General features: G+C 38.2%; 2 protein-coding genes across 2 annotated transcripts in view; one reads left to right on the top strand and one right to left on the bottom strand.

Moving 5' to 3' along the window:
* Window positions 1-3,285, top strand: part of LOC140238313 (macrophage mannose receptor 1-like) — a 57,572-nt gene extending 54,287 nt beyond the window's left edge. Inside the window, exon 42 of the mRNA XM_072318247.1 lies at window positions 152-3,285. Within this exon, the coding sequence (XP_072174348.1) occupies window positions 152-399 (248 nt within the window). The 3' untranslated portion in view covers window positions 400-3,285. The remainder of the gene's footprint in view (window positions 1-151) is intronic.
* A 12,832-nt stretch (window positions 3,286-16,117) lies between these two features.
* LOC140238314 (uncharacterized) lies at window positions 16,118-45,026 on the bottom strand. The gene is made up of 21 exons (XM_072318248.1): window positions 44,934-45,026; window positions 41,918-42,601; window positions 41,278-41,473; window positions 40,673-40,739; window positions 40,232-40,426; window positions 39,109-39,294; window positions 37,055-38,346; window positions 35,984-36,115; window positions 33,164-33,303; window positions 31,580-31,760; window positions 30,238-30,338; window positions 29,517-29,694; window positions 28,827-28,987; window positions 27,438-27,567; window positions 26,685-26,982; window positions 25,468-25,659; window positions 24,300-24,967; window positions 23,621-23,808; window positions 23,028-23,154; window positions 22,347-22,445; window positions 16,118-17,526 (listed from the first exon to the last, which is right to left on the bottom strand). The coding sequence occupies exons 1-21, from the start codon at window positions 44,954-44,956 to the stop codon at window positions 17,437-17,439; spliced, it is 5,328 nt and encodes a 1,775-aa protein (XP_072174349.1). The 5' UTR covers window positions 44,957-45,026; the 3' UTR covers window positions 16,118-17,436.
* Between the last annotated feature and the right edge of the window lie 15,922 nt (window positions 45,027-60,948).

Consider the following 60,948-nt stretch of genomic DNA (forward strand, 5'->3'; position numbering starts at 1 on the left):
GGACAAACAAACCAACAAACCAACGCTGATGAAAACATAACCTCCTCCCTTGGTGGAGGTAATAAACCAGGGAGCTGTTAGATTGAGCGAGGACTGTTTCACTATGTGAGGCCCATTGTCAGCGGTGATTCTATCAATTTTTCCTCTGCAGCACCCAAGGTCGGTCTGTCTGGTGGAGAAATCACAGGGGTTGTTTTAGGATGCGTCCTGGTCATTTGTTTGGTCGCCCTCATCGCTTTCTTCCTTGTCTCCTACCGGTCATCGGCCTCCTTCAGCTTCAAGAAAAACACCAAGGAGCCGGAGATTCCCAACAGTGTCGGCTTTGATAATGCCCTGTACAAGGAGGAAGGCAACGGCTCGGTACAGGTCAACGCTTATGACATCGACTCTAAGGCATAGGTAGGTGTGACGGTTAACTGCACACCCAGTTAACTGCACACCACAGCAATATTTAGACCCTTATTACACAATAGGTGGCACCACAACCATGGTCAACTTGGCTACTACTTAATGACCTTATTACAAAAAAACAACAAACCTTTCCACGCTACCTCCCGTGGTAGACAGACAGAGAGACAGCTAGCTACCAGCCTTTATGTCTTTAAACCTGTCTAGAACACAAATTGATGATACAGTGCACTCCAGTTAAAACAAAATTCTTGTTACAATGAAGTAAAAATTCAGGTCCCCAATTTCTCATTTGTATATTTTTATGTACTTTATTGTTCGGCTATAACAGAGTTTCGATTTAACAGACAGAAACCACTGGTTCCGTTACAAAATGGGAGTGCACTGTACAATATGTATTTACAATGTGCATGTGGGTTTATGGTCGGCAGACAAATTAAAAAAAGTAAAGTCATCAGTAAAGAGAGAAGGAAGCCCAAAGATGTATAAAGATTGAGGGAATGTAGCGATGTTAGTAGAAAACAAAATAGCAAAGTTTGAGGAAAATCTGACAATCTGTTCAAAAGTTCTGAACTTTTAAACGTTTGGTGCTGCACCACTGGATGAGGAGGCTCCAAGTTTTTGTAACTTCACGTATGGACAATATGTAGAAAATGTTGAGAATTATGTCAGAAACAAGTCGAGGGAATGTGTACTTTTCATAAAGAATGAAATTTTGTGAAATTCTCTTTATTTTCTTTTGTATTGTTTTCCATACATGATATTATGAACTGCGGTAGCCTTCAGGTGTGAGTTTCTTCATTTTGTCTCCCTCTACAAATGAAATTTGTTAAGATCGCAACTGCTGATCTACAAATTAACAAACATGTTTGAAAAAAAAAAAAGAATCAGTGAGACTCGAACTCATCATCTACTGCTCTCACACCTGCTCAAACATGAACCTTCATCCCTCTGAATAGTATCTTGTTTTCATGCAGTAGCCGCCTCGTCCAACGATGGCTGCACCAAAACTGAATAAATTCATAACTTTTGAATCGATTGCCAGACTTTCCTCAAACTTTGCCGATATGTTCTACTCATATCACTGCATTCTCTCAATGGCCTGCATATAGGTTTTCTTTCCTTGTAAACTCATTGCCAGCTGAAACCTGTTGGTTCCTACACAAAGTCTCTGGAGATTTTAGAGTCTGGCTTGGAATGGGTTGATGACCTGTGTGAAGGTGCTGAAGACCTGTATATTAAAAAGGGTTGCTTTCCTTTTGAGGTGAAGGTCAGTTTTGAAGAGATGGCTCAGAGTTATAACCATTGTGTGCCATTAACATAAATAGGCCCTATTCTGTTAGTGTTATGTAAACAAACATTATTTGTATCTTATCAGTTTGTCACAAACAGTTAATTGAAACGTAATGGAAAGCAGATTACCCCCCTAAAAAGACAACCAACAAAGAACAAGTTTTTACCAGTGATCGATACTTTTCAACTCATGACTGAATGAGTACGGTTTTCATGATATTCTTGGTTCATTTTGTATATTATCATGACACTGTAGCATTGAAATTTATGTGTAATGAGAAAAATGTACTGCCAGTTGATTACATATTCTTCTGTTCAGTATTTTTCAAGCAGCTGTATTCTGGATCTTTCTATTCATTTTTTCATTGTATTTTGTTCAATGCATTTTTTATTGTAATTGTCTGTGTAACAATTTTTGATGAATGTTATATATGTATATGCCAAGTTGATTTGCTTGTTTAGTCATGCATATGTATTTGTATATCTTTGCAGAACTCACACTCTATTACAGAAGTGCAGTGATCAGAATTTCAAAGTTGATGACTAAATGGCTGTATTTTCTTATCTCTGAGCTTACTGTCCAATGTATGCAATGTTTTTACTCTGCAAGTATATTCAGAAATTCAAAGTTGATTAGTAAAAGGGTATCTTCACAGGTTTCTGTTGTTCCTGATCAAAGCCTTCCATGTTTTCATTGCATAAGTGTATTGATACACTTTACAAACTTGCCCTATCACCACTCCACCTTACTACTGGTTCCAAACCTAAACTATAAGTAAAATGCTATAAATAAAATGATCTTGGTAGGGGGAAAAAATTGCTAAATAAGATCTGTACAGGATTGAAAGTTTCGGATCTTGTATACCTCCTGTCAGTATTTCCAAGTCTGAGAATGGTTCAAATATTATTGCTCAGTATTTTACCAATAGATCGCCACTCTGTCTTCTAACTGCCTGGAATACATGTATTTCTTGCATGATTGACTACATCTGGGCCCCGTTTCATAAAAAGTTGATATGATAACAACTCTTGCTGGAATGTCAATTGTCATGGTAACGACAAGAATGCAGCTTCCTGATTGGCTGTTGCTATGGGAAGTTGTCATTCCTGCAAGAGTTGACATCCTAACATCTTTTATGAAACGGGGCCCTGAACTTAAGGCCTATTTTCTCAAAACTATCTTTATCTGGTGGCCTAGTTTCATAGTGTCAGTAATAGTGGGTTTTTTTTATCATGTTTTTCTCATGAAGTGGGACAACTGTATATCAGTTACAAATCTTGGGAATTAGAAAATACTAAAACCAGGAAATCAGTGTTTGTTTACTCTGATAGGCATTTGTGCTGATAGGTCGCAAATGACAGAGTAAGTTTGTGTAATGATGCAAAAGTGCAACAAGGAAGTGGGTGCTATTATCTTGTTCAGTTACTTTTCTGTTTTGAATGCAATTGGCTCTCAACGCACCAACATTTTACAATATATACTTCATGTGATACCATACCTTCCTAGGAGAATTATGAGTGAATGGGGCTAGTGAATGTTGTTTCGTACAAGCCCCATAACTGATCCTCTCGTCTTCGCTTTATAGTCTGGTAGGAATGGGGGGTCCCCATGCACCCCCCGAACACATTTTTTTAACTTACTTTTTTGTAACCCTTAGGGTGTCTAGTTAATGATTTTTTTTGTTCCCAAGAAAAAATCGTGTCCCATGGGGGTCATTGGCGGCCATCTTGGCAGCCATCTTGGATTTTCAGGGAAAATCATTATTTTCCATAACTTTTGAACTACACAGCATAAAACAATAAATAAAGCATTTCTTCAGGGTAAACGTGACACGAGGAATCGATTGCAATGGGTATTTACATGATTAAAGCAAGTTTGAAACAAGAAAAGCCTAAAAAAATGCAAATTTCGGTGTCAATTTCACTGAAAAATACCCAAATAGTTTAACTTTTAAATTACACAGCATACAGGGACAAATAAAACAGTACTTCAGAATTAATACGGCATGAGGAATCGTTTGAGATAGTTACTTACATGATTAAAGCAAGTTTCATACAAGAAAAGTCCAAAAATGCGAGGAAAACCAGTGTTGATTACTTTAGAAATATTCCCCAGTAGTCAATATACATTTGTATACATGAAAATCTCATACCTCCTAAGAGTGAACTCACCACTTTTTCTTAACAGTCTGGTAGGAATGGGGGGGGGGGGGGGGGGGAGGTCACATGCACCCTCCTTTTTGCATCCCTTAGGGTGTCTATTTGATTTTTTTTTTTGTTTCCAAGTAAAAATCGTGTCACATGGGGGTCATTGGCGGCCATCTTGGATTTGCAAGGGAAATCATTAATTTCTATAACTTTTGAACTTTCCAACATACAAGGACAAATAAATAATTTCTCCAAGGTAAATGTGCCATGAGGAATCGATTTAGCTGGTTATTTACATGATTAAAACAAGTATGATACATGAAAAATCCAAACATGCGAAAAAAAGTGTCGTTTACTCTGGAAATTGCCCAAATAGTCCATATACATACATGACAATTATATACCTCATATGATTGACTAACCACTTAAGTCTTAATAGTCTTGTAGGAATGGGGGATCCTCATGCACCCTCATTTTTTGTATCCCTTAAGGTGTCTATGTGATGATTTTCTTTTTTGTTTCCAAGTGAAAATCGTGTGGGAGGGGGGGGGAGACATTGGCGGCCATTTTTGATTTGAGAGAAAAATCAGTAAATTCTGTAACTTTTGAACTTCACAACATACAGGGATATATATAAAATTTCTTCAGGGTAACTGTGTCATGAAAAATCGGTTGAGATGGTTAAAATACAAAAATTAAGTGTCATTTACACTGTAGAGTACCCAAAATCCGTATACATACATGACAAACTACTTCACAAAAGTGACTTAGCACTTTGTCTTTAGACCATAGCTCAACTATGGTGTTTTGTATAAAAAAAAAGCATGCATCATGCAACTCCAAGCATTTTGACGCCTCACTTGTTGAAATCAAATGAAAAATGTAAGCAAGATGGCAATTCATATGCAGATTCAATTCAATTCAATTCAAACTTTATTTCATTTTTTCGAAAAGAAGAACATAAACATTTCACTTTCTTTGGTAACAGAGAATAAGGTTACATATAATCAAAACAAAGGAAAATTGAGAAAACATAATTGTCAAACCGTGAGATAACAAATATGTTGCAATGAAAATTGACTGAAGTGATATAGACGATATAACATTACACAAAATATCGAAAACTGAGGGACCCACTAAAAAGGCAATGCTTGTAGAATGTGGGCCCCTCAGGTACAGAATGTCAATAGAAATGAACTGATGCAAAGAGGGGAAAATTTTGAGAATAAAGTCAGATAAAAAAAGTCTCGAAGAACAATAAACAGACAGAGTAACAGACACACACACATACACAGGCGAATGAACATTAAACGAGACTGGGACGACAACACTTATAAAGGAGGACTAAAATACAAGACAAAACGAGACAAGGCTGACATGATAGAAAGACAATACAACGGACAGAAAGGCAAAACAAATCCAGCGATCCTCGACAGAACTATATCGAAAAAATAATGAGATGCGTGGAAAGGATACGGAAATATGGGAAAATAGAAAGATAAGATGCGGAAGTAATACAAATAGAATGGAATTTACTCTGTACGTGTCACGGGACAACAAGGACGAGAAAAATGCTTGAAGTGTATTATTGGGAATCGGAATTCTTCGGAAAGAAATTAAAAGATACCCCTAAAAAAGCAGATCAAAAGAGGTGAACAAACAAATTTTGATCACAACATGTGAAAGTGACTAATCGACAAAATTCATACCTAAAATGTAATTGAACACTTTTTGTGCCATGCATCAACATATGAATTTCACTTGACAGCCAGAAATCCACTCCCTCTCTCTCTCTCTCTCTCTCTCTCTCTCTCTCTATATATATATATATATATATATGTATTTATATATAAAGTATGGAATTAACGTATATCGAAAAAAGTAACACAATATGACTTTGCTTTGTCTAAAGTATTCTGAATTCTCATCCTGTGCAATCATACAAACCACAGATGTGGTAAGTGATATATTAGCTTTTGGTTTTACACTTCTGTAATTTCCAGTCATCATCTAAACGATCATTGTAATCAATGTCTGGCTCCTCCTCTTCATCCTCCTCCATCTACGCAGTAACTTTGTGAAGCAAGTCAATGAGGGAAGTGGGAAGGATAGGGCGGCTTGATCACATCGGATCCATGATACCGAAGGCTGTCTTCCTGCCACCTTTGTCCAGGATCAAAGCGGTAGCGCACCAGAAGATTGGCTAGTCAGATCGCTTGAAGATGGCAAGGTGGTACACGTGGTTCAGACATTGAAAGTGTGAAATAAGGTTGCCTCTGCCAGGTGGGAGCAAGGAGAAATCCACCTTGGTTTGGTCATCTGTTTCAACATGATGCTGCGAACGCCATTATAATAGACTTCTCCCTGGCCTTGCTGTACATTTTGGGCATGTGAATGCTTCAATGTCATCTGCCACCTCTGGCTGCACAGACCACCCACCACCAAGATTTATGAGGAAAAACACTCAACTTGGCATACTGTAAAGTCATATTCTAAGATTTCAGTAGTGTTTATTATAATATAATACTGAGCAACTTATCAGATTTCAGTATACTTCTGAAATCATGATATCAAACAACTCTCACCTGAATGCTTTGTGGCATGTGGGGTGGCTTTGTAGATTCTTTAGGGGTCCAACTTTTCCCAACCTAAATTCTATGTGGCATGTGGGGTGGCTTTGTAGATTCTTTAGGGGTCCAACTTTTCCCAACCTAAATGCTATGTGGCATGTGGGGTGGCTTTGTAGATTCTTTAGGGGTCCAACTTTTCCCAACCTATGAAGGCACTTTAATTGTTACATCTTCCCCGGTAAACACATACAGTCCAAGTATTTTGGTACAGTAATGAGCTCCCGTTAACTCTATATGCAAGTTAATTGACATTCACAACCTGGCAATACGCGACAGTCCATTTATTAAGTAAGATACTACATTGTAGAATGGATTAAGCATAGACCAAGGGGATCAAGAAAATGTGTGTCTGGATTCCTCACCAAAGCTACCTTGTTTATACCCAAGCTTAGCAGCGCACTTGAGGTAGAGCACGACCGTCACGGTGGTGTCCGTCTCCTTATACTGGTTTCACAGTCACTCATGGATATCGCACCATTGTCTCCTGGAACACATCATTGTGTAAAGAAAAGGAATGTAACAGAAATCACATTCTCTGAAGCTTAAGTGATTCCTATTACATTCTTTTTGTTCACTCAATTATTCATCCCACGAGACAATAAGCTCTATCCATGAGCTGCTGTAACCAGGAGAAGGACACCAGGGTAGCGCTCTGCCTCGAGTATTCCACTATTAAGGTTGGGTACAAAGCAGCTGTGGTAAGGACACCAGACACAGACATTTTCTTGATCTTCTTGCACCATGCTTACTCCGTCACCCTCACTATCTTCCTTGATAAATGGACTGTCGAGCATTGCCAGATTGTGGTAAGTGTGAATGTTGGTGAACTGGCATACAGAATCAAAGAGAGCTGGCTACTGTACCACAATACTTGGACTACATGTGTTTACAGGGGAAGATGTAACAAGTGCCTCCAAGAGTAGGGGCAAAGTCGGACCCCTAAAGAATCTTCAAAGCCACCCCATGTATCAAACAGCATTCAAGTGAGAGTATTCTGATATTATAATTTCAGCAATATTTTACTGAAATGTGGTAAATTGTTCAATATTACATACTAATGAACACTGCTGAAATCTTAGAACATGACTTTAAAATGTGCCACTGTTTTATGTCCCCCACATAAATCTTGGTGATGGATGGTCTGTAGAGCCAGTAAGAGGTGACAGAAGACATTGGAGCATTCACATGCCTAATGTATGACCATAAGAGGTGGAGAAGTTTATTTACAGCAGCATCATCCAAAGCAGATGATGGGAGAGGGCGAACAAATGACGACAAACTCCAATGTGGATTTCTTCATGCTCATATACACCTTGCAGAGACAACCTTATCCCACACATTAAATGTGTGACCCATCGCCTTGCCATCTTAAAGAGAGCTGACCAACCAATCTTCTGATGCTCTGTATAATAATGACCCATTTGATCCTGGACAAAGGTGGCAGGAAGACAGCCTTCGGTATCATGGATCCAGTGTGGTCAAGTGGCCCTATCTTTCCGACTTCCCTCATTGACTTGCTTCACAAAGTTACTGCGTAGATGGAGGAGGATGAAGAAGAGGAGCCAGACATTGATTACAATGATCGTTTTGATGATGACTAGACATTAAAGAAGTGTGAAATGGAAAGCTGATATATCGCATAGCCGCTTCTGTGTTTGTACAGTTACACAGAATGACAATTCAGAATACTTTTAGAAAAGTGAAGTCATATTGTGTTACTTTATTTTTATGCCTCCGCCACGAAGTGGTGCCAGAGGCATTATTTCAATATACGTTAATTCCGCATACTTCATGAAAAGCATATACACACGTCAGAGATGTTAAAATATAATAGATGATGACTGGCGGCGGAGGGAACATACTTGAAATGCTATTAAGGGAGGTTATAATTGCGGTGCGGTCCTAGGCCTTAATTCTGTCATTTGTTACGTGAACATGTTTTCCCATGGGAGAACATTACAAGAATGTTCGCCCATGGGCAAACATAACGAATGTACCTCCATCACGTGACTGTGTTCAGGAAAACACTAATCGGTGGAAACATTTTGGCATCTAAATTTTTCAAATCTGCTCAACATTTTGGCACAGTGATTGTTTCCTTGAAAATATCCCAACTCAAACTCTTTTTAAATACAAAATGAAACGAAATTGAATGCGCAAAGAGTGTTACATTTCAGTTCAAGTTTTATCTTTGTCCATTAGTCACTTTCACATGCTGTGATCAACATTATTATCATGTGTCACCTCCTTTGACCACTTATTTCAAGGGTATTTGCATATGAATTACCATAGTGCTTACATTCTTATTCGATTTCACCAAGTGAAGGGTGACAATGCTTGAAATTAATTTTCTCTTCAGATTCTATTTTTGATACCAAACAAAAAAGGCCTATTTGGGCAATGATCTAAAGACAAAGTTGTTAGTCACTTTTGTGAGGTATGCAATTTGCCATGTATGTAGCATGAAATATTTGGGCCATTTCCAGAGTAACAGCGCTTAATTTTTCATTTTTTGACATTTCTTGTATTAAACTTGCTTTCATCATGTAAATGACAATCTCAATTGATTCCTCATGCTGTGTTTCGTCTGAAGAAATGTTTTATTTGTCCCGGTATGTTGTGTATAGTTCAAAAGTTGAACTATTTGGGTACTTTTCGGTGTAACCGATACAGAATTTTTCATATTTTGGACTTTCCTTGTATCAGACGTTTTTTAATGGTGTAAATAACCATCTCAATCGATTCCTCATGTCACATTTACCCTGAAGAAATGTTTTATTTTTCCTTGTATGTTTGAAAGTTCAAAAGTTATAGAAATTAATGATTTTCCTTGCAAATCAAAGATGGCCGCCAATGACTCCCATGTGACACGATTTTACTTGGAAACAAATAAAAAATCATGAAATAGACACCCTAAGGGATAGAAAAAGAAGGGTGCATGGGACCCCCCTCCCCCTATTTCTACCAGACTGTTAAGAAAAAGTGGTTAGTTACTCTTAGAAGGTATGAGATTGTCATTTACATGTATATGGACAACTTTGGAATATTTCTAGAGTAAACGGCACTGGTTTTCCTCGCATTTTTGGACTTGTCTTGTATGAAACTTGCTTTAATCATGTAAGTAACTATCTCAAACGATTCCTCATGCCGTATTAATTCTGAAGTACTGTTTTATTTGTCCCTGTATGCTGTGTAATTTAAGAGTAAACTATTTGGGTATTTTTAGGTGAAAATGACACCAAAATTTGCATATTTTTAGGCTTTTCTTGTTTCAAACTTGCTTTTATCATGTGAATAACCATTGCAATCGATTCCTCGTGTCACGTTTACCCTGAAGAAATGCTTTATTTATAATTTTATGCTGTGTAGTTCAAAAGTTATGGAAAATAATGATTTTCCCTGAAAATCCAAGATGGCTGCCAAGATGGCCGCCAATGACCCCCATGGGACACGATTTTTTCTTGGGAACAAAAAAATTCACTAACTAGACACCCTAAGGGTTACAAAAAAGTAAGTTAAAAAAATGTGTTCGGGGGGTGCATGGGGACCCCCCATTCCTACCAGACTATTACTCTCTCTCTTCCAAACCATCACTCAAATGTAGAATGTCTTTGATCAGTACTTCTGAACATTTTGGGATTGGTGATAGTGTCATCAGCTATCTTGTCTTCAACTTATCTTCTTTTATGCAGACTTCTAGCAAAAGTGTTGGTTATAGGCTAGTGTAAGGAAGCTTTTTATATCAATGGGTTATAAGACCATTTTTTCATGTGGTCTGGCATGTGGCAAGCATTTGCTGAGCAGTGAAATGATCATTTCTGCATACCGGTACTACAGTTCCTGTGAACGAGTAGGAATTTCGAAAAGTGCAACTATGTACATGTACCAGGTTCTATCACACTTGTTAACTTAATTTCACACTTCTGCCGAGCCTGAAATATTAAAATCGTTTAATTTCATGCGGAAAGTATTATTAATGAAATTCATTGTAATTTATTTCAAATTATGTGTAAATTTGTCTTCTGTGCCTGGACCAAAGAGTCTCTGCAGTTAGTGATTGGCAAAGTATTATGCTGCATTATTCAAATAATGTAATGTGGAACTCGGGTTATGAGTACACATGCTGATCAAATAAAAGGCAATCAGCTACAATGTCAGTCAAATTGAAATGTTCTGTTATCTTCTGTAACTCATTGTACATTATGCATTGAAATATCCGTAAGTCTGATCTTTGTCAAATGAATTTTGTTACATGTATAAAGAAATAATTCAAATAACAACTATCATGTGCAATTGACTGAATGCATTTCTAGAGAATGTCTGATGTATGATTTGGAAATGTACACTGTAGCACTGCCATCAACTGCAGCATACAGTGAAGTGTGAATGCAGCATGTCATTAAGTATTTTCTCTTCAGACTAGAGCATGATGCTATTTTATATTGGTGACCTGACGTCAAGGTTCTCTAGAGGTGGTTTGTGTGTGTGTGTGTGTTTTGTTTTTGTTTTTTGTTTTTTCGTTTGTTTGTTTTTTACAATCAGCAGTGTGGCATTTTCATCCTTTATGACAAGTATTAATTCATGTTCAAGTTGACAAACAGCATGAAAACACACAATATAGGATCCAACATATCCTACAATCCCACAAATCATACAAAAAATAACTTCAGGTACACAGTGTACTCTTCACAGAACTGCAATATCCATCACTGCAACATGTGCAAATTAGTTTAGGCAATAATAGCCATACATTTCTCCTAATCTAACTTTTCCACTCATTTGATTGTTTGACTACTATTCTTTCTACTCTGAAAGTCATTATTGATAAGTTATGACAACTCTACACAAAATTCATGCCAAAGATACAATTCTTATTTATGAATTCATTTTAATAGTGTTTAGTTTGAATCATTTGTTGGTCTCATAATCTATAAATTAGAACTCCTTCTCAAACCTACCAATTACCAAATGACACGAGTGCTGTATGGCAAGCATCAGCAAATTTATAGGAATGTCTGATGTTTCTTGTAAACTCGACACTTAAAAGAAGATAGCTCCTCTCATACTGAAGTGCATATTGACACACACAACATCACATCACATCTTATCTCAGTGCATTGTATTCAGAGTTGTAAGGTCAGGTCATGTGAGGCACAAATAGTGTATACTGTGTTGGCATATTGTCGGGTATTTAACTCGCAAACCAAGGAAAGGTGTTCTTCATAATTATAGATCTATGCAGATTACTCGACACTTTGACACACAAGTCTGATAATGCAAAAAGTTTATTCTTTACATGGGCTTACAACAAAATAAAAAAATGTAGGCGACACTGGCAGTGGAATTCAAATGCACTTACAATAATGAGTGAATGAAACAATGATTGTACACAGTAGAAAAATAAAGACAAACAAAAAAATATAGAAACTTCTTTGAGATGACAATAACACAGACAAAAAACTTAAGTACTCCCCTGACAAATAATATTTGAAGTACTGATACCATTTCACAAACACAGCTAAGTCTGAATAACAAGAACAGTGATCCTCACTATTTATAGTAATACAGCCATAATTTTGAACACACACACACACACACACACACACACACACACACACAAACCTACAGCAAATAAACTGTGATACCTCGGACAATTTTTACCGAAGTACAGTGACCTTTTACTGCTACCATATTTTGACATTCCTAGATGAAGGTAAAACTGGAAAAAAAAAAACGGCACCTAAGTTCAGTGACCCTTGATCCTGAAAGATTTGCCCAAGATCTACTAGTATCAAGACATCTACAGCTTGTGTAGCATATCAAAACCAGGTACACATCCCAAGAAACTCCATGGAACAATTTTTCTTTAATTGTGATAACAAGATCTTGGATGGACAGACCAACAGATAGACTGGACAGATGAGAAACATGTTTTACTGGGAAAATTCTCTCATGCTAGGAAATCTTGTGTGATTCTCAAATATGCTTGCTACATTAAAAGTGAGTTGTGCCTTAGACATGTGTCTTCCACGATCTGCACTGGGACAATTATGTAATAATGAAATCTCTTTGTGTCCATGCTCGGTTTTAATTGGGTTGGCCCTTACAAAGTGATGCATCCTTCAACTTGCATTTATGAACAACTGCTTTCGTACGAAAGGCTAACTTTGCCTGTGGCATGACATGAAATACCATATTGACAAACACGGAGAGTTATATCAGATATTTCTAGTACATTGTGGAGAGATGTAAACTTTTTCTTTGTAATAGAAAAAAAAAATGATTTTTTTTTTTTTTTTTTAGGAATACAAGAAAATATTCATGAATATTTGACCAGAAAGAGGAGAGAATATTATCGATATGACAACATGTCATACAATGCAAAAGTCTCATTTGACAAAGCATGGTTGTGAGCATAATACTCACAATGCATACATTACAAAAACACTTCACATATAATGTACTGTTTACGTAATTAATTACTATTAGTACATGCACATGCAACCTGCATTTAGGAATACTGGACCTTTTTCTCCTTCCAAGACACACAATCAGGTAAAGAAATGAAAGCAATTAAAGAACATAACCAGGAGACCAACATAGCACATATTCAGTGTACACTTTTTCAAGTTTTTTTATAAAGATTTGAGTCATCCATAAAAATGACAATTATTGCAAAATGGTGGACCTCGTGTACTGATAAATTTCTCTTTTCTTTACTAATTAGCACATTGACAAAAGTAGATTAATCTTGGACATGTAATTTCTGTGTGAATATATTCTCGTTTGGGTCTTGGGATGTGTGCTCTGAATGAGAGAAAAAAAAATATCTATTTTGATGCTTTGTTTTTCCATCCATACTTGGAAGGAAGTGGACCAGGAAGGGTTCCCTGTCAACCATTTTACGAACTTACCATTTTACTCACTTACAGACAAGAAAAAAAAACGAACAACTTTTACAAACAGTATACTGCAAAACCAGAAACATTTGCAGCATGAAACTTTAACAAATTGGGGCCGACGGCCATTTTTGCAGCATTAAACTTTTGCAAATTGTCACTGGCATCCAATGCATTGTGTACACAAATCCTTTCCTGTACAATCTAATTTCGCGAATCTTGGCTCCTTGCAAAATTTGTGAAAGTTTCATGCATATGAAAATATTTGGCTTTATAGTACATGCTTAGAATTGTTTCCATCCACTGTGTTTACACCATGCTCCCGGCAATCACAGCAGCCCCGTTTCAGGCCACTGTGGAAAAAACAGGATGGATGTGAAATAGCGGGGTGAGACTGGATAGTCAAATGTGGCAGGCCTTGATTGCCGTGTGAGATTTTTAAACTGTCAAACAATTTGCTACGGCGGTCCTGTTGTTAATGAGGAATTTAAATTTTGTATGCCATGATAAAACGGGGTGAACGTAAACGAAACACGATGGAAAATAATAGACGATAACAAAACTTGGAGGCGGTCCACAGTGGGACAAGATGGAAAATATTGATAGTCTAGGTTTATCAGATGCCGTGAGAACAGCGTCTAATAGCTATATGTTCACCGGGGCGAGGACTGGAACAAACAAGACTAGAATGCGAAGAGGGAAAAGACGAGAATGTCTCATGTACCCACGCCCTACTGCATTTTGGGCAAATGGGGCTGTCGTGGCCGCCTGGAACATGGTGTAAATGCAGCTTTAATAAAAATTAGAGGCAAACAGTATTTCTGGCATGTTCAGTAGTAATGAACTTTAGATGCATAATACCATATCTCTCCTGTGACAAGCAAAATGCATCACTTCATTAAGGCTAACCTGGGCTTTTAATATCTGGTCTGAAAATACACTTTTCTAGAATTATTGCATTTCAATATGGAAATAAAACATTGCATGTGGAAGTATCACTGTGACTGTCGGGCAAAATAACAATGCATTGTTTTTCTATGAACACTAAACATGAATACTCTACGTCATCAACAAACACAAAAAAATATATATATACATTCATGAGCTCAACAACAAACTAAAGAGGCAAGAAAGACAATGTCCAATCACACTTTTACTTTGGCAAATAAAAAAATCAAACTTTTTGAAAGGCAACAACACAATACAAAATCACTTGAGACAAACTTACTCTATAAAATGCACATCTACTTTTTAACTTCTTTTTTTTTTCTACATCCTCCTACACTGTTCAATATATCTTATTCATATTTACAAACATTCCAGTTAGCAAAGATGACATACATGTAAGTGAAGTTGGAGTTGACAACTATTTTTTTTTTTTATGTACCACAAGCAGGGCTGCCAAAATTTCCTCATCAAAATTCAAGCAGATTCCACAGAAAGTCTCTACTCTGCACTAGCAGCAAGGCAGGTGACATATCCTTGTCTACAACCCTTTCTGCATGACGGCAGAAATGACATAATGACATACTGAGGGACTGGTGAGGGACGGAAGTTCCGAACATACAGAATGAACCATTTGAAGGGATCAAAATTCCAGTGAGCGAGGTTAAGTCTCAAAGATGTCTGAAAATACTGTAACCTTCTCGAAACAACACTTCACACTGAAGGTAAGATCATACTGTATGTCATCGACAACATCATCATCCGGTATTTCATATGGGTTTAATACTCAAAATGATGCATATCTCTACCTCAAATTTTCTGTGGTTGCCATTTTAGCAGCATGACATCCCAACAAGCCTACACCTAGCTAGGCACTTCTACTTGCACCATAGCCGTCTTAGTGCCTCATGCATGCAGTGCTAACCTAAACTGTGTTGTGCTCTCTCCTTCTGCTCTCTCTCTCTTTGCTATCTGTTTTACAGGAACATATTTTCCCGTGGGAGAACATCTCCACAAAACTTCTCATGGGATAACATATCAATTACATCTAACCACTGAATGGTATTTGACATGTTACATGCATTTTGTCCACAGCACTGACTGATGCAGGCTTCTCTTCATTAAATCTACAGTAGATAATGCTCTACAACAAACTCCTGCATCTATTTATAAAGGAAACATACATGTACACATGATTTTGAATGCGTTTCATGTGTGCAAAGACAAAAAAAAAAATCGTGTAATCAAATAATATAAAATATATCTGCTTTTTCTATTACAAATGGGTAGAAGGTATTATAAAATGAGGTAACTTTTTTCATTCTTTGGTTTGCATTTGTTTGTTTTTGGTTGTTTTTTTTTTTAACAAAATATAATGCCCTCACTGCTATCAATGATAGTAAATAAATACATATAAAAAAAAGAAACTAGAAATGTCGCTTTGGCGACTGGTATGCCTCCGCCATAATGCATGATTTTCCCAATAGGTCTAGATAGTACATGTGGACACTGTGTGATTACATTTTCACAAAATTGGCAAAATATTGGAATGACAAGTTTGTCACAAATGTGTTGAATGTTCACCTTCCTTGACGTAGGTTTAATTGGATGAATAGGAGAGCATGTATCTAGGGATTTAAGGACTTTAACTTGACTTTGACCCATTCATACATTTAGGCATTGAGTAATTTTCAAGGTACAGGTGTGGAGAAAAAGTGCAATTTCTGAATTGAATAGTAAATTGTTACCATTTTCATCTGGCCCTTGACCCTAAAATTCATAAGATAATTACTTTCAGGTAGAACATTCATAATATGTACTAAGTTTCAAGGTAACTTGAGCCACTTCCGAGATATGGAGGAAAAAGTTAGTTCAGTACTTTCACTTGATCTTTGACCTTTTGACCTTTGAGGCAAAAAGAGAAAAAAAAAACTTTCAGAGAATTTCTATTAGGTTACACACGCATACACCAAGTGTAAAAAAATAACCCTGCTGGCATTGCATAAATATGAGGGTAATAGTAACATTTTGAAGTCTTGCACTTGACCTTTGACCCCTGACCTTTGACCCCATGAATCCTACATTCTCTAGATAATCACTTCCAGTCAGTACATGTATATACTATGTTCCATGAAGATACCTTGAACAATTTTCCAAGGTACGGAGAAAAAAAAAGAAGTTTTAATATTTTTACTTGACCTTTTGACCTTTGACCTTTGACCTCATGACCCAAACTGTCACCAGAGAATCTTAATTGGGTAATACATGTATACACTAAGTTTCAAGAAAATCTCTTCAGGCATTCAATAGATATGGTGGAAATAGTGAAATTTTATGTATTTGACCCTGACCTTTTGACCTTTGACCTTTGACCTCATGACCCAAACTTTCACCAGAGAATCTTAATTGGGTAAAACATGTATACACTAAGTTTCAAGAAAATATCTTCAGGCATTCAATAGATATGGTGGAAATAGTGAAATTTTATGTATTTGACCTTGACCTTTTGACCTTTGACCTTGAGCATGTGCACCCAAAAGTTGATAGGCACAACTTCACCCCCTAATACACATACATGCCAAGTTTCATTAGGATACCTCAACAGGTTTCGATAGTTACCTTGTCCACAAAATTCATTACGGACGGACGGAAGGACGGACGGACGGACGGACGGACGGACGGACAACCCGAAAACATAATGCCTCCGGCACCACTTCGTGGCGGAGGCATAAAAATTACTGTTCAATGCTGTATGTAAAGAAAAAAAAAAGGAAGGAAATATGTCGCAATATATGTTATCCTAATCAACTAGTTTGAACAAAACAAGAACTCTATAGTGCTTGGGAGACCTGTGTCGTACCTACAGATTACTTGAAAGATGTTAAGTCAAGGAATGCTTACAATGAACACTAGATACAATGTATCTCACTGATTCTTATCAGGAAAAGGTGAAGAATATCTGTAGTCTTATTGGGGTAGCCTCAATGATATTAATTCCTGTGGCTACAAGACAGTGCTGTGGATGTCTGACCAGCTACAGTATATTGAGTGGAGTCTTGGTGGGGCTCACCTTGGAAATGCTCCCCATGGCAGCCAGGCAAGTGTAGGAGCAGCTAGTTCAGCCTAGGAAAGTCCTCAGCAAAGAGGGTGTGCTTGCGACAGACTGGACACGTTCCTTCCTCATTCACCCACACCTTGATGCACTGTAAAGGGATTAGGCAAAGAGATGGTCAGTCACCAGTCTAAACACATTTACATATCAACAGGAATAATGGCACTGACTTTTCATAATGAAATGACAGCTTCATCCACACGCACATCAGAGAAATGTGTTCAAATGGAAGTGGGTATGTGAAACTAGAGCACTCGCAATCGAGCACATGTATCCCCCAAACCCATCTCCCATACCCTATCATGATTACCTCTTAGGCCAGAATGTCGTATAATATGGCAACTGTCGCAGGATACAATAAAATCTGATGAAAAATGAGGCTAGTATATACAGCACATACAAGGAATATGACATGTCATCCTATAAAAGTTTGAACAATGAGAGCGCTGGCAATGAAAACTTTGTTACCTAGAATAACTCCCCATAAACCTCCATAGCAAGTTTGAATAAAATCCGACAAGAAATGTGGCTTTATATAGAGCATATACAAGAAATGTGACATGGCCTCCAAGTCGGAACACTGAGGGTGCTGTCACCACAAACTGTTGTGTCCTTCATGTAGAATGACCACCATTACACCTCTTTAGCAAGTCTGAGTAAAATCCACTAACAAGCAAGTTATTGCCTAAATGAGCATTCATTTTTGCAAACTTTGACATGAACAGGGTGACCTTTGACCCTGTAAAAGGTGAATAGTGAGGGCAGCATTATCAATAAGTGTAGGTGTATAGATTTGACTATGATACATTTACATACCAAATTTGAAAACTAGCAATGTCGCAATGGCGACTGGTATGCCTCCGCCATAATGCATGGTTTTCCTAATAGGTCTATAGTACATGTGGACGATGTGTGATTACTTTTCACAAAATTGGCAAAATATTAAAATGACAAGTTTGTCACAAATGTGTTGAATGTTCACGTTCCTTGACCTAGGTTTATTAGATGAATACAATAGGAGAGCATGTATTTGGAGATTTAAGGACTTTAACTTGACTTTGACCCATTCATAAGTTTATGCATTGAGTAATTTTCAAGGTATGGAGTAAAAGTGCAATTTCTGTATTGAATAGTAAATTGTTGCCGTTTTCATCAGGCCTTTGACCCTAAAATTCATATGAAGATAATCACTGTCAGGCAGAACATGCATAAATATGTAGTAAGTTTCAAGATAAGTTGAACCACTTCCTAGATATGGAGGAAAAAGTTAGTTCAGCACTTTCACTTGATCTTTGACCTTTTGACCTTTAAGGCAAAAAAAAAACTAGAAATGTCGCTATGGCGACTGATGCCTCTGCCATAGTGCATGATTCTCCCAATAGGTGTATGGTACAATGTCTTGACAATGTGTGATGACAGTTTCACATAACTGGCAAAATATTGAAATGACAGGTTTGTCAGAAATATCTTGAATGTTCACTTTCCTTGAACTAGGTTTGCTACAATTGTCTAAGAGTGCAGGTACATGTATTGGGGAATTGAGGATTTTTACTCGACTTCTAAAGGGTTGGTCAGTGACCAACCCTTTTTTAAGTTTATGCATTGAGTAATTTTCAAGGTATGAAGAAAGAGTGTAATTACAGTATAAACTAGATTTTTTTTTTTTTTTTTTTTTTGCATTTAAACCTGGCCACTGACCCTTCACCTTTGACATTCTGGCTGGAATTTCCCAGAGAATCTCCACTAGGTAATACATGTATATGTCAAGTTTTAAAAATAATAATGCAAGCATTGCATATACTAGTATATGAAGGAAATAGTAAAATTTTGAGTTGACCTTGACCTTTGACCCCTGACTATTGACCCATGACCCCTACATTCCCTAGATAATCCCTGCCAGTCAGTACATGCATATGTACACCAAGTACCATGCAGATACATTAAACCATTTGCGAGAAAAGTAAAATTGTAACATTTTCACCTAACCTTTGACCTTTGACCTCATGACATAAAACTCTCTGGAGACACTTTATGCAGTAGTACATGTCTACACCAAGTTTCAAGAAAATACCTTCAGGCATTGCATGGATATGGGGGAAATAGCAACATTTTTGACATTTGACCTTGACCTTTTGACCTTTAACCTCTTGCCAATGTCATTAAAATCTACTCAACTAATTGCCCCATCATACATCATGCTTGGACCAAGTTTGGTGAAAGCTGCTTCATCCAGTTTGGAGTTATCACGTAAACAGATAAATTTTAGGATTTGACCTTGATCTTTGACCTTTGACCTCTGTCCAATTTCACTCAAAAACTAATCAAGTAATTGTCCCACCATACGTCATCCTCGGACAAAGTTTGGTGAAATTTGCTCGATCCAGTCTTGAGTTATCGCGTAAACGGATACAATTTCATGATTTGACCTTGACCTTTGACCTTTATCCAATTTCACCCAAAATCTAATCAAGTAATTGCCCCATCATACTTTATACTTGGACCAAATTTGGTAAAATTCCAGTCAATATTACTCAAGTTATAGCGTAAACACATGCGGACGGACGTACGAACGGACAGACAACCCGAAAACATAATGCCTCCGGCACTTCATGGCGGAGGTATGAAAAAGAAAAAAACAAACTTCCCAGAAAAACTCTATTGGGCTATACATGCATACACCAAGTGTAAAAAAAAAATAATCCTGCTGGCATTGCATAAATATAAGGGAATGGAAAAAATTTTGAAATGTTGCCCTTGACCTTTGACCCCTGACCTTTGACCCCATGAACCCTAAATTCTCTAGATAATCACTGCCAGTCAGAAAATGTATATATACTATGTTCCATGAAGATACCTTGAACAATTTCCAAGGTACAGAGAAAAAAGTGAAATTTTAACATTTTTCCTTGACCTTTTGACCTTTGACCTTCAAACTCCTGACCCCAAACTTTCACCAGAGAATCTTAATTGGGTAATACATGTATACACTAAGTTTCAAGAAAATATCTTCAGCAAATGCATAGATATGGTGGAAATAGTGGAATTTTACGTATTTGACCTTGATCTTTTGACCTTTGACCTTGAGCTTGTGCACCCAAAAGTTGATAGGCCGAACTTTACCCCCTAATACACATACATGCCAAGTTTCATTAGGATACCTCAAAAAGGTTTTTTAGTTACACTGTCCACAAAATTCATTATGGAAGGACGGACGGACGGACAACCCGAAAACAAAATGCCTCCGGCATCACTTCGTGGCAGAGGCATAAAAATCGGTCAAGAAACAAGGCCAGCATCACACACACAAGCAGATTCTGTTTAATTTACCTTTTCATGTATAAAGACGGAAAAAGCGAGGGCACCACCACCAAAAACAATATAGGCATCTTTCATTATAATACACCTTTTTGCAAAATTTGAAGAAAATCTGATAAGAAATGTGGCTGATAGAGCACACACAAGTATATGTATAAAGACAGAAAAAGCGAGGGCACCACCACCAAAAACAATATAAGCATCTTCATTTCACTATAATGCACCTTTTTGCAAAATTTGAAGAAAATCTGATAAGAAATGTGGCTGATAGAGCACACACAAGAAATGTCCATTGGCACTGGAACACTGAGGGCACCGTTACCACAAACTGTTGTGTCCTTCATGCAGAATGACCACCCATACACCTCTTTAGCAAGTCTGAGTAAAATCCAGTGACAATCAACTTATTGCCTAAATAAGCATGCAGTTTTGCAAATTCTGACACTATCAGTGTGACCTTTGACCCTGTAAAGGGTGAAACAGTGAGGGCAGCATTATCAATAGGTATAGGTGTATAGATGATAAGATGCATTTACACACCAAATTTGAAAAAAATCGGTCAAGAAACAAGGCCAGCGTCAGACACACAAGTAGACCCTGATAAATTTACCTTTTCATGTATAAAGACGGAAAAAGCGAGGGCGCCACCACCAAAAACAATATAAGCATCTTCATTTCACTATTCAAATGCACCTTTTTGCCAAATTTGAAGAAAATTTGATAAGAAATGTAGCTGATAGAGCACACACAAGAAATGTCCATTAGCACCCAAGTTGGAACACTGAGGACGCAATCTCACCAAGAATAGGATTCTTCGTCTTGCCATAATACACCTTCATGCCAAATTTGAAGATGATTGAAGAAGAACTGCAGCCAGTAGAGCGCTCACAAGCAGACCCTATTGGATTTACCTTTTCATGTATAAGGACGGAACAAGCGAGGGCGCCATCATCAAAAACCATAGGCGTCTGTCTTATCATAATACACCTTCATGCCAAATTTGAAGATGATTGAAAAAGAACTGCAGCCAGTAGAGCACTCACAAGAAAATCTCTGCGGTGGACTCCATTGCCAAGTATTTAATATACAGCAGACAGCCAAACAAAGCTTGACTCATTTAAATAACAGGCTCATTAGGTAGACAACACAATATGTTATTTCTAAGTCCACTATAACACATCAAACCAAAAGAGCTTAGATATGGTATGAACGGACAATTTCAGTTCAGGAACTATTATCAATTCAACAACAAATGTCATTACCATAAGTCTTACATAAGCTAATCTCACACAAAGTCATAATTCAGATGATTTTTGGGAGATGATCCGTGAGAAACGGCACCTGCTTGATGAAAACCTGTAATAGTGTTCGGTATAAGAAAGTGTTCATGCTAACAAGCCTGAAAGAAAATTGGGTTTGTGTTTGCAAGTACAAAAAAATATGTAATATTGTTGCACAACACAATCAACAGCAACTTTGTATTCAAACAGACACAGTGGGAGTCAGTAAGGGAAAGGAATGAATGACATATTCTACATGGAATCTTGTGTGATAATGAATGAGATGTTCTGCATGGAATCTTGTGTGATACATTACCCCAGAGTGAAAGGTGTGGCCACAGTCCAGCTTCCTTTTGTTAGGGTTCCCCTCCATCTCCTCCTGACACACCACACACATGGACACAATGTCTTTAGCCTGCAACATACATACATTCATACACACATAAAAGCAAACAAACATACAAAATTTACAGACATATCCTTGATGGTTACTTCTATCTCTAATGAGCATTTCATGGGCAAATATTGCAGCAGCCTGTCTAAGTGGTTCATTGATTTCACATACACAATCTACAGCAATCGTGCAGTGGCGCTCTTCTGTTGGCTTAATGTTCACCTCTGCATACATACATGTAGAATTAATCAATATAGACATTTTTGCATGTATGAATGAAAAGGAACAATGGAGCAGCTGCTCAAAGTCATCACTACGAAATTTCTATTTCAGTGAAGTCAACTATTCTTGGAAAAGAATAACAGAATTTGAATACAATGCTTAGATTTTGGCTCCTTAATGGAAACCCATCTCTGATATAATCAGCTCTTACCATACTTATATTCGTAGACATTTTTGAGTAACTTACAACTGATTGTGCACAAGGTATGCAAAACCGCTGTCCCACAAAAAAAAAAAAAAAAAAAAAAAAAGAGAGAGGAAAAAAGAGAGAATAAAGTGTAAAAGGTTTTCCCCTCACAAGTCCACATTGACTCCTCTGACCTTTTTCTGCTTCTGTGAGCGTTTTAGGTAGTTACTGGCCTCTGAGATGATGGTTCCCATGGCGATGCCGCTGAGGCTACCATTGTGGTCCAGACGAACCTGGAGGATTGCATCAGTCAGCTCCTGTCTGCTCAAAGAAGAAACAATTAAGACAGGATGGACCTCTCTGTATTCTCCTTGGGCCTTGATAGTTTTGCACTAATCATTCTTGAACATTGTGCTGACATCACAGTAATTCTGTGAGTTTCCTGCAGTATGTCTGCACAACCAGTCGCCTTTGAACTATTTGTTTCCACAGGTAAATGAACTAACAGCCTTTTGCATGCTTTCATTACATCTAACATCAACAATCACAATTAAAAGGTTTGGTCACAAGTGGAAATCATCAGCTCTTATAGAAATCTAAATATACACATATAAGCATAAAATTGTAGTGCATGAATCAACATTGTTGCTAATACATCTATACTATGTGGTATTCTTTTATCTATAAGGTTTTCACGTATAGATGGTAATATGGATGTAATTTTGAGGAATACACTGCTGATCAGCCAATACCAACATATCCCATTGCTTTGAAAGCAAATCCATACCTGGTCATATTCTGGAACTGCTTTGAGAGGTAGCTGATGAGTTTGTCCAGCGATCCCTTAGGCTTGGGCTTGTCTCTGGTCCCGCCCCCAGTCCCAGTGTTGTGTGACCTAGCCAGGGAGCTGTACTCCTTCATCAGCCTGGCTTGCTGCTCCACAAGGTTGACAGTCTTGCCTTTACGCTTACCAGCCTGCCAGATATGGTAGTACAGAATGAGGACAGTGCGATTGCAAACATAGCAAGCCTTTTTTTTTTCCTTTTTTTTTAAGTAAAGAAAAACAGCTCATTAAAAGCAAAGCAACACGCAAAATCTTGTGAAAGGATGTGTAGAATAGAAAAATAATTCAGACTGTACCTGAAAACATACATGGACTACATAAACATTGTTGTACAGTGGATAAAACCAAAAACTTTCAATTTTGAGTTCCTTGGTTCAAGTCCACTAGACAAAGCAAGTGTTTCCTTAGACAAGGCACTCAATGACTGGTCTTTCAAAGGTGCCCTAACAATCTAAAAGATTTATATTTCTTCACTTTGATAGAATTTTGTGTGTGTGTGTGCGCATCAATTCACTCCTACTTGCAATTCTACCTGCTGTCCAGTTTTGACTGATTTGAAAATTTTGATCAGGTCATGCCCATAAACAGAATATTTTTAGTCTAAATCATCCCCGTGGTTTACCTGTTGTGATGTCTTTGTGGTCCAACCGTCCCCTGAGCTGTCTCCATCACTGCCTCCCTGCTTCCCATCTGACCCATAGGGCCCCTCCGCTCCTCGGTGGTATGGCATCCTCGCCTGACGGGCCCTGAAGCGAGGCGGTATATCAGTCACATCTATTCTAGGATTCTTTGGGTTGGCCGCAATGTTTGAAAAGGAAGCAGTGTCCACGCTGGAAGATGGCTTTGCTTCAGCATCGAGTGCTGGTGCACTGGCCTTGGCCTGTTCTGCTGAACTCCCCACTGGCTGGCCCAGACTAGCTGATCTGGCCTTCGATCCAACCAGTGTTGGCTGGCTGCTCTCCGGGCGTGTCGACAAGGCTGATGCATCCCCAGCACTAGCTGGTCGAGCCTTGGCCATGGGATGCTGGCTAGTTGTTGGCAAGCCCACCCCATTCTCGGAGGGTCCCTCCCCACATGCAGCTCCAGCAGGGGAGCCACGCTTCACCCCCGCAGGCGGGGCAGCATCCACCTGAAAGGGGGACAGGGAGCGAGAGGACATCTGACTGCTTGTTGAAGTCAGACTTGGGGTCACGTCGGATGGGCCGCTGGAGGAAACCTTCTGTTCAGAGCTCTGCTCTGTCTTCTCACCAGTCTTCTGTGAACCTCCCCCTGGGAAGAATACCCTGGGTGCTGTTGGCAGAAGGAGTCAAGTTTACTTTTTAAATTTTTTGATAATAATCAATGCCTTGTTTCTCTACTGATCAAAAATTTCTTGCTCCAAATAAACTCCAAGGACACATCTTCTTGGGGGAAAGAAATACAGTAAAAACAGCAATCTGTAAAATGCAGAAATGCTACAGCTTAGACACATAATCAGAGTAAACTTTTTGATTCCTCAAAGTAAAAAGTACAGACATCATATTTCATATGATTCGATTTATGACTTAATATATTGAGACACATGAGCAATTATCCTATTTACCAGGTGATTTTTTTTTCTCAGCTACACTTAAAATTTTGATGTCAAAATTCAAAATCTAGAGAACAATCTACCTTGCACAAGGAAGTTTAAACCACAAGTGTCCAACTTCAATCAAATTAAGAGTTCTACCAGTCCTTCTAAAGTCTGCATACAATATTGTGAAGGTGACCTGAGGTAAAAAAGAAAAAAAAAGAAAAAAAAAACTCACCCCCAGCAGCATGGGTTCTGCCTCTCCCAATGACAATATGGCGGGAAAGGTTGACTGGTGGAGGAACTCTGATGTTGGGGAGCTCATTTCCCTGGGTTTGAGTGGTGTTAGACAGCTGTGAAGTGCCCACTGGGACTGTGGACTGAAGACCTTGAAAGCCAGGTGGGGGTTGCTGGACAACTGACTTTGTGACTGGGAGTAATCGTTTAGAATGCATAAGAAGTTTGAAAGTTGTTTGCTTTCCTGGATTTTTACATATGCCAAGGAGATTGTAACTTTTTGCAGGCATTATTTGTAGGTACATTAGCAAAAAAACTCGAAAGAGTTATGATTTGATTTTAATTACATTTTCAGGACAAGTCTTTTTAATAGTGAAAATACAAACACGTCATTATTATTTGGCAGTGATCCAGATTTTGATATAAATCCAGGGGTGTGTTCATCAACTCACTTCTGGTGTAGAATTAAGGTTTCCGAACAACTTTCAGGGAAGTTTGGGCAGTTGATAAATGCAAAACTGTTTTGATCATGGGGTTGGGAAAAAATACCCCTCAAAAGAGTGTTTGAGCCAGAAATACCTTTCTATACAGTTGATAGACACAAAGTCGTTTTGAAACTCATTTATAGTTCAGACCTGCCTACCGCAACCATTGCCAACAAGATATCTCTGCTCCTCAGGTGAAACTGTGCAGTGGAGTTGCGCAGTGACAAGACCTGCCAATCGACTCAAGACAGGGTTGATAAATCTAACAACTTAAGAAACACTATCTGAAGGGCGTTTGCGTTTTGATAGTGAGTACTGAAATACATTTCAAACATAGGAAATTTAATAAACGCAGCCCAGGACTTTATGGACGGATGCAAGTGTTTCTAAGGCAGTAGTGACCCTATGGTATTGGCAGAGGTTTGTGTCCTGAGTATTTCTTAGTTTACTGTTAAAATACTCACATAGCTTTGTCTATGTGTTTGTGCACTGTGGCAGTAAAGATTATAGGCTGTAAATTCAGCTGTAATCTAATCAACCAATCACTCTGGCATGGAATCATTTCAGGAACCCTTGGTCTTGTTTGTTTGTTTGTTTGTTTTCCTGCAAAGGTTTGTGGTCTGATATTGTAAACTACAAATCTATGGTAGAACGGACTCATGAGGACAGAATTATCAAACTTTCTGGAACTTTTCAGGAAAGGCAATAAAGATGACAAGTAAGAGATTTTTACCTTGACTCTGACCGGTCACCTGGCTGTTTGTATCTAGGGTATCCAGCCAGTCATCTACAGCACCAGTACTCTCCTGGCTGGGCAAGCCCTGGGGAAAGGGGACACCAATTACCCCATCCTTGGAGTCTACTGGGGCCCTGGCACCATACACCTTGGTGGTGTGGTTGAAGGTGGACATGAAGTTAGCTGCCAGGAAGGCCTTGGGGGTCTTGCGGGGTGCCCGACGGAGCACCTTCCCCGGAGCAGCCCGCTGGGTGTGGGCTTGCGTGAAGGGCATGCCTAGTGTGGCTGCATTGATCTAGAATTTGGGGGTTGAATGGGAGGGAAAGAGAGCACCCATAAATCTTATGAAAAAAAATGTAGATATGGTGGTGCCTAATTTGCGTGCAGATATTACAACACAATGACACAACATCAAATGTATTTGAGTTATATTTCAATGTGCCATGCTATCAGAAGGGTAAGACTTCAGGCCCATTTACAAGGGTATTTTCTTCTTTTTTTTTGGGGGGGGGGGAGCAAAGGAGAAAAGTACACTGGTATGCTAGACATAAATGTTTAAGTACTAGTATCCTTTTAATAGACATACAGTCTTTGAATTTGCTGAGAGTTTCTCTTAGAGTTACTTATGCTACCTGTGTGATTCAAAGGGCAAAACAATAAATCGCTATTATTTAAAAAAACTGAGATGAACTTTTCAATACTATTAAACAATGTGTAACGTAGTGGCAGAAAGTTTGATCAGGAATTTACTTGTAATGAGCCGAGTCCAGGAGGTACAGCTGGTGGGACAGTGACAGCGATGGGTCTGGGTACTGTAAGAGACTCCCCCAGAAGACCTGGTGGGGGCTGACGAATGGTGTGCTGTTCCATCATGTTACTCCTACCAAGATGGGATTAAGCAAATCATAGTGATGATGATGATGATGACGATGATGATGATGATGATGATGATGATGATGAAGAGGATGGTGATGATGATGGTGATAATGATGGTGATGATGATGGTGATGAAGATGATGACGATGGTGATGATGATGACTGAGGTAATACATTTGTCATAACAAACATAAAAACTAGAAATGTCGCTATGGTGACTGATGCCTCCGCCTTTATGCATGATTCTCCCAGTAGGTGTGTAGTACAATGTCCAATTTCACTCAAAAACTAATCAAGTAATTGTCCCATCATACATCATCCTCGGACAAAGTTTGGTGAAATTTGCTTGGTCCAGTCTTGAATTATTGCGTAAACGGATATAATTTCATGATTTGACCTTGACCTTTGACCTTTGGTCTTTGGCCGATTTCACCCAATATCTAATCAAGTAATTACCCCATCATACTTTATACTTGGACCAAGTTTGGTAAAATTCCAGTCAATACTACTCAAGTTATCGTGTAAACGAATGCGGACGGACGGATGTACGGACAACCCGAAAACAGAATGCCTCCGGCACCATTTTGTGGCGGAGGCATAATAACACAGTCTGATAATAACAGTTGTTTAGATATAGCATCTTCAATTCCTGATGATTAAGGTGCCTCAATCGGTCTTCAGAAACATGGCTTCACTTCAGATGGCAGCATAATCCTGCACTTAAGAACATTACTATGATGTCTCTTACGGATGAGGCCTGCAGGGAAGTCAACCTGGCTAATAGCACTGCAATATTCTGAGGGCCAAAAATGCACATTTTGTGTGGAAAAACAGTATCTGAGGGAGAAAGGTTTGCAGTAGCACCATGTGTATGTAGTCCTTTTAGGGATCGTGGCTTGACAAAAGAAGAGCCTAGAAAGAGGAGCATCATTCTCTTTCCTGCAATAGAAATGTGAAGCAGTAGAATTTGGAAAAAACAGTATTTCCCAAAAAGCTGCAGCATCTCAGTAAACAAATAAACAACAACAGTACAAACTACTGCCAAAAAAGTAACACCCTGAAGTCGATATCTCTCTCTGAAGTGGCAGTGAAGTAAAATAGAAAGCAAATCTAGATGACATATCAACAAGGAAGTACTAGTACCAGTTAGTCCATTCATGAACAAAACAAACATGATGTTACTCTGCCACCAGTACTCTCATGACCACAACATTTTACAGTAGTCCAAAGATAAACCATTAAATTTTGGCCCACCAGAGTTACCTGATATTAGCACCTGCCATAGAGGGTTGACTTGCACCAGACAAGGAGCTCACATCAGCACTAACTCTGGCTCCTGCAGGTGTAGTTGGGGCAGGGTATGTTTGGGGCATGGTGCCTGGTCCAGAGAACAAGCTGGTCATACTTGGAGCAGCTTGAGTTTGCTAGGGAGAGGAATGTATACAACATCAGTACTTAAATGACAAATCAGGGAACATCACTAGCATTTACTCACTTCATTTTCTAGATTTTATTCAACACATTCAGAAGACAGCATCCCATTAATGTTTCAAAATACAGAATGAGGTTCAACTGTGCTTCACCAGTATTAAAAAAGGGCATATGATTCATCAATCATAATAGCAGAAGTAAAACATTAGTCAGTTGGTCAAAAAAAAAAAAGAAGATGTTCATGATGCACTTGTGCCACCACATATTACATTTGAACTCAGTTAGAAATGTTTGTGTTAACAAGGAACAAATAAACATACATTCCTTCTTTTTTTTTTCCATTTATGTACATGGTGAAACTTGTAAGACACAGATGTATATCTCTTCTTAAACACACTTCTGGTTCCATTGCAATAGGGGAATGTATTTTAACAAAATTAATGCAGGAATTAAACTATATACTTATTACACCTGACAGGCTGTTAGTTGCATGGTGCAGCAGGAGGCAACATTCTGCGTTACCTCGCAGGGATTGAAGGTCTTGATGAGTTGGGCTTTGAATGAAGGAACTTCAGCCAAGGGAACATTTTCCTGCAAGGCCTTGAGGGCGCTGTAGAAGGTTGCTGCTACCTCGTCTGTTTTCTCCTTGATGTAGCTTTGGTAATTCAACCATCGGACACGCAATGATTCTTGGTGAGAACTGAGGGTAATAGGGAAGAAAAAAATTAATGCAACACTTTCCAAAGAAACTTACAAATTTGCTCTCTTTCCTCCCCCTAGATAATGTCACACAACTTAAGCTGGCAGTCAGATATCTATCTCATCCGTATTTTTCAGATTCATGTTTACATTGGCAGAGTGAATCACTATAGTCAAGCACAAAGTGGTCACCCCAGGTATCTCTGGCTGAAATAGTTTGCCAAAATCTACTGAGGAAAAACAGGAGACCTAATGTAAACCACTTTGACAACTGGGTTTCCATGCATGGTGAGATCTTCTAATTTGCCAGTGCACTGCATACCTTGGCAGATTTGTGAGCATAAAATAATACATGTCTAAAGTCTAGAGGAAGTCTATTGTAGACAAGAAATTTGATTCACTGCTGAAAATAATGACACAATACAAAGCATTAGGTTCAATTTTCTGTGAGAAATTACACCTTCCAGCGTAGTGGGGTCTCCAGCTCTTTCAGGTCAGACATAACATTAAGAATTCTGTAGGTGATGCAGCAATTCAGGTTTACCTGCTGAGTAAGGAGTTTCCATACATCCTAAAGATGTACTGGCTCTCTTGTAGGGCCTTGTTGACACTCTGCATTGCATACTGATACTGGAGCTCTAAGACCTGGAAAAGATTAAATACATAGACATGACATCTTGAATTCTCCTTTATCGCATTTAAATGGAAAAAGTCAAAACAGCACTGGTGCTGCATAAATTCCATAACAATGTTTTGACAACATTGTGTTGATGCACAGCTCGAGGGCTATTTGATCGTACATGAAAGGTATAATGCTCTATCTCCAATCTGATCAATTTAACTTCTAACAATGATACATGGGTTTAAAGGGATGGTATAGCTTTGGTTAAGATGAGGATTCAGGTTTTAACTTTATGTGAAATAATTATAAACCACTTATATGAAATATGAAAAAGGAAATTATACTATCCCTTTGAGAGGTTGTATCAGCCTAGATCAAGTTATTAAAACACAACTATTGTAACAAAACATCACTGAACATAAATTGCTAACTATGCATGTATGCTGTATAATGGATTACTGTATACCATAACTTAAAGGGGCATAGTCCCGGTAGTGTAGAGGGCGCTGTTGATGATACTGCCGATCACCGTTAGCATTGATACGAAGATTACCGAAGTTGAGCTGTCGTCAAGAGTAAAGTGCGTAGGTGTTGCTAAGTAACGTTGCCTTCGTTGTCTTCCCTGCCCATCGCGCAGTCTGTAGTAATGCCAGGGTGCGTGCATATGTGCTTGTTATTATGACACCACAAAAGAAGTTTACTAAAGCTGTCATCCCCCTCAGCCGAATCATGAGCCGAACTGTGATCAGACCACTGACTACAGTGGATCGGACTTCTTCGGACTCGGGGAAGTGGGCCAAAGCGTAAGCGCTAAAGAGGAGTCGATAGCGTAGGTCTCTTATAGGAAACTTGCGCCGTGCGCCCGCGTACGCATTTGACTAAAACACCGGGACCATGCACCTTTAACATAAACTGATGACTATGTGTGTATGATGTATCATGGATTACCGTATTTCAGCGTGTGCTTATACATGGATGAATGAATGGATGAATGAATGGAGGGATGGATGAATGAATGGAGGGATGAATGAATGGATGGATGGATGGATGGATGGATGGATGGATGGATGGATGAATGGATGGATGGATGAATGGATGAATGGATGGATGGATGGATGAATGAACAAATGACTGGATGAATGGACAAATGAATGAATGAATGGATGAGTGAGGGTACGTATGAGAATATGGCCAATGCAAAACACTACGGGAAATGTTGAACGTAGAGATATCGAACTATTCAAACATGTAACAAACTCTGGACCTTTTGTTCAGCTGATCTAGCCCTCATCTTGAGCAAACCAATCTCTTGGCTCTGTGCCTGATTCTCAGGTGGATCTAGGCCTGCTGTGCATGTTGACTCGTCCATGGTAGAGGCCTGCTTTGCCTGGGACTGCTCCAGGTCTAGAAGTTGTCGAGTTGTCTTTTCCAGCTCCTTTGTAAGACTGGTAATTTAGAAGAAAATTTGTTCAAACGTAACGCATTTACATTCATTGTTTTTATTTTGATTCATATTGGCCCACATACATTCATAATTTACATACATTGCAACAAGATGAAGAAGCATTTCAAATGAAAAGAATTAACATGCTGCATATTCTGAACAATGAACATACTCTTTCATATCATTTGGAATACCGTGTAGAAAAAGTCCTCTAACAGCATATCATCAGTTAAACATTTAGTACCTTGTACAAATTGTTAACACAAGCATATTCTCTCAAAATAAGAACATTTTTATTGATCAAAAGATTCTGTCCATCCAATAATCACTGAATGGCATTTGACTAACTCATACAACATTAAAATATCAGCTGTGTTTTAGTTCAAAGACCAGGTACATGTAGTGTGGGGATACCATAGAGTAGGAAAGCTCGCCTGGCTCGGATATATCCATGAATTCTAATAATGAATTGTGTACAGCTTTATCACTGATCACATCTAATTCATGTAACATCTTGATCATCATCTTGATGATCTCATCAAGTATTCATCTAACCAAGGAGTCTTGACTGGAGTCCACCATTACCGATGAGCGTACACTTTGATGCACATATTCACTGACTGGTGCTATTTCTGGTGTTTGAATGTACCCTGGTGGGCAGCACGGCCATCAGATGGTCAAACGGTCTAACTCGAAAATTTGACTTTTTGAGGTAAATTCACTTTCCGGAACATGTGAGGGTGCTCTTTCCAATGGTGCTATCGTGAAAATCCCATCATGTCTTGTTTTAGAGATAATTTCCGCTATCTTGGTACTTTTTTGTATTTTTCCTTCAGATTTGATGGTAAAACAGTCTATCTTTGAGTTAGCCCATTGTCGGTAATATCGTTTGGAGGTAAAACTAGCTTTCTTTTACATAAACCATATAACCTTCTTAACTGAGATTTTTTAAATCATCGCTGTCAGATGGTAAAATGGTCTATCTTCGAGTTAGACCAGTTTACATAGTGTTTGTGGTCTATCTAGAAGATTGACCATTTTACCATCTTATGATGTGTAGCGGGAGTGTATACATGTACTGTGGTTAAACAGTCTATCTGCACAAAAATCTCATTTATTTTATAATTAAAACCCTAAATAAGCACAAAATTCTTCAGTTATCAGTGTTTAATATGCTTCTTCTTGTCCCATTGCTAAAAATGCATTATACCCATCTCCTAATAAAGCTCAAACCTCTTAAACTTTAAAGTCATTTTTCTCAGAACAGCAATTTTCGAGATAGACCGTTTTACCATCTGACGGCCGAGCACATCAATCAGCTCACCAATGAATCTCCATGCTACCAGGTCATTAAATGATACAAACAAAGAGGCAAGACTGTGCCATGCTCCTAGCGGCGCTCACCTAGAGTTCTCCTTGTCTGCTCTGTGAATCTTTGACCTTGCTGCCTTCAGCTGGTTCTCACTATCCTTCAGTTCCTCTGTCACTTTTTGTAGCTCGCTAATCTCCACACTTGCCCTCCCTTGCAGCTTGCGTTGACTTTCCTTTTACGTAACAGAAGCAAACACCCAAATAACTTTTATTCAGTAGAACCCAGTTGTAACTAGAAATGTCGCTATGGCGACTGATGCCTCCGCCATAATGCATGATTCTCCCAATAGGTGTATAGTACAATGTCTTCACAATGTGTGATGACAGTTTCACATAACTAGCAAAATACTGATATGACAGGTTTGTCAGAAATGTATTGCATGTTCACTTTCCTCAAACTGGGTTTGCTATAATTGTCTAAGAGTGCAGGTACACATATTTGAGGAATTGAGGATTTTTACTTGACTTCTGACCGACCCTGTAATAAGTTTATGCATTGAGTAATTTTCAAGGTATGAAGAAAGAGTGTAATTACAGTACAAAATAGATTTTTTTTTTTTCATTTAAACCTGACCTTTGATCCTTAACCTTTGACCTTTGACCTTCTGGCTGGAAATTTCCCAGAGAATCTCCATTAGGTAATACAACATGTATATATTAAGTTTTAAAACTTATAATGCAAGCATTGAATATACACTAGTATATGAGGGAAACAGTAAAATTTTGAGGAGTTGACCTTGACCTTTGACCCCTGACTACTGACCCATGACCCCTAAATTCCCTAGATAATCCCTGCCAGTCAGTACATGCGTATGTACCAAGTTCTATGAAGATACATTAAACCATTTGCCAGAAAAGTGAAATTGCAACATTTTTACCTAACCTTTGACCTTTTGACCTTTGACCTTATGACATGAAACTCTCTCTGGAGAATCTTTACGCAGTAGTACATGTCTACACTAAGTTTCAATAAAATACCTTCGGGCATTGCATAGATATGGGGGAAATAGCAACATTTTTTGCATTTGACCTTGACCTTTTGACCTTTGACCTCTTGCCAACGTCACTAAAATCTCCTCAACTAATTGCCCCATCATACATCATCCTTGGACCAAGTTTGGTGAAAGCTACTTAATCCAGTTTTGAGTTATCACGTAGACAGATAAATTTTAGGATTTGACCTTGATCTTTGACCTTTGACCTCTGTCCGATTTCACTAAAAAAACTAATCATGTAATTGTCCCATCATACATCATCCTCGGACAAAGTTTGGTGAAATTTACTCGATCCAGTCTTGAGTTATCGCGTAAACGGATACAATTTCTTGATTTGACCTTGACCTTTGACCTTTGGCCGATTTCACCCAAAATCTAATCAAGTAATTGCCCCATCATACTTTATACTTGGACCAAGTTTGGTAAAATTCCAGTCAATATTTCTCAAGTTATCGTGTAAACGAATGCGGACGGACGTACGGACGTATGGACGTACGGACGTACAGACGTACGGACGTACGTACGGATGGACGGACAACCCGAAAACATAATGCCTCCGGCACCACTTCGTGGCGGAGGCATAAAAAGATTGGATAGAACAAAACACTTGAAAATACCCTTTTATAATGTGGAATTTGTCATAGTTTATAGCTCCTTGATATAACAAGGTTTCCCTGTAACAGATTATTTCTTTTTTTGTGTTTGTGTCATGACATGCCTGGGTGATATTGATCACAGGCAAGTATTTATCACATAGAGTTAATTGTAGATATCTTTTATCCATTCCCCAGAGGGTTTGTGAACAGAACATATCACTAGGTTCTCTCACTGTTCTTTGCAAAATGTGAAAGATCGTAAATGAATCAGAGTTGTGCCTTTTTCACATACAGAAATTCCAAAAAGGCTTGTGCAAAGAAATGTGTCTGATCTCTGCAGAGAAGGAGACAGTATGACAACACACATCATTGGATTAGCTAAACCTCTCTGGGCCTTGAATTGACGACTTCCTCATTCCACAACAAAAACTCAACAAAAAATGCCAGAAGCACAAGCATATGGACTGTGTCACCACAGACTTGAAATCACATACAGTTTAACTGGCATATCATAAAGATTGGACAACCCCCTTTATTTTCATGCTTAAATGGACTGATACTTGGTAGAACAAATCACCCCCCCCCCCCCACTTGACAAATGTGCACTACATGTTCCTCATCTTAGTTATGTCTGAGACTTGAACATTTCATCCTGTTGGTCTATTCTTTTTTTTAACTAATCACAGATTAAAAGTAGAAATGTTGCTATGGCAACTAATATGTCTCCACTACATTACATTATTCACCCAATAGGTTTCTTTGACAAGAAAGAAATGACACTTAAGAAACTTCACTTGAACCTTGACCACTGACCTTAGAGACTAAAACTTTTACTACAGAATCTTCACTTACTAATACATTTACACACTACATTTCATTAAGATACCTTTAGGCATTGCAAAAATGTGGGGGAAATACCAGTAAGTGAAATCATTGTTCACCCATGACCTTTGACCTTGAGCATGTGCACCCACAGGCTGGCAGATGCAGCTCTATCCACTCACACATACGCCAACTTTCATTTGAATACTTCAAACAGTTCTAAATTTTGACACATCATACACAAATTCAATACAGACGAACAGACAACAAAAAAACAAAGTCTCTGGTGACACTTTGTTGCAGATGTATAAAAATACACTCTTACAATGCTCGTTTTCCAATGCAATCCTTGAAATAAAAGCCACACATGAAGAAAAACACAGAACAGAGATTTTTCATTGCATTATCTTCACATGAAAAAATAATATGTAGAGACAAACCTGTTGCTTCTTATTCAGAATTCCAAGCTGTTCCTCTAGATCCCTCCTCTCTGTCATATGCTGGTTCTTCTGGTGAATCAACTTGTCTCGCATGTCCCCAACGTCCGCTGACAGGAGGACGCACTTCTCCGTCTACAGAGGGCGCAGCATTGGACCAAAATTAAAACAAACCTGTCCTCAAATATGATACTGTCTGTGATCATTGTCACTTTGTCTGTATTTTGTAACAGGCAAAAAAACTATGCAATCAAAATCACGTGTGTAAATATATGGCATTTATGTACATTTAGTTTACATCTACTGAAGATGTGAAAGTAGTGTCAAGCGACTGATTGGAAATCACAGCTTTTCACACTCTAGTGCCCAGAAAACTAGTTTTTTGTGACCCTGTTCAGCCTTTACATACAAGCAGCATCAATTTTGTGCACAGTTAAGTTCTACATGTGTGTGCTGATCCCGATTTGATTTACATCAAGTGGTGTGTGCTTCTTTGACAGCAGGTTAGACACTGTCACGCAAGGGTAGACTGCAAACTGAAGGTGTGGCTGGTATATTATAATAAGAATTCATTTCCCCTTCCAATTATCACTTCATAGGCCAGTTTCCTATTTACACAACCAAACTATCTCACTTACAGACGTCATGTTCTCTTGAGCAATTGGACAGGCACAAGAAACCATATCGTTTGACCTCTGTTACAATTATTCAAGTGGTTACCTATCACTGGACATGGTCAATACCCACAAACACACACAAAGTAACATTGCTTATTTGTATCTCCAAATCCAACAGAAAAGATCAAAGACATGATCCCTAAATGTGAAAAGATAATAATGATCATGAAACATATGAGAATACCTCAATGGTTTGCAAAGGATTGTAGGAGCTCTACTTGAATAATGTTCACGAAGATATTAATATAACTGATTATAGGCCTGCTGGAAAGCCAGGACCAGTGTGTGCTTCTCAATAATGCTGACCATACACAGACTGCAAATTTTGTAGCCAGGTATTAGCAATACAAACATGTAGGAAGCAGAAAAATGCTACTGTGAAGTTTGTTAGCCCCACCTTCTTAGCAAGGTCTTCTTGAAGTTTCTCTACACGGGGATCTTCTCCAGTCTCTGTACCCCTGCTGACGGTCACCAAGACCTTGGTGTTCACCTTGCAGCTCCTGGTTTTCACATCCTTCGTAGAGACAGACTTGTGAGACAGCAGAGGTGCGGCTGTTACTCCAACACTTCTCGCCAATACCTTGTCGATCATGCTGGTATTGAAGCTCTGGTCACGTTCACCATCTTGCCTGATGTCTCTCGACTCCAGCTCCTTGGGCGTGAGGAGAGTGATGGAGCTGTCTCCACCAGGCCCACAGCTGTCATCTGGATATGTCAGCAGCTCCTTCGCGATTCCTTCTTCGTGTTTGTCCTCTCTGGTGGGCACGTCATCAGGAGTGACAGATGGTTCAGACTGAGAAACAATATCAAGTTTAGAAATTATGGAGGACAGTTCCCCATCTCCAACATCCTCTTCTGTCACAACGCTGCTGGATACCACCACTTCATCTGCATCCTTGATAACTTCGGTGATGATGTCTTCACCATGCTGGTCATCTGCTGATGCTGATTGGTTACACACCTGGGTACCCTCAACAGCAGGACCTCCTTCCTCACCACTTTCCTCATCTCCTGTTGCTCCTGTTCCACTCTCGTCGTCTCCTGCTGCTCCTGTTCCACTCTTGTCATCTCTTGCTGCACCTGTTCCACTCTCCTCATCTACTGCTGCACTTGTTTCACTCTCCATGTCTCCTACTGCTCCTGTTCCACTACCCTCCTCTTCTGCACTTCTTGACTCCACATCATCGGTACTGCCCTCTACCACTTCCACAAGGAGGACATCATCTTCAGCTTGATGGATGGACCATGATCCATAAACGATTTCCTCATCTCCAGATTTATCTTCCATACAAGGTGTCGGTGCTTCTGGCAATTCACTACCCTTGTTGAAACTCTCGGTAGTGATACTGCCTAACTCTTTGCCTCCAGCTTGACGTTCAACTGCATCATTTTCACCCAATTCTTTGTCCCACTCCTCTGGGGTACACATCCCATCTTGCGGAATGGATTCTTGGTCAATCTCTTCGGCGGAACTTTCAGCATCAGTCCACCTTTCCTGAGAACTCTCCTGAGATTCTCTGGGACTCTCTACGACTGGCTTCTTGGCATCATTGCTGGGTGATGGTGAACTAGCCAACAATGGGACGGGTCCTTCAGACTTGTCAGAGATGGTGCTCTCTGCATCGTTACTCTCTGTAGGTGAAGACAGTGTCAGCAGTTTTCTGTACTCTTCATCCGGATCCTTATTATCTGTGAAACAGTAAGAGAAATCAATGAACTGGTGATTGATATAATGTGCCTTAACAGGCACCACAAGCATACACCACTTATTTTTTTTTTTTTCTAATCATTTCAATAAAGATGGAATTCGCAGCCTACAATAGCTGTTATAATTAGTATATTTGAGAGGTCACAAATGAAGATCATTATTACTGTGATCTAGTTTCTTCTTTTTCCTTTTGTCTGGGAGAGTAGTCTAATGAATGACTCACAATCATAAGTTATTGTCAGAACAAAATCATTACAGTGCTCTTACTAAAAGCAAAGCTATGTGACAGACCAACAGATGTCCTGCAGTAAGCTTTTACATCAACCAAGGTCAAATTCTTTAATCTCATTAAAAAAATCTTCATCCATGGGGCAGGTATGTTGGACAATGCTGTCACAAGATTGATAATTGGTGTTGCATCAAATGGTTTGTTTAGGTTTTTTCTTTCTACTATGGTCACGACACAAACAACAGACAACACAAACTTAATATATATCACCATGCACTAACTGACAGACAGATAGACAATGAAACACACTTTTACAAAAATTGACACATATCTGTAAGAATGCCCTGAATAAACCACACAGTGTGCTAAACACAGCAAATGCATATAACATTTAGATGGATCATTAGTGCTTTAGTTCACGGATCATGCTGGGGGCAGCTACATACTTGTTAGTATTTCAAGGTAATTCACCAACACAAAGCAGTGAGTGCAACAGTTAACCAGATAGCCCTACCTTCCTTTTCTAGCAGCCTAAAATCGTCAAAGTAACCACCCCCAATTCTGCCCTGGAGGGGAGAGACGCTCTTCCAGTCCTCTTCTTCACCATGGATAGAATCTATTAACCACCAGCCATACTCTCCCTCCTCCTCCTCCTCCTCTTCCCCTTCCCACTCATCATCAATTCCATCTTCATCAGAGCCTAGGGAGGAGTGTCGGAGCATAAATGGATTTAGAATGTGTACATAAAGCAGACATGGCTTCACTTAATCTGTAACATATGAATTGTTTGTTGTCTACATACATTTAAGCCAGTTTCTGGCTGCCGAAATTCATCATCTAAACTGCAGTGTAATTAGAAAAAGCCAGACAACCCTGAATTTTGTGATGGAAGCTTTAAAGCCTAGATGTAGACATAAAATATATGCAGATGGTACCAAGTATACTAGAGAATAATATTGGTTGATGACAAAGACCCTGTAATAACCATGACAACACATTTGTGAGAAAATCATGTAAAATTTTTCAACATCAGCCTGCAAAGGTTAACATGTACACTCTTCCAATCATTGAGCTGGCTACCACTTCAAAGATGGTAATGGATAAAACTCGCTTGACTAACAGACACAAGTATATGGCCACACAAGACCAACAGTAGAAAATTTGAGTAGTTCTGAACCACCAGCGTGAAAGTGAAAGAGCTGCCAGATTGTGAATATGAAGGTACCAAAATATTCTAAGACTATGTCTTATAATGAAGACATTGGAACCAAAATTTTTACTGTTTCCTTTGTTGTATACATTTCTCCCCACTTGGTGTAACAATGGTCTAAAATTAATATTTTTGCCTTCACTATATGGTCTCTTCCACACTAATTTTGTGCATGATGAAACTGTTTTACACATACAAACACCTGTAACCATCCTCGAAGATGGGTTAATTGTAAACATGATTTTTATTCTTGTCTTGAACTCAGCAGAGGTTCTTGACACCCACTGAAAAATTCTGAATCTCAAAGCATACTTCTAAGTGCAAATTCACACAAGTGTAAAGAGTCTACTGAGTTGTTAGAAAGATCTTCAAAACATCAGATGTGCACACATGACACCTTGACATCATTACATTGTGCTGCACCTACCTTCTGTCTCGTTACTACTCTCGGCTTGGTGCTCAGGTACCTGATCCCCAGGTACCCGATTCCCAGGCACCAATGCCTTCCCCTGACCCCGCCCATCCGACACCTTCTCCCCTGCCCTGGCAGTAGAGGGTTTCTGTGGGCTTGCCAAGACAGGTGAAGCAGACGATCTGCCTCCTTTTGCAGGAGTGGCAAACTCTGCAGACCAAAAAATATACCAATGCACATTACAAGAAAAAAGTATAAAACAAAAAACAAACAAGGAATGAAAAAAACAAACAAACATATTTTGAAGACAAAAATATAAACTGATTAGAATATTAGGGAAATTGCACCTTTTATTATTAAGCATGCCAACAATCAAATTTTAGAAGAAACTTAACATTTATATCAAAGCTATATTTTAAGTGGGGAGAAAAAGGCACAAAATATGGTACAACATACTGGACGGCTGTTGCACTTTGGCGTCTTGCTGGTTGTCAGAGCCAGTTGGCTTCTTGCCAGTCAATTCCTATGACACAACAAACAAACAAAAACCAAAAACAATAACCAGTTTATACCGGGTGTATGTTCAGAGTTCATGTTGATCAAAACTACTGTTAGATGTCATTTAGGGGCAGATGAAAATTGAAGCGACTGAACATTCCTGTTCAAGAGTTGCAAGAAGAAAGTATATATTTAAACCACACTGATGAAAGACAGCAACGCTGTTTCAACAGTGACAAGCAGCTTGTAACCCAACTATTCACAAACTTTTGACTTTTTCAGAAAACCAAGAGATGATGCTGTTCTTATAACAGATGCATTTAGTTCAGTACACTACCCATGGATATTAAAAGATTGAGGGGGGGGGGGAAGATTCAGGGCATGTAAAGTTCATCATACATGAATATCAGTTAGAATACTCGTTAATAATCATTTTACAAAGGGCATTATCTAGTGCTATGAGATGTTGGCATCAGTCAACATCATACAAAACTTTTATAAATTTTTCATTTGCCAGCTGGATACTCGTGATACCACTTTTCCCCTGATTAAAACATGCCCACCTCCTCTTTTTGCCAGACTAGGCACACCACATCGCCATCCAAATCAAAGATTTGGCTTTGCTGGAAGAAGTCTTTCAGGCCCCCCAAGTACTTGATACCCTGGCGCTGGAATGGCGTGAGGCCCATGAAGACACTGAGCAGACGCTTGTCAGTCACCTCCAGTGGGCCGTGTTCCTGCAGCACCACACCAAATGTTCTGAAACAAAACATAACAAACTGTAATGAATCACTGGTGATGCAAACATGAGAAATGGTCTCGTGTGAGTCCAGACAGTTGTGTGAATCACAAGCCTGGTCACTCCTGGCCATCAAGACAAGTAGAGATGTATGAAATAATAAACATGACAGGAGTGGCACAAGTTCTAGACAATCCTACTCATGAAAGGGCACTATTTCATCTTGCCAAAAAAAAAAGTTGTTCATTTAAAATGACCAATGACCCTGAAGGACAGTTAAGTTGGTAGAACACAATGAACCTTTACAAATGGGAGATGCACAGCCATGGTCAGTGAAACAGCATTAATTTGTCTGTTTTTGTTGTTGCTGTGCAATGATTACACTATCTGCAGACTACTTGGGCAAGCTAGTATAAGGAGATATTCAAAACAAGAATGCATGGGAAAGTACCCAAGAATCTCACCGATATAAATCAGCTTTTTCTGTTTTGTTCAATGATCTGTCTGCATTTGTAGATTGCTTCTTAGTGGGAGTGTTCATTCCTCGGCGAAACAAAGGTTGAGGCACCATTGGAGAAGGAAGAAGGGGAGGAATATCACTTTGGGGTTGTTGATGGGGTGAGGTGGGGGAAAAGGGGTCCGGAGGGCGATATGATCCTGGACTGATGTTAGTCCCAATGTTTGTTGACCGGTTTGGTGAAATCTGTCCCTGGTTTCCTGGAATGCTGCAGGGCGGGACTGGAGTTGGCGGCAAGCCACTCGCAAACACCGGACGCGGCAGCGGCTGGTATGAGGATACAGGAAACATTGTGGCAGCAGTGGGAACTGGTGGGCAGTTGTTCCTAGCAGATGTTGGCACAAAGAGGGGTGTTGGAAGGCATGATAAAGGCTGAATTACTGTCAAATGTTGAGTCACTCCCGGTACAAAGGCATTCGCTTGGCAGGACAGGTTCCTCTGATAGGGCACATTTCCCTGGCATGCCATGTTCTCCTGGTTTGGAATGTTTCCTGGATGGGGTAGCAAACTTTGTCCACTGCTGGGTGGGGGTAGCAATGCTTGTCCACTGCTGGGTGGGGGTAGCAAACCCTGTCCACTGCTAGGTGCGGGAAGCAGCCGCCCTTGGTATTGACCAGAATTTGGTGGATACCTAATGAAATGTACAATAGAAAATGGTGATAAAGATGATAAATGTGACTGATTTTCTCTCTTAGAAAGGCAAATTCTACATATGTAATAACATTTTTTTTTTTAATAATGCAATGATTCTGCTATCATTCGTAAACATTCAATCATGTATAAAAATAGACATCCTGCTTGACCTAACTTATTATTTGAATTCCAAAAGCACATCCAAAAGTACATCAATCAAAGTCATGTACTGTTCATTAGGAAACAAACTTTCTTTCTTTTTTTTTCTCTCTTTTTTTTTTGGGGGGGGGGGATTCAAAGGTAATTCAAAGACACACATCATTTGGTCACAGTATATCTATGAAACATCAGAACAATACATGACTAACATGGCCTTACATGATTACACACAAACTACAAAATAAGAATCACACCATATCAAACAATAAAAGAGTGCTAATCAATGACAGCTTCTACTGTTTTTTTTTTCTGTAAATAATACAAAGAAATCTCTGAGGTGGCGTAAATATATGGAATTAGGGAATGCTGAAATTTTGATAAGGATATAAATGGCATTTGGGAACAATAACACATTTCACTGAAAAGTTAAATAAGCTTTATGATCTATTTTGACTATCATCTTTGACTATCATCAATATTTGCCCTCAACACTGGACAAGATGGTTACAACAATTTGTGATGTCAAAGTAGTAAAATGACATCCAGACAATATCCAGAAAGAAAATCCAGCACCATTTCATTGCTTGACTAGTTACGAACACTTATAATTTATGGCTATCAAATGTATTATTCCCATTTTCTCTGGAAAAGTAACTATCACTGATGATAAGGACTATGTGTGAACACAGATTTTGTGTTCAAAGTTTGCAAGTCTTTAAAACTATGTATTCACTCAACCTCCCATACAATAAGTGAAGAAAGGAAGATTCATCCAACTTTGCATTTTGTAAGAATAAATTATAGCATCATGCTTTGAGATTGATGGGGCGTGCTCCCTAGCACTAATAGCAAAATAAAATCTACTACAAAAGAATTCTTCAGCAACAGGTTACTGCAAGCATTAGTATGCAGCATATCATTTTGTTTGTGTAAATGGTGTGAAACTATGGGAAGTACAGCATAAGCAAGGCCAGTGGAATACATGTAAAGGAGTTTAAAAAAAATAATAATAATAATACCTCCAAATCTAAATTGCAAATCTAATCTTTGCAATATACAGATTTCCCCTGGTGCTCGTGGATTAGCACTTCAGCACCTTGGCAGAAAACTCATTGAGGGAACATTAGATATATTGATTAAAGAAGCAATCCTGAGACTAGCATGCAGCAGCAAGAAAACTCATTGACGGAACATTATATATTTTGATCAAAGAAGCAATCCTAAGATTAGCATGCAGCAGCTAGTTGACTGCCTGTTAAACCAGTACCACCCACTGCAGGGTTGGTTTGAGTGATTGTATTTCAGTATAGACACACAAAAGGAATTTTGAATTCTTTAAAAATGTGAGCACACTCCACTTTAGCTCTCTATGATGTTGTACTATTCCCATGCCAATTTCATAAAATCAATAATACATATTCAAGTCTAATGTTGTCCAATCAACAATATTTCTAGATTTTAGGAAATGATCCAATATGATGCGTGTATCTCTGATATTGTGTTAAAATGAAGCCATAACATTCAATTCAACTCTGAACAAAAGGAGGGGCAAGTTACGGCCATGATGGAAGACCATCATCAAGGAAAGAAATTTTAAAGGACAAGTTCACCTTCATTAACATAAGGATTGAGAGAATGCAGCAATATTAGTAGAACACATCAGTGAAAGTTTGAGAAAAATTGGACAATTGATGCAAAAGTTATGAATTTTTAAAACTTTTGTGTTGGAACCGCTGGATGAGGAGACTACTAAGGCCCGTGATGTCATATGAATACAACAGTATAAAGAAAATGTAAAGAAAATTCAACATATTTTCACTTTTTTCGCATAATAAAAGAGAACTTGACTTGCCTCTTTCTAAAGGCAATGAGAATAATATTACCCATAACATATGTCAGTAACGAGTCAAGGGAATGTGTACTTTTTTCAAAAGATGAAATTTTGTGAAATTCTCTTTATATTTTCCTTACATTGTTGTACGCATGTGACATCATACACTGCAGTAGTCTTCTCATTCAGTGGTGACTGCACAAAAACTTCAAAAATTCATAACTTTTGAATGGATTGTCCGATTTTCCTCAAACTTTCAATGATGTGTTCTACTAATATTGCTACATTCTCTCAATCCTTATGTTAATGAAGGTGAACTTGTCCTTTAAGCATCAATTACCGTTGTCCTCCTGATGAATACATTTTTCAGCAGCTTTGATGGCTACAACAGCAGAATCAAATCCATGAACAGAACCATGACAGTCCAAGCTCTAAAAGAAAACATTTTCATTATTGAGGTTATGAGATATATTCAGATTGTCCTTCAACCAAATAATTTTGTGTGACAGTACCACAAAGAATATTTCAATTCATTAGGGACAGAGTGTAGAAAGATATTCTAAACTTGTACAAATGTGTGAGGTCTTTGACATTACTACATCATAACATAACTTGTGAAAGATTGCAAATTTGTAATTGCAAAGTTATAACTTTTGTAGGTTAGTGAGTTTTTGGAACATTTGTTTCTCTACTTGACATACATGTGTAAACACATTTTTCGGGATATTCTGATTTCTCCAATGTAATCATGATTCATTTGATATAAACTGCAGAAAATCATCTTAAAACATAGTATGTCTTTATGGCTAAACCCCAGAAAGTTATCTATTGATGCACAATAGCCACTCTCTCTTTCTGAAGAGTGTGAGGAAAACCATGTCTCATATATGTGTTGCCTTTTCACAAATAATGTAAACATAATGATCTTTATGAAATACAGCAGATTAGACTCTGCTCATTTAAAGTTTTTATTGTATTGGAAAACACCATTGCCCTGAATAGTGACATGACAAGAAGAGATAGAAGGCATTTGTGTCTTGATAACTATGCCATTACTTCAGAGATTGAGCTGATTTGTAAATGTTTTCATTTCATTTTGCTAGGCTTCAGAGTGAAGTTCCTAGGGAAATGATGAGAGATCGCACTACAGAATTTCAAAAATGTACCCAGAACAATGTTAACTGCAAGTTGCACCTGGCAGGAAATAACAATAGTACCTGGACTTTACTATTCATTTGAAATGAAAGCATTGTGCTCTTGTCACTCTGTGTAATTCTTATTTGTGATGGTTGATATCATCACCTTTCTTTTCTGTTCAAATGAACTGGATTATCATAACCGAGTAAAAGTTTTTGTGTTGCTATCTGTTCAAGAAAGCCGTCCCAATTCAAAATAATATTCATCCACTTACGACATTTCAACACTGATTAGCATGAGCGAAGTTTCGATGTCAAGCTGTGTGGAAGACTGGTTGATCTAGATGCCATCATTTTCAACTGATGCACCGATAGGCATTTACAAATACACAACCCCGTGCATATAAGACAAAACAAATTGAAATGCTGGGCATCACTGCAATGTGAAAACTACAGCCACATGATTACATTCATTCTATTTCAATTGAATCATTCACTACATGTCATACTATTTAAACACCTCAAAGAGTAATTACATCAATTTGCACAAAATCAAAAACATCATCTAAACCTCATCTTTATGGATGCTAAAATAGAATGAAGTCTCTATAAAAATGAACAAACTCACAACTTGTAAAATCTTTCAAATAGACATGATGTAAGGATATTGTAACAATTTGCATTGGCAAGGATGTTCTTGCAGCTAGATGTCATTTCAAGTGAACTTCCAGTATTGTTCCTTCAATTCATCTATCAGCTTCAACAAGATGTTCTTTTTCAACAACTGCTGGAAGAACTTTAAATATCTTTTTTAATACTCAGAGATGCTGAAGGTGTAGCTGCTGAATCTTACCGGTGTCTCACATGTGTATTTTTTTTTTTTTTAAATTATGAATAATACAACTCTTTTGTATTCTACACACTTTTCTTCACAATGTAGACCAAGATCTAAAAACGTATCTACACTAGTAGTCACTAGTGTCTAGTTGCATTTAGCCCATACATCTAACATCATTAGGATCTAGCATCACTTCATTCTAGAGACCTGTAGAATTCTATGTGTGCATTGTTAGTCTACAACATGATTATCACCTCAAAATCTCAACAGCTCAACATGCTCAACACAACAGCAACCAACACTCAGTAGCAGAGTAGCATATTGGCAATGGCAATGGCAACTTATAGTTATAAACAAACTCAAAATAAATTTAAACTGTAACCTATGAATTGGTAAACATGGTAAATGTAACATAGTAAGGCCAAAGGGCAAAGGAAGCACATAGCATCTTAACCCATACCTACATAGGCCTACCCACAAGTGCCTGAATGGTCTTCCTGCAAGAGTAACTATACACAGCCCAGTCGCTGTACATGGTACGTCGCGACAAGTACTGTTTTCGCATAGCGTAACAGAGTCTGGTCGGGCTACTGCAAGAGTTGCTCTTGACTCTTGAGTTCTATCAATCATTTAATGTTTCAGAAGTTCTGTTGGATGTGGACCTGGCCTGGGCAGGGGCTTGCTTCAAACTCAAAAAGACTTGTCCAACAAAATCCCGATTTCATATATTTCAATCAGAACTGTCTAACGTTAAAAAACTTATGAACAGTTAAAACTTTAAAGTCAGCATGTCATTTCACCCAGTGGTGTGCTTGCCAGCAGTGTGTTGCTGTCACTCGATGAAGTGTCCATGTAGGTAATCTGCCATTGTGTGAGGAACAATAATAAAAAAAAAACAAAAACAAATCAGCATGATCGATGGCGAGTTGGTACTTGAAAGTCAAGGAGCTCACCGTTAAAAGGTCTAACGTTATGACTATTAAAAGGAGAAGCAGTGCCAGTGGCAGTGCACCCCCTTGGTTCCAAGCAGATGTAATTTAGAGTAACGTTAGAATTTAGATTATCTAGCTCTAACAGTTAGATGCATTCTATAGACAACCCAGTGTAAGTGAAGAACATACAGGATCTAGACAAAGGTATCTGGTTGGGGTTGGTACAGTTTGATTAAATGCGACTAGAATCTACCTCTCATAGGTCTGTGGCGTTTCTTCACAAGTTTGATCCAGACCAGTTTTGATGGTCGACAGAACTTCTCACAATCACTTATCACATGCATGCGCTGCACGACAATCCGAGTAAACGTCCAATAAAATCAAGACTGAACAGAAGTGAAAGTGTCACAATATGTAACCAAAAACGCAGGTCCTAGCAAGTTTTTGCACATTCAACAGCACAGTGGTCTTGGTGAAGAAAGTATGATGGGGCTGCTCATGCACGGTACACGGTAACGGGTCTACGGTGTCCACTTTCCAAACTACAGCTGGATGGAGCCACTCTCCCTCGCGCTCCCCTACCTAGTTTGCAGGCACAAACCCTTGTTGGTCGTAACAGAGTCTGCATGCGCCAAGACTAATACACGCAACACGGCACACGGCAACACAACAACAACAGCACAGCAGCCTCTCCCAACGGAGAAGCTACAACACAGGACCTATGGGAGTAACAGTGCCGAAGTGGTGCATGTAGTAGTCTTGGCGCAGACTCCTTTACGACCAACGAGGGTTTGTGCCTGCAAACTAGCGCGCCCCTCTGATCGCCCATGCGCGCACGCAATGTCTACATGTCTATGGCGCGCCATTTGCCCAATAATTCGAAAAACGTAGTTTATCGCCGAAAAACTCGGATTAATAATAATAATAATAGTGGCTACTTGTATAGCGCACAGGTCCACTTTTCAGTGCTCATGGATTATCAGTCGATGAACTACGGTTTTTTTTTTTTTTTTAAGAAAAACTGTGTTTATCGAGCGATAAACTAAGTTTTTTGATAAACTCTAGAAAAACCTAGTTTAACAAGTGAAAAAGTTTATTGTGATAAACGTTCTAGAAGATTTTTTTTGATAGATAAACAGAGTTTTTCTCGAAAAACTCAGTTCATCAAAACTAAGTTTATCGATAATCAGAGTTAATCAAGCTTTGTCAGTAGTGGGTGCTTTGAGCTTAGCATTGCCAGTGCTCGTGTGGGGTATTACCAGCTTCAGGTGTTAAACGACACTCATAGTCACATTGCGGCAGTTGTTAAAAATGACATATTTTACATAGCCTACCACAATTCATCTATGAGACTGATCCTCCTTTCAGCAAAAAATAACAATGATTATCGATTAACTTTGTTTTCGCTTGATAAACAGAGTTTAGCGTTAAATTCGGGCGGATCCAGAATTTTGTAAAGAGGGGGCACCTTTACAAAATTAAAGGGGGGGGGCACATGCACCCACCCCATTTTTTTCTTTTTATTCTTTCATTTTAGCAAAAAAATAGAGGAGGGATGCGCACCCTGTGCACCCCCACATGGATTCGCCAATAAAACTTCGTTTTTTTTATAAACTCAGTTCATCGAAAAACTCAAGCAACTTATTAAGCAAAAAAAAATAGTTTTATTGAGAAACTGTTTATCGAGCGGAAAAAAAAAAAGTTTATTGATAAACCCTGATTATCAAGTGAAAGACTAAGTTTATCGTGATAAGATTAGTTTTTCACTCGATAAACAGAGTTTCCCTCCAAAAACTAAGTTTCTCGACTGATAAACAAAAGTTTTAGGCGATCAAATTATAATTTTATTGGTCGAAAAACTAAGTGTATCGCCGATACAAAACTCAGGTTATCGGAATTATTGGACAAATGGCGCGCCATACATATCGCTTTTCGCTCAATGAACTGATTTGAGATGACGACGTCGTGATTATGTAATCGACGAAGCTTCTCTGCCACATGCGCATGCTCTTGCTGTATTTTTTCCAGGAATCAAGGTTTCAACTTGGGGGGGGGGGGGGAGGGAGGATGGGATGGGATGGGAGGGAGGATGGGGAACAGGCTGTGGCGGGGTGCGGAAATCTTGGGATATAAAAGCCGTGTCTTGGGGTACAAAAGCGCGCCACCAGCATTCATTCGTAACACACGCGCACCAAAAGAGTAGGCATACTCTACTACTGAGTACTCATACATTTAGTAGTTTACACCAATCGATACTATAGGCCTAAGTACCCGGTAATCAAATATTTTGCATCGTTTTGTTCTAATACCACCACTAACCACCGTACCCGGGTGCGCATTACATGTACATGGAGTTTCTCTTATCTTGCCTTCAACTCGTCAAACCTTGGCAGAGAGGGGGAAAAATGATTACGCACGTACCCATAAACAAATAAAATACTACACAACGAAACTAAACAATGGTAAGCGATCTGATGAATTACAATATTTTGGAAAATACTATAGTAATATCGAAGTGTCAGCAGCACTATGAGTCATTACATGATTATTCGTTAATTTCCTCACCGGTCCCTAATTGCCCCATCACACTGTATCCTCTCGTGGTAGCTGGCAAAAAACAAACAAACAAACAAACAAACAAACAAACAAAAACAAAAACAAAATACGACCGCTCTGGTCTGTTGTTATGTCGCGAACGCTCGCTCATTTTGCGAAGGAAAAAAAAAAAAAAGGTAATTTCACGGTAACTCCTCCGGTCACCATAGCAACGCGAGATGGACATCCTTTTCCACCAACCTCCTTCTTCCTTCACTACACGTCTCGAAGAAGTTTCGCACTCCTGTTACAACTCCCCCCCCCCAAAAAAAAAATAATAATAATAATGATAATAATAATATTAATAATGAGGTGACATTACATCTGCTCCTGCGACTGTTGATCTGACTGTCGTATTTTCTCCAAGGACTGTTGGGTACTAAGTAACCTATGTTTGGCTATATCTGTTTCTGTCTCTAAATTTTATCTTTATTATAATAGTTCTCGTGGAACACTACTACGCTTCGGAGGATCAGTATCGGGCTATTTTCATTCTGCTGTTCACGGGGATTATTATTTGTGTCGCTCCATCATGTACACGGTATTATTGGAACACGGGTAATTCAGAGCTACCAAGTCTCACGCATTCTGCGTGAGACTCAAGCATTTAGGGCCTGTCTCACGATCTCACGCAGGGCACCCATTTTTCTCACGCATCGGGTGAAGTCTGCAATTTGTGCCAAAAATAAGGAGTATAGCTCAAAGGATTCAAGTGATAGTTGCAATTGAAGGTATATTTCCCTTTTGTCTTTCAAAATTAGTAAAAAATAGTCACTTAAGTATGCACCAGATCGCATCATTAAGAGCTAAAAATTCAAAAAAGCTCCCTACCATGGGAGGGGTGACACCCTCCTTGTTCGCGCGCATGCGCCAAAACGCCGAGTCATGAAAATCTCACTCATAAAAGTTTTTTGAACTTGGCATCTCTGGTAATTGCAAAGGGATGATATAATTTTGGTTGAGATGGGCTGGATTCAAGTTTTAACTTCTTTTTTTCAGATAAGCCACTTGCAAGATTAAGGGTAGTACAGTATTGGTGGAGATGAGAATTGGGCTTTTAACTTTTTGCGAGATACCAAGAAAACACTATAATGAAATAGTGCAGAGCATACCATTTTAAGAGGAATTCAAAGTTTATTTGATGAAAATTGTGTTTGAAATGAGTGAAGCATCTACAAACAAAGTAAAACAAAGCGATCGTAATGAAAGGTGGGTCCCACACTTTATTAGAATCGCTTTGTTTTGGATATCTCAGCCATTTCAAAACCAATTTTCATCAAATAAACGTTGCATTCCTCATGGAATTACATGCTTTTTCATATTTCATAAGAAGGTTCATAAAAATTTTAGAAACCTGAAATTAGGTCTCAACCAAAATTATACGATCTAGAGAGCATACGATTCTATGAGGAATTAAAAGTTCATTTGATAAAAATCGGTTTTGAAATGGCTGAGATATCCACAAACGAAGTAAAACAAAGTGGTCCTTCACCTTTCATTAGGACATTTTGTTTTTGGTTATTCAAGCCTTTTCAAAACCAATTTTCATCGAATAAACTTTGAATTTCTCTCGAATTGTATGCTATTTATTTTCGTATTCCACAAAGATGTTTCTCATTATGAAATAGGTTTTCTCACTGAGTATCTAAATTGGAAAAAAAATGGAAACGTGATGCCCCATCTCAACCAAAACTATATTATCCCTTTAAATCGGTGCACTGCATGCTTCCTTCAACTAGTGCGGTCGCATCGATTCCATCCAGCAGGCGCAGCCCGAAGAGCGGAGTATAATACGGTGGCATGTAAGGACTGAACCTTTGAAAATCTATGCTTGTTGTGATTTTTTAAACTCCAGAGCGTGCAAACTTTTGAAAATTAAAATGTTTGTATGACAACACAGAGTTTAACATGTGGCCGGCATTTTTATTTTGTTCGAACTGACGGGAAGAAGTGAGATAGTGTCCCAGTTCTCCCCGTCATCGGATACTGTCCAACTTTCCCACGGTATAATATGTCCAATTCTAATGCGATTGAAATGTCATACCATGCATAAATAATGAATTATATTTTTCAAATCCTAGGACAGGGTTAAAATGTTTAGAATTTTTTGTTTGTTTCTTTGTTTCTTTCTTTTCATGGTAATTTTGAATTTATAACAAACAAAATAATATATCAATAATCAATTTTTATAAACCCGGTTTTAAAAAATACTGAAATAGAATTGCGTGCATCAACATTTCTTTTAAATTCTGATTAATCATTTTCTCTTATAGTGCAAACCTCAGTTTTCCTGAATTCACAAACATTCAAAATGCATCGAATTTCCACACCAGGTTTTGTATGTTTGCTTGTTTGTTTAATTTGAGAAATAATCAGATGGCATCTTCAACATGCATGTTATAAAGTAGAAACGTGCTTAGTTTTCTGTTATTGTGTTGTGGGAACAAAAGGCCTATTGTCAGAAGCTGTCAGTGTTATTACAAAGTTGAAGGGATTGCTTAGTATTGGTAAAGGCATGAGAATTGGGCTTTTAACTGTTTTGCGAGATACTAGTACGAAGAAATCACTTATGAAATAATACAGAGCATACTATTCTACGAAGAATTTAAAGTTTATTAGATGAAAATTGGTTCTGCAATCGAAAAAAAAAAACAAAGTAAAACAAAGCGATCCTAAAGTTGGCTCCACCTTTTATTAGGAATGCATGCTCGTTTTTGGATATCTCAGCCATTTTAAAACCGATTTTCATCAAATAAAGGTTGAATCCCTTTTGGAATTACATGCTCTTTAATATTTCATGAGGTTTGTTTGTTTTTTGTTTGTTTTTTTTTTTGTTGTTGCCGTGATATGTATATATATATATATATATATATATATACGTAAGTAGAGTGTGAACTGCAATATGGCTGACAGTGCTCAACTATTATAGGAGCCCATGTAGTACAATATATAGTAGGATGGAAGGCGTTGCTTTATTAGTGACTTAGCTGGACAGTCTGTTTCGGCCGAAACAGACTGTCCAGCTAAGTCACTAATAAAGCAACGTCTTCCATCCTACTATATATTGTACTATATATATATATATATATATATATATATATATATATATATATATATATATATATTTATAATCTGTAAACATTATAGGTCCTGCAGGCATTATAACATCAATAAATATTTGATATTGTACGTAAGGTACATCGACTTGTATAGTGACCTAAACGTGTCTTAAATTAGTAGAAGCGATCTTTCCTATACTAATCGTTGTACTTTCGAATGGTACGTAGTAACGAAGTTAAAATAGGTAGGGCCTGTTAATTAGCTCGTTAATAAGCATGGCACAGACGGTCCGTATGACATTCCAACAATGGATGGTTAGGCTACTTCTGAACGTTCACGCTGTCATTGAGCATCATTTTGTTTCAACTGCATCACTATAATTCCATTGCAGACGTGATGAATTTACAGTGACTATTAATTACTGCACGTAATTCTCGTATAAGTTTCTGTCTAAAGATTTACTTTATGTCAGGAGGTGCTGCCATAAAGACTTCCGTGTGAAAGAATTTACATTTTAACAGTAGCCCAACACAAAATGCGTTCTCGAGTGAAAGGCTCCCAATGGGTCGTAAATGTGTCAAGAATGTCCTCTCTGCTGACCAAATGGGAATGAATAACCTTCCAGGCCCAAAGTGGCTCCATGGTTAAAGTGAATTTGCTCTGTTTTCTGGAATCTTAACGTCACAGTGTTTCTTGCCAAGTTGAATCATTCTTCAGTGCTCTTGAATTCATTAAAACAGATCTCGCTAACTGACGTATGTAGGCCTAGTTTCATACTAAAAACGCATCTAAGCAGAATAATTATTCATACTGCATAAGGAATACACATAACTGACAACTAATTACAGTATATATTACATGTTAACTGAATTTTGCTGCATACTCATATCATTCCCAAAAAACAAGATATGGAAGCAAAGGGGAGGAAGGATGAAGTACAAAAATAACAAAAAGAGACTAACACACGACGAACGGTCACTCAACAACGCGGTCATGAAACACACACGCGCACACGCGCAATGTGCACCGATTAAGAAAGTAGCAAATTTCAGTGGATATGCATCTGCGAATTGTCAGCTCTATCTTATGATAACCAGGTTTCCAACAAGTTCTACTTAAATTCATCAATTCAAATTGACGTCCACTCACACATTGTAGGAGCTTGATAACCGATAAACAGTGTCATATCAACCAATCAGATCCATATCTAAGGTAGGTTTGAGATATACGTTTCAGATATCAGATATAATATAATAAAATTATGACAATGAACATCTCATGTGCACATGATTAATGCACATTCTTGTCACTCAGAAGCTCAACATAACAGAGAACAACATCAACACAATTTGAAGAAGTAACATTAATGTTATCACTGATCTATGGCACAAGTACGTGTAGCCTAAAGATTTGACCGAAAGATCGGTCTGTATCTACTGGTCGTCGGAGATAATTATGTTCCGCGGAGACTGCGTCTGGCTTCACGGAATCCCCTCCTAAAGGGAGGAAAGCCGATAAATTAGGGGGGGGGGGGGAATGATAAAAGACTCCTCCGGACAGGTGGATTTTTTTTTTCTGTCTACCTATAGAATGATAGTCCTACCATTCTCTGGACAACAACCTGACCTGGATTCAAACCAGACTTCGTACAGTTTAAGTTTGACAAAGAAGATAACTTACCCCTGCCGTATAGATGCCGGAGATAAAGATTGATTATACGCTCACACAAATTCTGTGCGCCTCTTAAAATACCAGATGTCACAAAGATGTCAAGACGAAATGATCGAGGAGAGAAAAACTTCCCATTTTACTGGTAATGCTTCCAAGAATAAATTTCTTAAGTTCCAGTCCATGCGTTCACCAACCGTTTTGCGTCATATCACTTTTCCTCATATACCACTCTCCTGGGGTGAAGGGCTACGACGAGGTCACGGCTTGACCGAAGGATTGGGAGTGGACATTATGCCCATATTTGGCAAGTAAAAGTGGGAAATGTGACCTGAACGTGTGGATTTCCTGATACATAATGACTCATGATAACTCTTTTTAACTTTTCTGGAAAACGCATTGTTTTGTTACTTGATGAGTATTAATTCTAAGAAATCTTTTCTTTCTTTCGTGTGTTTTTTTTTTAGAACACAATGGAATTTTTTTTCCAGTGACTTGACCATAATCACTTCAATGTGGTTGAGCGTTCTTACAACAAAATGCTAGAGTTTTGATTATAATTTTAATAAAAGACGTTATGATTACATACTTGCACAAATCTTAAATAGGCTTGTCCATTTCATTTACTCTTGATGAAGATTTGAGGTATGATTTTATTGAAAAAGAAGCCAGAAAAAAAAAAAGTGGTTCAAACAATTCACCGACTTCTGTATTGACAGAAACAGTGTAGGAGAAAGTTATCGATGTTTTCGTATTTTGCCTTTTCAGTTTGGTTTAGTTCAGCTTAAAAATATGTTTTGAGTGTTAACTGAGCCGTTAGAGGAGGGTTTTAAAGGGGGATTCAACACCAACAATAAATTCATTTTATAAGAATGTACAAAATTTCCCAAGCACAGTGGTGAAAACTTAGAAATATTACTTCATATTTGATTTCAATCATGAAGAGTGAATTGCCAAATGTATTCAGTGATGTTAAGTATTTTGTAGATACACTGTATAGTGTCCATAAATACTTACAAGATGGTCGATCTAACAACAAAATTATTTACCATATCTCTGCGCTTTTCTCGCACAAAATATATTTGTTTATGCAGAACCAAGTGTTTATAATTGAGTAAGTGACGACGTTTAAAGAAAGGATGCATCAAGATTTGCTGTATTGAAATCAAGATTGAAGACAGTTCAGTTCTTAAATTTGAATTATGTTGTTGTTGTTTCTGTTATTTATTCAATTATTATCAACTTATTTGCATTACAGTGGACTCCCGGAGGAAGTCCTCGGGACCGGCAAATTTTCTTTCATTATAACCGAACAAATAAACAATAAAAGAACAAAGAGCGGATAATTTTGCGGCCTGAATTTTTACTCCGTTGTAACTGGAATTTCGTTATAACCGTGTGCGTTATAACAGGAGTGCACTGTATTTACTAGATATCAATTACAGTGTCCATGTCAGTGAATTGTATCTGGCAATTAATTTATAATAATGTGCTGTGGACCTCTTCTTCCTCTCCTACTGACCTTCCTTCCTTCCCTCTACTAACTGCCCCTTCCCAATGTTTCTTCCTGCCTGTCTAATACCACTTTCCACTTGCCTTGAATGTTGTTGTAATTCTTGTTTTTATCTATGTTTCAATTCTTATGATATTGTCTGTTTTGTCATATGGAAGTGCTTAATAAAGCTTAACTAATTATTAATCAATCAATCTTGTTGTTTGCCCTGTCTGTGTCTTTGTTTCACTAGTTAAAGGGGATGGCTAGTAACTGATCAGTGGGAATCAGTGGGAATTCTGGAGGATGATTGTTCCAATCCTTGTGGGATTCATTTAAGAGTACATTATATATCTATTGTTGTGTGAAAATTATTTGCTTCAGGATGGTTTCATAATTATTCAAGTAATGTGCAGTTTGATGTTTCCAGGTTAGCATGCCTGATCAGTGACGGGGCATTAATCCGCACATTACTTCAATATGAGACCGTTCTGAAGCAAATAATTTTCACACAACAGTAGATATATAATGTACTCTTAAATAAATCCCACAAGGATTGGAACAATCATCCCTCAGCATTCCTACTGATTCCCACTGATCGGTTACCAGCCATCCCCTTTAATTTTTTGTATGCTTGTGTGTATTTGCTTCTTTATTCTTCCATTTTTTTACTTTTTTTCTTTTGTATTTAAAGGGGATGGCTACTAACTGATCAGTGGGAATCAGTGGGAATGCTGGGGGTGATTGTTCCAATCCTTGTGGGATTCAATTAAGAGTACATTATATATTTATTGTTGTGTGAAAACTATTTGCTTCAAAATGGTCTCACAATCAAGTAATGTGCAGTTCAATGTTTCAAGGTTAGCATACCTGTACATTGTCGGGGCGATTGTTAATGGCCTGTTAACAATCGCTCAGTAACACGCGACATTTAATTGAATGAATTTCTTTGAAACAGAATCTAATTGACAAGACTTGCAGGTATTTCAGTTCAGTTTATTTCTGCATTCCATTTTCAATGCAATATGAAGCAAAATTTGACAATATGTCATTAAATCTTATGAGTTGTACCAACGCATTACTGTATATGCCATATATTTAGCGAGTCTAAATTTTTGCTAATCGGGATTTCCCGATGATTTCGCGAGTGGTTAAATTCGCGATTGTGGAGTCCCGTACTGAACAGAGAAATGTTTACGTGTGCATCACATTAACAACGGCATCAGAGTCAATATTTTCGTGTGTCTTTGATTTCTCGTGAAATTTGTGAAGGTAAAAACATTGTAAAATATTTGGCATATACAGTAATATATATTATGGAATACAATTTAATCAATACCTTAATGCATATTATGGAACACAATTTCAATGAATGATGATACTCAACAAATTACAGAAGATCACAGAATATTTGAATTTCACTCTGACATAATTTCACAGCTGACTGCCTTTCATTTGATCTACTTATAAACTGAGTTCAACATATTTGAATAATGCACCATATACATTGCCAATCACTCAAACATAGCACACTCAGAGGTATCCTGTGTTCTGATAAGCAGTTTCTAGTAACTGCACAACTCCTTGGTCCATGCATAAGAGACAAATTTACACATAATTTGAAATAAACTACGGCCAGTAACAGTGAATAACAATTTCTAGATGATAAGGAGCAATTTAGGTGCCATGCCAAGCCTGGCAGAAGTAAGGAATTAAAGTACCAGATATGACAGACCTTACTTGGTAAAATTTTACACTTTATGAAACTCTCACTCTCTTTCAAAGGGCGTATTGTAGCATGCAGAAATCCTCACTGCTGCTAAAACTGCAAATCAAATGCCTTTCTTGCTATAGGGTAGTCATATACCAGAACATACACACAAAAAAAATGGTTCTACATGTACATGACCCTTACTTTCATTATTGACATAAAGAATTCACTGTTACACTGCCTCAACACCAATACAGTGCATTCCCACAATAACGAAAAAAGTTATAACGATATTCCTGTTACAACGAAGTGAAATTTCAGGTCCCCAAATTCTATAAATCTGTATATACTTTATTCATTTAGTTATAACAAAAGAAAACTGGCAGTCAAGAGGACTTCATTAGGCTGGGTTCTCATAGGAGTATACTATTTGGGTATACGGTGCACGTTTTCGAGAGCATGCGAATAGCTTGAATCGAACAAGAGGATTTCCTAATACCAGGTCACATAAGAGGGCACTATTCGAAAATGCTGTATAGCTGCATATAGTATAGTATAGTATAGTGGGAATCGTGCTTGTTCGATTTTCATGCAGCGTATAACCATCCTGTTCGGGTGTGGCAGCTGGTGTTCTGAATGTGTGCTTTGGTTAGATAAGGTAAGTTACAAATTATAGGATTTCTTGGTACTCATTTCATTGGAATATTTGATTAATTACTTAATTATTCTTATCATAATTTGAAAATAATGTGGAAATAGATTTAATCCAAGAAAATATTGTTTACAAGTATAAAATGATTTCTCTATTATTTCACTTTTGCTATGAGTACACAAAGCTGGGATGGGGGAGTAGAATCAAGCTACCCACCCTTAAAAATTGACGTCATCAAAAAAAAATAAGAATAAGAATAACTGATGAAATCAATTAGGCTGATGCATGTTCGAAATGTTAAAATAAATTTTTGGAAACATAACTACAGTGTTTCCAATCACACCCCCTCCCCCCCAAAAAAAAAAAAAATAATAAAAAATGAAATTTTAGTTTTTAGTGTGTGAAATCATATGGCTCAAATAACCCCATCTCTATCGACTGGCTGAACTAACCCTATTAAAAATCATTAAAAGTTGTATTAAAAGTTCAATAATTTGCAGAGGTGATTTCTCTGCTTAAAGTTAGTCCAAAACAGTTTATTTTCGAATACCAATAAGTTATGTAGAAAAAAAAGTTTTCTTTTCTTTTTTTACAGAAATGAACTTCAGGTAGGGACCAAAAGAATATTAAAGTAGGATACGCATGCTACCATATGTGATCCGCCATGCCCGTATGACGTATAGCGAATAGCGAATATTTAGCGAATAGCGAATGCCGTATGCTTCTATGTGAACCCAGCCTTATGATCACAGACACCTGTATGTTTGTCAAAAGTCTGCATTACAGAAGATAGTAAATTGTAGACAAGAGAGATGATGACAGCATCAGTCAATTCAACAATGGTAAGAAGTACTGATCAAAGACATTCTACATTTGAGTTATGGTTTGGAACACAGAGAGTCAAGCAAAGACGAGAGGATCAGTGATGGGGCTGGCACGAAACAACATTCACTAGCCCCATTCACTCTAATTCTCATAGAAAGGTGTAGTGACAAAAGAATTGTAGACTATTCCTATAGATATTGGTACCTGGGGTCCCTTTCATGAAAGTCTTATGAGAGACTGTTTGTTCATAATACACACTTATGAGAGACTTAATGAATTGGATTTGACTTCTCTCTGAATGTCTCTTGTAGCTACATATGAGCAATTTTAGCCATTCTGAGATTAATGTGAAGACTTTTATGTAATGACTGCATGAAACTGACTCCTGGAAAGCTAACTGCATTTAAAACAAAGAGTAAAAAAAATAATAATTGTGCAAAAATTAAAGAAGTGAATTTGTTTACTGAAACATATGAGGTGCTGCACACAAATAACATGACAAAAATATTCAACCAAAATTCATATAACAAAGAAAGGAAAGGAAAGATGCAGACTACATCTGACCAGAAGAATCTCTAATGATTAGACTGACCAGCAGTATATTTTTCTCATTATACACGGATTAGAAGGCTAGACTGCTACGATACTATAGCAAAATGAAACAAGAATATCATGATATAATGCTGGCAAAGAACTGGAAAATCCAACTTTATTTTCTGTTAACATCAAGCAATCACTGCTGAGCGGCTCCAAAGATCCACTAACTCTCATCTTGTTATAGTCTTCTATCTTTTTTATCTTTCATCTTCATACCACTTAATAAGGTGTTTTTTTCTCTCTCTCTCTCCCTCTATCACAAACACACACACACACATACACACACACACACACACACACGACGCTCTTTCTCTCTCTCTTTCCTTTCTCTTCTGGCATGAAAGCGACTAAGTGTAGGAATTTGTCCAGGGTCTCTGTTTTGGGTTCGTTAGGTTTCTGTACTTTAGTTTCTTTTTGATTTGATTTGATTTGATTTATTTCTGCTTAATTCCGTTACATCAGATATGATTATGTACGTGTTTCATTTATGACAAACAGTATATCGACACATAGTTTTTAGTACAATTATACAAGACAAATACAAACAGCTTATGGAACTTAAACAGAAGAGTCTCCAAAATAAGCCAAGGCTTGACAGTATGGAGACTATATGCTTACCTACTCTGGATAGAATAGGGAATAGAGAAAGAGAGAAACAGGGAAGGGTAGGGGGAAGAGGGAAAGTTACAGAGTGTATGTGTACCACTCCAACTACTTTACAATAATAGTAATGATGATAAATACAATATGATAATGATATTAAAGTTTACACGTTCAGTTGCCTTTGCCGGAGTAATGACCGAATATGCACTATGAAAATAATAATGTGTGAATACAAAGTATCCTATA

Source organism: Diadema setosum, chromosome 14, assembly GCF_964275005.1.
Source record: "Diadema setosum chromosome 14, eeDiaSeto1, whole genome shotgun sequence".
Lineage (NCBI taxonomy): Eukaryota > Metazoa > Echinodermata > Echinoidea > Diadematoida > Diadematidae > Diadema > Diadema setosum.

Bases quoted from the DNA above. Each gene is read 5' to 3' on its own strand.
- LOC140238314 (XM_072318248.1), bottom strand. From the start codon at position 44,956: ATGTATTCATCAGGAGGACAACG. The intron at 40,427-40,672 runs GTATGTTGTACC...TTTGGTCTGCAG, and splicing joins CAAAGTGCAACAGCCGTCCA to AGTTTGCCACTCCTGCAAAA. The intron at 22,446-23,027 runs GTCAGAGGAGTC...TGTATGTTGCAG, and splicing joins GCTCACAGAAGCAGAAAAAG to GCTAAAGACATTGTGTCCAT.